Raw genomic sequence first — 71,291 nt, 5'->3', positions numbered from 1 at the left:
GATGGCCATATCATGTCACATATTTTTGATTGCATATGATGTTTATCTTTTATACATCTTATTTTTGCTTTGTTTGACGGTAGCATTATAAGATGATCTCTCACTAAATTTCAAGATAAAAGTGTTCTCCCTGAGTATGCACCATTGCCAAAGTTCGTCGTGCCCAGACACCACGTGATGATCGGGTGTGATAAGCTCTACGTCCATCTACAACGGGTGCAAGCCAGTTTTGCACACGCAGAATACTCAGGTTAAACTTGACGAGCCTAGCATATGCAGATATGGCCTCGGAACATTGAGACCAAAAGGTCGAGCGTGAATCATATGGTAGATATGATCAACATAGCGATGTTCACCATTGAAAACTACTCCATTTCACGTGATGATCGGTTATGGTTTAGTTGATTTGGATCACGTAATCACTTAGAAGATTAGAGGGATGTCTTTCTAAGTGGGAGTTCTTAAGTAATATGATTAATTGAACTTTAATTTATCATGAACTTAGTCCTGGTAGTATCAGCATATCTATGTTATAGATCAATAGCTCGCGTTTAGCTTCCTTGTTTTATTTTTGATATGTTCCTAGAGAAAATTGTGTTGAAAGATGTTAGTAGCAATGATGCGGATTGGATCCGTGATTTGAGGTTTATCCTCATTGCTGCACAGAAGAATTATGTCCTTGATGCACCGCTAGGTGACAGACCTAATGCAGGAGCAAATGCAGACGTTATGAACGTTTGGCTAGCTCAAAATGATGACTACTTGATAGTTTAGTGCACCATGCTTAACGGCTTAGAATCGGGACTTCAAAGACGTTTTGAACGTCATGGACCATATGAGATGTTTCAGGAGTTGAAGTTAATATTTCAAGCAAATACCCGAGTTGAGAGATATGAAGTTTCCAACAAGTTCTATAGCTAAAAGATGGAGGAGAATTGCTCAACTAGTGAGCATGTGCTCAGATTGTCTGGGTACTACAATCGCTTGAATCAAGTGGGAGTTAATCTTCCAGATAAGATAGTGATTGACAGAATTCTCTAGTCACCATCACCAAGTTAGTAGAACTTCGTGATGAACTATAGTATGCAAGCGATGACGAAAACGACTCCCGAGTTTTTCATGATGATGAAATCGATGAAGGTAGAAATCAAGAAAGAGCATCAAGTGTTGATGGTTGACAAGACCACTAGTTTCAAGAAAAGAGCAAAGGGAAGAAGGGGAACTTCAAGAAGAACGGCAAGCAAGTTGCTACTCAAGTGAAGAAGCCCAAATCTGATCCTAAGCCTGAGACTAAGTGCTTCTACTACAAAGGGACTGGTCACTGGAAGCGGAACTACCCCAAGTAATTGGCAGATAAGAAGGATGGCAAAGTGAACATAGGTATATTTGATATACATGTTATTGATGTGTAATTTACTAGTGCTTATAGAAACCCCTCAGTATTTGATACTAGTTCAGTTGCTATGAGTAGTAACTCGAAACGGGAGTTGCAGAATGAACAGAGACTAGTTAAGGGTGAAGTGACGATGTGTGTTGGAAGTGGTTCCAAGATTGATATGATCATCATCGCACACTCCCTATACTTTCGGGATTAGTGTTGAACCTAAATAAGTGTTATTTGGTGTTTGCGTTGAGCATAAATATGATTGGATCATGTTTATTGCAATACTGTTATTCATGTAAGTTAGAGAATAATTGTTGTTCTGTTTACATGAATAGAACCTTCTATGGTCATACACCCAATGAAAATGGTTTGTTGGATCTCGATCGTGGTGATACACATATTCATAATATTGAAGCCAAAAGATGCAAAGTTAATAATGATAGTGCAACTTTTTTGTGGCACTCCCGTTTAGGTCATATTGGTGTAAAGCGCATGAAGAAAATCCATGCTGATGGGTTTTTGGAATCACTTGATTATGAATCAGTTGATACTTGCGAACCATGCCTCATGGGCAAGATGACTAAGACTCCGTTCTCCGGGACAATGGAGCGAGCAACAGATTTGTTGGAAATCATACATACTGATGTATGTGGTCCGATGAATATTGAGGCTCGTGGCAGGTATCATTATTTTCTGATCTTCACAGATGATTTGAGCAGATATGAGTATATCTGCTTGATGAAACACAAGTCTGAAATATTTGAAAAGTTCAAAGAATTTCAGAGTGATGTGGAGAATCATCGTAACAAAAATAGAAGTTTCTACGATATGATCGCAGAAGTAAAATATTTGAGTTACGAGTTTGGCCTTTAGTTAAAACAATATGAAATAGTTTCACTACTCACGCCACCTGGAACACCACAGTGTAATGGTGTGTCCGAACGTCATAACCATACTTTATTAGATATAGTGCGATCTATGATGTTTCTTACCGATCTACCACTATCGTTTTGGGGTTATGCATTAAAGACAAATGCATTCATGTTTAAAAGGGCACCAACTAAGTCCGTTGAGACGACACTATCTGAACTGTGGTTTGGCAAGAAACCAAAAGTTGTCGTTTCTTAAAGTTTGGGATTGTGATGCTTATATGAAAAAGTTTCATCCCGATAAGCTCAAACCCAAATCGGAGAAATATGTCTTCATAGAATACCCAAAGGAGACTGTTGGGTACACCTTCTATCACAGATTCGAAGGCAAGACATTCGTTGCTAAGAATGGATCCTTTCTAGAGAAGGAGTTTCTCTCGAAAGAAGTGAGTGGGAGGAAAGTAGAACTTGATGAGGTAATTGTACCTTCTCCCTTATTGGAAAGTAGTTCATCACAGAAATCTGTTCCTGTGACTACTACACCAATTAGTGAGGAAGCTAATGATGATGATCATGTAACTTCAGATCAAGTTACTACCGAACCTCGTAGGTAAACCAGAATGAGATCCGCACCAGAGTGGTACGATAATCCTGTTCTGGAGGTCATGTTACTTGACCATGACGAACCTACAAACTATGAGGAAGCGATGATGAGCCCAGATTCCGCGAAATGGCTTGAGGCCATGAAATCTGAGATGAGATCCATGTATGAGAACAAAGTATGGACTTTGATTGACTTGCCCAATGATCGGTGAGCCATTGAGAGTAAATGGATCTTCAAGAGGAAGATGGACGCTGATAGTAGTGTTACTATCTACAAAGCTAGAATTGTCGCAAAAAGGTTTTCAACAAGTTCAAGGTGTTGACTATGATGAGAGTTTCTCACTCGTATCTATGCTTAAGTCTGTCCGAATCATGTTAGCAATTGCCGCATTTTATGAAATCCGGCAAATGGATAAACAAAACTGCATTCCTTAATGGATTTATTAAGAAGAGTTGTATATGATACAACCAGAAGGTTTTGTCAATCCTAAAGGTGTTAACAAAATGTGCAAGCTCCAGCGATCCATCTACGGACTAGTACAAGCATCTCGGAGTTGGAATATACGCTTTGATGAGTTGATCAAAGCATATAGTTTTATGCGGACTTGTGGTGAAGCCTGTATTTACAAGAAAGTGAGTGGGAGCACTACATCATTTCTGATAAGTATATGTGAATGACATATTGTTGATCGGAAATAATATAGAATTATTCTGCAAAGCATAAAGGAGTGTTTTGAAATAAGTTTTTCAAAGAAAGACCTCGGTGAAGCTGCTTACATATTAAGCATCAAGATCTATAGAGATAGATCAAGACGCTTGATAAGTTTTTTCAATGAGTACATACCTTGACAATATTTTGAAGTAGTTCAAAAATGGGACAGTCAAAGAAAGAGTTCTTGGCTGTGTTACAAGGTGTGAAATTGAGTAAGACTCAAAGCCCGACCACGGCGGAAGATAGAAAGAGAATGAAAGTCATTCCCTATGCCTCAGCCATAGGTTCTATAAAGTATGCCATGCTGTGTACCAGATCTATTGTATACCCTACACTGTGTTAAGCAAGGGAGTACAATAGTGATCTAAGAGTAGATCACTAGACAGCGGTCAAAATTATCCTTAGTGGAATAAGGAAATATTTCTCAATTATGGAGGTGACAAAAGGTTCGTCGAAAAAGTTACGTCGATGCAAGTTTTGACACAGATATGGATGAATCTAAGTCTCGATCTAGATACATATTGAAAGTGGAAGCAATTAGCTAGAGTAGCTCCGTGCAGAGCATTGTAGACATAGAATTCACAAAATACTTACGGATCTGTATGCGACAGACCCGTTGACTAAAATTATCTCACAAGCAAAACATGATCACACCTTAGTACTCTTTGGGTGTTAATCACATAAACGATGTGAACTAGATTATTGACTCTAGTAAACCCTTTGGGTATAGGTCACATGACGATGTGAACTATTAGTGTTGAATCACATGGCGATGTGATCTAGATTATTGACTCTAGTGCAAGTGGGAGACTGAAGGAAATATGCCCTAGAGGCAATAATAAAGTTATTATTTATTTCCTTATTTCATGATAAATGTTTATTATTCATGCTAGAATTGTATTAACCGGAAACATAATACATGTGTGAATACATAGACAAACAGAGTGTCACTAGTATGCCTCTACTTGACTAGCTCGTTAATCAAAGATGGTTATGTTTCCTAACCATAGACAAAGAGTTGTTATTTGATTAACGGGATCACATCATTAGGAGAATGATGTGATTGACTTGACCCATTCCGTTAGCTTATCACTCGATCGTTTAGTATGTTGCTATTGCTTTCTTCATGACTTATACATGTTCCTATGACTATGAGATTATGCAACTCCCGTTTACCGGAGGAACACTTTGTGTGCTACCAAACATCACAACGTAACTGGGTGATTATAAAGGAGCTCTACAGGTGTCTCCAAAGGTACATGTTGGGGTTGGCGTATTTTGAGATTAGGATTTATCACTCCGATTGTCGGAGAGGTATCTCTGGGCCCTCTCGGAAATGCACATCACCTAAGCCTTGCAAGCAATGCAACTAAATGAGTTAGGTGTGAGATGATGTATTACGGAATGAGTAAAGAGACTTGCCGGTAACGAGATTGAACTAGGTATTGATATACTGACGATCGAATCTCGGGCAAGTAACATAACGATGACAAAGGGAACAACATATGTTGTTATGCGGTCTGACCGATAAAGATCTTCGTAGAATATGTGGGAGCCAATATGAGCATCAGGTTCCGCTATTAGTTATTGGACCGGAGACATGTCTCGGTCATGTCTACATTGTTCTCGAACCCGTAGGGTCCGCACGCTTAAGGTTTCGATGATAGTTATATTATGAGTTTATGAGTTTTGATGTACCGAAGTTGGTTCGGAGTCCCGGATAGATCGGGGACATGATAAGGAGTCTCGAAATGGTCGAGACATAAAGATTGATATATTGGATGGCTATATTCGGACACAGGAAGTGTTCCGGGGAAGTTTCGGATAAAACCGGAGTACCGAGGGGTTACCAGAACCCCCTGGGGGGGTTAATGGGCCTCATGGGCCTAAAGTGGAGAAGAGGAGGGGCTTCCAGGGCAGGCCGCGCGCCCCCTCTCCCCTAGTCCGAATTGGACAAGGAGGGAGGGGCGGCGCCCCCCCTTTCCTTCCTCTCCTCTCTCCCTTCCTTCCCCCTCTCCTACTTGGACAAGGAAAGGGAGGGGAGTCCTACTCCCGGTAGGAGTAGGACTCCTCCTGCGCGCCTCCTACTAGGGCCGGCCGCACCCCCCTTGGCTCCTTTATATACGGAGGCAGGGGGCACCCCTAGACACACAAGTTGATCCACGTGATCATTTTCTTAGACCGTGTGCGGTGCTCCCTTCCACCATAATCCTTGATAATATTGTAGTGGTGCTTAGGCGAAGCCCTGCGACAGTTGAACATCAAGATCGTCACCACGCCGTCGTGCTGACGGAACTCTTCCCCGACACTTTGCTGGATCGGAGTCCGGGGATCGTCATTGAGCTGAACGTGTGCTGAAACTCGGAGGTGCCGTAGTTTCGGTGCTTGGATCGGTCGGATCGTGAAGACGTACGACTACATCAACCGCGTTGATATAACACTTCTGCTGTCGGTCTACAAGGGTACGTAGATCACACTCTCCCCTCGTTGCTATGCATCACCATGATCTTGCGTGTGCGTAGGATTTTTTTTTTTGAAATTACTACCCCAACAGTTATCCTCGATGGCAACGATGCAATACGTGCCTTGCTGCCCCTTCTGTCACTGGGAAAGGACACCGCAAGATCGTACCCAGAGCTAAGCACTTCTCCATGGCAAGAACTACCAATCTAGTTGGCCAAACCAAACGGATAATTTGAAGAGACTTGCAAAGATAACCAATCATACATAAAAGAATTCAGAGAAGATTCAAATATTATTCATAGATAGACTTGATCATAAACCCACAATTCATCGGTCTCAACAAACACACCGCGAAAAGAAGAAGATTACATCGAATAGATCTCCACGAGAAAGGGGGAGAACTTTGTATTGAGATCCAAAGAGAGAGAAGAAGTCATCTAGCTAATAACTATGGACCCGAAGGTCTGAGGTAAACTACTCACACTTCATCGGAGAGGCTATGGTGATGTAGAAGCCCTCTGTGATGACGGCCTTCTCCGGTGGAGCTCCGGAACAGGCCCCAAGATGGGATCTCGTGGATACAGAAAGTTGCGGCGGTGGAATTAGGTTTTTGGCTCCCCTTCTGATCGTTTGGGGGTACATAGGTATATATATAGGAGGAAGGAGTACGTCGGCGGAGCACCGAGGGGCCCACGAGGCAGGGGGCGCGCCCTAGGGGGGTGGGCGCGCCCCCACCCTCGTGACCACCTCTTTGACTCCTTGGAGTAGGGTCCAAGTTTCCTGGATCACGTTCGGTGAGAAAATCACGTTCCCGAAGGTTTTATTCTGTTTGGACTTCGTTTGATATTATGTTTCTCCGAAATACTGAAATAGGCAAAAAACAACAATTCTGGGCTGGGCCTCCGGTTAATAGGTTAGTCCCAAAAATAATATAAAAGTGGAAAATAAAGCCCAATATAGTCCAAAACAGTAGATAATATAGCATGGAGCAATCAAAAATTATAGATATGTTGGAGACGTATCACTTGACAACCAATAGTCTCGGCTTTTTAGAGCAACTCCAGCGGATGCGTCAGATGTGACCGACCGCCATAATAAACGTTAATATGGTGAACCAACGATCCGCGCACATAATTGGAACTGTAGCGGCAGCGTCGCATGCACTGCAATCGCAAAATTTTATGGAGCTCGCTCAAAAAATGAACTCGTACCGTCCAGATATAGAAGTTGTGGAGGCCTCGAATCCAGCCACCGGCGTGGGAGGGAGGTTTTATCTTCTCCCTCCTCGTGCCACAGAGTCGGTTTTTGATACTCCCTGCGGCCCGTAGACGCACCACTACGCATAGGTAATCATCAATGGTGGGGGGAGGGGAAGTCGGAGGAGAGAGCACTCATCTTGGGGTGGGCTTATTACTTATATGCTTTCAGCAGTTATCCTCTCCGCACTTTGCTACCCAGCGTTTACCGTAGGCACGATAACTGGTACACCAGAGGTGCGTCCTTCCCGGTCCTCTCGTACTAGGAAAAGGTCCTCTCAATGCTCTAACGTCCACACCGGATATGGACCGAACTATCTCACGATGTTCTGAACCCAGATCGGACGTGACCGCTAACCACCTGCCCATTATTGGCACCATGCCTAACTCGATTTCTTGTGGCGGACCATCATCTCCTTGAGCAAAACCTCACATCCCAGAAGTCGCATAGCGACGGAGCAAGCTCTCCTCATGATGACGGCCACAGGAGATCGGGCGCTCGTGATAGTGGCAGTGGGGGATCTGGCACTTCTCGTGGTGCCGACGGCTTCACTTGCGACGGGAGGCGTTGAGCTAGCGCCTTAGGCGACATCGTCCTGGTCAATGATGTCATCACCATCACCCTGCTTCCCTCCTCCTCCCATTCGTCCCCGTCCCATCAAGTCCTGGCCCGAGCCCGGGGACCCACTCAGGGTGATGTTTCTTAACGACATTTCAAGTTGCAAATCCTATGTAATGCGACAATTTTTGGCCAATAGTTTATAATTATGTTAATTATGTTTGATGATGATTATGAACTTATAGGTTGGATAGAATTTCGCTTAAACTGAAACTAAAATTTAAACTAAATGAAAAAGGAATAACTAAAAAGAACAATTACGGAGGTTGTCGTTTGGCCATTTTGTGATTGCGCATAGGCCTAGCAGCCTTCAAATCATTTTGGAGTCCGCTTTCATATGGCATGTGATGATCCAATTTATCGCGACTCTACCAGGGTTGCTCTTATGTCATATGCTAGTATTGTCAATAGTCTATACTAGAAGGGTTGGGCGCGCTTTGTTGCGTTGTTGTTGTTGTTGTTGTTGTTGTTGTTGTTGTTGTTGTTGTTGTTGTTGTTGTTGTTGTTGTTGGGTTTCTTAAAAAATCACTCTGTTTCAAAATATAAGATGTATTACTGTTTAAAAAAGCAAATCTTTTAAGTTTCATCAAATTTGTAGAGAAATATATCAAAATCCATAATATCGTATTGGTATTTTTAGATTCATCATGAAATGAATTTCCATACTTTGTTTAATATTGTGGATGTCTATATTTTTGCTCTGAACTTGGTCCAAGTTAAAGAAATTTGACTTTCCAAAAAAAACTAATACCCCTTATGTTTTTGGAACTGTCGAAATATTTAGTTTGGTGGGTGGGAGAGATGATAGAGTGTGTTTTATTTTTATTTACAATGGGTTGATTTGGTGGGCCTTTCGTTCTGTGATTCTCTATTATCCGCTAACCAATTTATATTTATGTGGAGAAATTTATGTGTTAATGGTTGCATATATTATATTGATGCTACAATATCACATGGTGACGCTTTTTTTTCTAGGTGGTTGAAGGGTGTATGGGATTGATATGTTTTTATAGGTCAATTGTTGCTGATTGATTTGAAAAATTATTGGCCCGATCAAAATCGTAAACCAAATCCAAAATTAAATACTCGATTGAATTAAAGAGCTTCAAAATTAGGGAAACATAGTGTATTAAAAGAATTGAACTGAAGAGCTTGAGAAATTCTTGACCTTGTCAAAGTCGTATGTCACAATTCTAAATTGAATACCTCAATTAATTGTGAGGTCTTAAAATTAGAAAACATGGTCTATACTACAAAAGAATTGAATGAGAGAGCTTTGCGAAATTATTGATCCAGTCAAAATCAATGACCCAATTATAATTGGAGACCTCAATTGAATGTGGGCTCTTTAAACCTAGGGAGCTTAGTTTTATAGAGGATTGATTTTTTTCACATCTTAAATTCTTAAGAAGTTGGTTCCAATTTTCTGAACATGCAAAGTGTCCACCACAATGTCCCACTAAGCAATGTATTTAATTCTTCTCTCCCACTAAGCCATACAAAATCTGCCACATAAGCACCTGAACATCACAGTAAGCAATGTATTTAAGTCTTCTCTTTTCACTAAGCCATGAAAATCTGCTACATAAGCGAGTCATGCATTTAACTTATAAATTATAATTCTTTTTGCATTAGTCTATGCATGTAACGCTACCACGTTACATATTCATGTTAGTCATCATTCATATTTTTGTTCAAAATGACATCTTTAACTGTAATTTAAAAGGTTTTATTCTATTTTAGACACTTTCTTTTAGTGATTTTCAAGCTTATACTTTTTCCATTAGATTTAGTTATTTTTAGCAACTACTTACGCATTTTTTTAAAGATACCGCATCAACGCATGGGGAGAGAGTCATCCTCAGTATTCTATTTATCTTGACATGCACAAATGCCAACTCGGCTATCATGACATATTAGCAAGCATGCGATTAAACTACTGAATTTCCCTCCTCTACCGTGATGCCATGTCATCACTTATGTTTTGTTTTTTTTTCTTTGCTTCACTTTACTAATTGTGAGTCCACTATCTCCTCCATGGAAAAAGAAGCAGCAGAAATGGTTGGTTGTTCACATCCCCACTATCTCATTGATATTCAACTTCTCTACGAAACAAGTATGGGAGTAATAGCTGAAGGTATCGCTTCATTCCCTCATAACATGTCCTTCTCACATGAGTTCTAATAAATAGCAACGACCTCATCACCTGACGAGGATTAATGATTTTTATCCTTCCCTTGCTGGATCTCTTTCGCATAAGCCAGACCAATGTGGGTACTGTACGACTGTACGTGCCTAGAGGTTCAAAGGCTGACGTTGGTGTGTGAAGACGATAGCACCGATTTTTGTGTGGCCGTGAACCACGTCGATGTTGAGATAGGGACAACAATGGGGCAGGACGAGAGGGTGAAGAGCTACATGTCATCAACCATGCCGACCAAATCGGACGGGTGCACCGCGGTCGGGACGCACTGCCGCTGAGGATGTTGCCGCGGGCAACACCATGAAGCCACCTTGATCAGGCCATCTGGCCCGTAGTGTCATGCATCCCAACAGGGTCAAACATGCACGCGTCCCACATCTCTTACTATTTCTCCACCACTCATCATCGATATGATTTTTGTCCGCTACATGAGCAGGTCATTGCATTGCGTCACCGCCACTAGGATACCTGGTTGGCCACCGCCTGCACGCTCCACCTACTCCTCACAACATCTGTTGATTCAATTGTAGCACACCCCGTTGTTGTAAATGGGAGAAACAACATTATTCAGGTATGACTCTTAAATCTCGTGCTTCCTTTGTACTATTTCTAGTATAAACTACCACTACGTCTATTTTACGACCTAGATGCTATACATACATATAGCACTATGTAAGTTAAACGAAGTCACATATCCGAGAAAGATTAGCGCTATGAGTTCATTCAAGATGCAGACATGTAATTTGTATTGTAGTATTAATTGCTACTTTTTCTATTAGCGGCACATCATATTTATTGTCTTCTTTCCATTGAGGTGAACAAAGGTATGATCCTCTACAAATTTGGTTAGAGAACTGATCGTACTAAGTAAGTTGATTTCAGAGTTGCACATTAAATCCAAGTCATCTTCTGCCGCAAAACATTTCTTTTTTTTATTATTATTTTCATACTCTTTTTCTCCTTACAGTGTGCCCCTCTCTTTCAAATTGTTTATTACACTATCATCCCACTGCAACGCGCGGGGTATTGTCTAGTTGTCAAAGTTATCACTCCCACGCGCCTTCATACACTCTGTGGATTCTCTGACTTGTTACCTTTGCTCAATTTCATCTGTCAGATTGAAGACCAGTGACCCAGATTAGATGCTACAAGCGCTATAATCAGTACTCCCCCTGTCTCATAATGGAAGATGTAATATTATGGAGGGAGTACTTGCTACAACAGGACCAACTAATGATTTGCTATGAACAGTGCTCAGAACGGTACTTGCAACAATCCCATCCTTTCATTCTTGATCATGTGGCAAAGTCAGGGATGCCTTTGTCACAACAAAGTAGAGAATCTGCACGCTTCATAAAATACAGTCAAGAGGGTTCCGGTGAGCCATTTTCCTTTCTTCTTTGACGACAAAAGGTAGACCATATCTCCTGACAAAATTTTCTTAGCAATACGTGCATAGTATTAGTCACATTGGACCCGTAGACCTAAAAAGGCAAAAAGAAACATCTCCATGGTTGTTTATTGGAAAATTCAAAGGTTAAACTCAACAATTTTTTTTTCATATTTGTTGCCTTTCTCTTTTTTGTTTCCTTCCATTTTCTGTTTTTTTTCAGGTTTTTTCATTTTAAATTTGTTAGTTTTATTTTTTTCATTTTCTTGTTTTTACCGTTTCCTTAATTTTATTGCAGATGCATGAATATTTTTTAATTATACATTTAATTAAATTTTCATAACTCTATCTTTTCCACAAATAGATGTTCTTTTCAAAACATATATATTTTTTATTTTGATATATATTAGTTTTTTATATACAAACATATTTTATTCATGAACACGGATAATGTTATTATGATGCATGAACATTTATTTTGAAACACATTCATATTTTCATTTTCAGACCATGAACATTTTTCCTAAGTCATAGTACACTTTTTATCACATATAGGAATAACCCTTAGACAACACATTAAAATTTTATTCTGAACTGATAAACATAAAACATTTTTACAACATTTTTTTACTAATAAACAAACTTTTATATAAAATATGAATTATAGATGAAAAAATATACCAAAGTTTAAGACCCCATTTATATTAATATTGAATCGCAACTGCCCAAAAGCAACACATTTTTTTGAGGGATCCTAAAGCGGCACATAAGAGCTCAATCCACACATTCTAGTTTGGTGGGCCTTTCATGGGGCAGATGGATGGTTCATGGTTGGGCCAAATGTTGGCATAAATCCCCTTGTTTAATCTTGTGGGCATGTCTTTTTCAAGGAAAGAAGAGACATGCTACCGTGTGGATCCACTTAGAGAACTTCTCAAAAAAAAAATTGTGTGCCCACTTAGATTATTTCAAATGCAAACAGAAAATAAGTTGTCATTAGGTTCCTGTTGTTGTCTTATTGCCTCCGATAAGAATCTTGATTAGGTTTCTCTTGTATGTGGTGGCATGATTCATCTCGTGCCAAGTCGTTTTCAAAGACGGTGGTTTAATTATTTGGATCACGATGCGGACAACCGTGTCCGCTAGCATCGGGATCCTATTCGAAACGCCAGTTGTCTTGTCTTACATGATGAACAAGCGAATGACGCACCATCATCATTTTTTTTTCTTCGCAAAGTACCACCATGATCACTTAACTAACAATCTAAGTAGCCATAGACAAGTTAAAATTCCATTATAGTATGCCGAGGTAAGCCGTCACCATGTACAATGACTAACTTGCCGAGACAACCTCTCAAGGATAACAAAACTCGCAAACTCACTAACATGGGTGACATCGACATGGCACAAAAAGAATTCGGTTTTGACTTTTATGCTAAGGTTTGGGTGGATTAACAAACACCCCATACGCTGATGTTGACATTGTGCATGATTTTGACAGCGCTCCTGCCGGTTCCTCGAAAATAAATAAAAATGAAACAAATTTGACAGCGCAATAACAATAAGCCAATCAATGCCTCCCATTTATGCTCCTCGAATTATTGGAGACACGCCGTATAGCGACATGTTCCAAATCATCTCCACTCCTCTCTGCTCCACATCCGAAACTCTGACAGAAAAAGAAAGACTGCGCCGCAAGAAGCAAAACTCCAACTTTTCTCCCCGGCCCTCCCCACACCTGGCGGCGCCCATCCCGCCGGAACCGGCCGAGCTCCTCACCGGCGGCCGCGGCGGCGTCCCTCCGTCCTCGCCGGAACCGGCCGAGCTCATTGCCACGCATGGTTGACGAGGTGTCGCTGGTCCCCTGAGGCAGGTGCTCGCCGTCCCGGCCCCCCGAATCTTTCTCGTGAACAGATTTGAACATCTGGACCTTTCTGGTTGCTTTTGACTGCCTCTGTGCCTTTTGGAACCCTCTGGTCTTCGCCCCGGCCTTGCTCTCCTGTATGTGTATGTATGCAGCTGGAGTCTTGTGCTCGGATTCAAATCTGGAGAACTAATTTGATTGAACATCTGGATTTTTGTGGTTACCTTTGACTGTTTCTGAGCCTCTTGGTCTTGGAACCACATGTTCTCGTTTAGATTCGTAATCAAAATGAGATATGTTGTCGTTGGTGGTCATGTACTCTGTGCAGCAATAGACTGAGATAGTTCTTGACTTCTTGATGCCTGCAGTTTGTGACATACTTCTGCTGCTGATTGACTGGCCTGAAATCTGAACCTCATGGAGACCGTTTCGACGAATGAAGACACCAGCAAGGGGGCGATGTGGGAGCTGGAAAAGAGTCTTGATCAGCCCATGGATGCAGAGGCCGGGAGACTGAGGAATATGTACAGAGAAAAGGTGATTGCTATCATCATCCAAGTATTTGTCAGTTTTCTATATCTGAACCTTAGCCAATAGGATGCAGTATTTTGTTTGACACAATCCATAAAGGTCATGGAACACCTAATGTGCTTTCTTAACAACATGGCTTTAGCATTGAACATCACAGTTTTGTGTTTTGTAGAGCATTCTCCCTGATAATTATCTATATGCTTTGCCTAAGATGCAGAGTCATTTGGTGTCTTTATTTTGAACTTCTGAAAAAAATGAATAGATAAAGTATGCTAAGTAATTTTGTTTTTGCCCTGTTTCCCCCCCTGTTGTATGTGCAGACCTATCCAACAGTTTTGATGCTACAACTAGCTTTCCAAAGCCTTGGTGTGGTGTTTGGAGATTTAGGCACATCGCCTCTTTATGTTTTCTACAACATCTTTCCTGAGAAGATAGAAGACACCGAGCAAATTATTGGGGCACTCTCGCTTATTATCTACTCGCTTACTCTCATTCCACTCGTTAAATATGTTTTTATCGTCTTGAGGGCAAGCGATAATGGCCAAGGTAAGAATTTCTGCCTCAGTTATGGAAATGTTAAACTGTTCATAGCTGGTCCTGGTCTGTCTTATTTGTTTGAGATAATGCAGTAATACATACAGCATGTTCTATGAACATCTGAAGATCACCTGAAAATGAAAAACTAATGTATGGCCATACAGAGGAAATTCTGGTCAAGAGCTTCCTAAAATCCATGCAACATTACAGTTATGTAGGCCTTCTATTGGTTCGGCTCTAAACTTTCTACTGTCCCACATAAAGAGATTTTTCTTAACACTTCGAACAAAAATAAAACTAGTTATCCTTCCCATGTAAAAATAAGTTGGTTTGTATTTAAGTAATCCTATCATCAGAAAAGGCTGATAATAGACAATAAAGCCATCATTCTAAGATGGACCCGTGTTCTTCTGCTTAGTTGCCACAAGTTTTGTCTGTGCGGCTGCCCCAAGTAGGGCACAAAGTTTAGTGTGCCATAGACAATAAGACACATATGTTAGTATAAGACACCATTGCGTTGCACAGACACTCTGCCTAAAATAGGGATGCTTATGAGTTTACTGCTATTTCAGCACCCCTTGTGTTTCTCTGCATCTTCTAATAGCTTTTCTGTAATTTCAGGTGGAACTTTTGCTCTTTATTCATTGCTTTGCCGGCATGCAAAGATAAGCATTATTCCCAATCAACATAAAACCGATGAAGACCTAACAACATACAGCCGTCAGACATATCATGAGAAGTCTCTTGCTGCAAAGATCAAAAGATGGTTAGAGGGGCACCAACTCAGAAAGAATGTCATTCTTATTCTTGTACTTTTTGGTACTTGCATGGCTGTTGGAGATGGAATTCTCACTCCCGCCATATCAGGTGAGTGCATGCATGTTTCATGGAGTATCAGATTTCTCAAAAATGATATTGTTAGGAGAACGGGGAGCTTTCAGCCTGACATGAACCTATCTTTGGCCTACTAAGAATCATATTATATTACCAAAAACCAGAAATATTTGGGAAAAAATGCATGCCAGATATTTATTTGAAGCATATTACACCAATTGGTTTGCAATGAGATGCGAAGCAATTGCATAAACTATTTTCATGATATAAGATGTCATGTATCCAGTACACGACCTGGCAATAATGGCTCTAGGGCTTGCTCGAAGTCACCGTGGCCCCAAGAGCTGCGAAGGCAGCTGCACTCAGGGGCGGAAAGGAGAAAGATTTTGGGAATATTGGTTTATTCTCTGCTTATTTCAACCAGAGGATGTGGCAGCCCTTATGTAAGAGGGCTTGCCCCTAACTCAAGAAACTAATCTTATCTTTCATAACTTACTTGATCCCAATCTCTTAAGTCCTTAACTACCATACTAGTATAAAAATCACAAGCTAGGGAATGATAAACCTGTACAGATAACGATAACGATCCTTGTACATAGCTGCCTGTAGAGTGCTAGATGGAGCATCTGAGATTACCAACTACTCCGTATCATTTTTGTCCACAACAGACAAGTGTTGCTTTACTGATTTCTTTCAATTTTAGCTGTTTTACATATCTTCTTTGTGATGCTTGTAATTCCATAATTCTACTGTTAAGTTTTACCCAATAACCCAAGTGACTTGATATTAACAACTGCTGTACAATTTGCAGTTCTTTCTGCAACTGGTGGAATAAAGGTCGAAGAGCCCAGAATGGGAAATGGTACATGTGCAATTTGAAATTACTACAGTTTTCTGCTTTTATTAGCTTTACCATGTGCATCTCAGAGGAGGATGCCAAAATTTGCAATTGATGTTAATTTAACCAGAACTGTTGATTCCAACTTTAAATAATTCACCATATTCTTTTCTCTGTGTAATGATAAGCTTAACATTCTAACTGTGATTTGAAGCATTGCCTTTTATTGTAGGAACTTTGTAGTGGTGGTGTGCATGGGAACAGTTAATGTTATACAAATAATACCGAGTTAGACCTATGATTAGCTGACTCATTTTATTATTTTCCCATGACAGATGTGGTTGTAATAGTCTCCGTGGTGATACTGATTGGACTGTTCAGTATGCAGCACTATGGCACAGACAAAGTCAGCTGGCTTTTTGCACCAATAGTATTTGTTTGGTTCATACTTATTGGAATCCTGGGGGCTGTAAACATTTATACATATGATAGGTCGGTTCTCAAGGCATTCAATCCTGTTTATGTATATCGTTATTTTAAGCGAGGGAAGACTAGCTGGGCTTCCCTGGGAGGAATTATGCTCAGCATAACAGGTCTGGAATTCTTACCTTATTTCATATGGTGGCTTGTCCTTTTAACCTGGCAATGACCTGACCTGACTGTTTGGCTCATGGTTCAGGGACAGAAGCACTGTTTGCTGACCTTTCATATTTTCCCGTACAAGCTATTCAGGTACCATATGTTGGCTGTGATTGTTCTTCGCTATGCATATTTTAATCTGCATTTTAAGAGGAATGCACTCAGTTTTATTTTGTTAGAGGTTGTAGATCTACCAATATAACTTTCACATGAGTACTTTAATCAGTCAGTTTGCTTGCTAACATCCTTTATCATTTCGAAACGCAGATTGCTTTCACTACGGTTGTGTTCCCATGTCTTCTTTTGCAATATACTGGTCAAGCTGCATATATAGCCATGCACAAAGACAAAGTCTCCCACTCCTTCTATTTTTCTCTTCCAGGTAAAATTCGGACATAGGGAATTCCCCGATTAAGTGATTGCTGTATTGGTTATACATAGTGACACGATTATTTGGCGCAGAGCGTATACTTTGGCCAGCATTTGTCGTTGCAACAGCTGCTGCAATAGTTTCTAGCCAGGCAACCATTTCCGCGACGTACTCAATTATCAAGCAAGCGCTAGCGGTGGGATGCTTCCCCAGGGTGAAGATCATCCATACATCGAAGAAGTATCTTGGCCAGATATACAGTCCTGATATTAATTGGATCCTCATGATTCTCTGTATTGCCGTCACCGCTGGATTCAAGAATCAGTCCCAGATTGCAAATGCTTATGGTAAATGAAATACTTGTATTTTTTTTCTAAAATTTCAGCGGTTGCGATGTGCGTTTCTGCTCTGTTGCTAACATGAGTGTTGCATGCTGCAAAAACAGGTACAGCTGTGATAATGGTCATGCTTGTGACAACATTTCTCATGGTCCCCATAATGCTGCTGGTATGGCGCAGCCATTGGGCCTTGGTCGTCCTCTTCACGGCGCTGTCACTGGTCGTCGAGATCCCGTACTTGACCGCCGTCATGAAGAAGATTGACCAGGGCGGCTGGGTTCCTCTCGTGTTTGCCGCCGCCATCCTCCTCGTCATGTATGTGTGGCATTACGGCACGCTCAAGCGCTACGAGTTCGAGATGCACAGCAAGGTGTCCATGGCGTGGATCCTAGGCCTTGGCCCGAGCCTCGGCCTGGTCCGGGTACCCGGGATAGGTCTGGTGTACACGGAGCTGGCGAGCGGCGTCCCCCACATCTTCTCACACTTCATCACCAACCTCCCGGCGATCCACTCCACCCTGGTGTTCGTCTGCGTCAAGTACCTGCCGGTGTACACAGTGCCGCTGGACGAGCGGTTCCTGGTGAAGCGGATTGGCCCCAAGAACTTCCACATGTTCCGCTGCGTGGCGCGGTACGGCTACAAGGACATCCACAGGAAGGACGACGACTTCGAGAAGATGCTATTCAGCAGCCTGCTGCTCTTCATCCGGCTGGAGAGCATGATGGAGGAGTACTCGGACTCCGATGAGTACAGTGCCCTGGACCAGCAGGAGCTGATCGACGAGGTGAGCAGTGACGCCAGGTCCGCCGCCGACCTCAGCTACGCCTCCCGTGACTCCATCGTGCCGGTGCGCTCCCCGAACCGCCTGGGGGCCATGTCGTCGGCGCAGGCTACAACGGCGACCCCAGGGTTTGAGACCGTGGGCGACGAGGTCGCGTTCCTGAACTCGTGCAGGGACGCCGGGGTCGTGCACATCCTTGGGAACACCGTCATCAGAGCTCGCAGGGACTCGGGGCCACTGAAGAAGCTCGCCATCGACTACCTCTACGCCTTCCTGAGGAAGATCTGCAGGGAGAACAGCGCCATCTTCAATGTTCCCCATGAGAGCCTGTTGAATGTTGGGCAGGTGTTCTATGTGTAGCTAAAGTGGATGTAAATCACTGTGTTTGTGTGTAGATTATTTTACAGGAGAACTCTACAGAAATGATGATTAATTGATTTTACATATCTGGAACATGTAGATTTTAGTACTAATAAAATGGCACATGTAAATTTTAGTAAAAAAAAAGGCAATTTTCAGTGCAGTGCAAATCCAGATACGAATCTGAATCAAATTATGGAATTAAGATGCGAATACATATCATATTATAGTCAACTTGTTACCATCGTATTGCACCAAGGTTTAGGTTTAAAATTTTGATGAAACTTCTTTTGAAATTTTGTGTTATTTTGAGGATCAGCGAAATATTTGCATTTCGTTATAAAACAGCTGGTGCCTTTGAACTTGAATGATATGTAACCCACGCAAAATAAATAAATTGGCGACTTTTCTAATAATTTATTCGCTCGCCTCTACTACTAGGACAAATATAGCCTTCTGTTTTTGGCATCGACAGTGGCGACGACTCAAATCTGCAGAAGTGATGGCGGTGACGACTTCAATCTCTAGGAGCGGAAAGTGCTTGTCCTCTTCGTCTTGGAGTCCGTCTCGTCTTCCTAGGTGTCCTCGTCTCTGGCATGGGCGGGTCGTCAGCTCCAAAGGGGTAGGTACCATAGAACCCCCCTCCTCTGTTAGGTCGTTAGGTAGGGTGCAGGATCAATTTCGCCAGTACGTACTGCAACATCAATTTTGCCAGTAAGTCGGTAATGACGAACAGATGAAGCTAGTTGTTCAGAGAGCAATACTCATAGTTGTTATTTCAGGCTTGGGTCATGTTGGTCCAAAAGAAAGCGGTCCGTCCGAGTGATAAGCCTATGACCCCTTATGGTCCAATGTCAACCCAAGATAGGGCGAATCTGAACTACATCTACAACAAGAACAATGTAGAGACTATGAACATGCTTCGAATGCAAAGATCATCGTTTCCCAAGTTTTTGGAGACGTTTAGGACCAAGGGGCTGCTAAAAGATAATATCCACACACCTATGTGGAAGAGCAAATTTGCTTGTTCCTTCATGTTGTTGGTCGTAATCAGAGATATTCATTATTACTCACAATACATTCAGGAGATCTAGTGAGACCATTTTCAGGTATTTCAAGTAAGTCTTGTATGCTATTGGGGAGCTCATATGAGAGATGATCAAGACACCAATTGGGCAAACTCCTACTAAGAATCACATGAGCCATGTATCCATATTTCAAGGTGAGCAATACTAGTAGTTCATGCCATGGCATGCTCGTATTGTTTTACAGTCACAACAATATGTTTTCATGCCATCACATGATTGTATTGGATGGTACTCATGTGACTGTTAGAGTGTCGATGTCACAAGCTGCATCATACATGGATAAAAGACACTACACAAGCCAGAATGTGCTTCCAGCTGTTGACTTTGATCTAAAGGTCATATATGTCTTAGCTGGCTTGGAAGATTAACCCATGATGCTAACATTCTTGTTGGCGGTAGTTCGATTCTAGCTATGAGATACTGGATATGAATGTCAGCCCGGTGTTCTTTCATCTTTCGGGAAAACCAGATACCATTGAACGAGTTCTCTTCTAGGAACCATCCTAGGGCTGCTGTAGAATTGTTTAATCTCAGACACTCTAGCCTTAAGAGTTATAGTTGAGAGGGCATTTGGAGCTATGAAGAATAAAATTTAAGATCCTATATCAGAAGACCCTCCACCCTTTTTGTTTTTACCCAAGTTAGGCTTGTTCTTGCATGCTACATTCTTCATAACTGGGCCATAGAATGAGGTTGTGACGAGCTTGTGGTAGAGGAGGAATATGTGTTGGTTGATGATGTTGATAGCCACGACCATGATGTAGGGGGACATGACAGTGAAGCTTGAAAGAGCAAAAGATTGGAGTGAATTGAGGCAATATGAACAAATAGAGATAACCCAAGGGTCTGAACACTAGTAAAAAAGGGGCTTTGGTTCGGCCAGAAAAGAGCATTAGTACCGGTTGCATTAGAACCGGAACTAATGTGAGCATTAGTCCCGGTTCGAGCGGCTAGGGCACCGTACAGGCATTACTCCCGGTTCAAATGAGACCTTTAGTCCCGGTTGGTGCCACGAACCGGGACTAAAGGGTGCGATGCCCATTAGTACCGGTTCGTGGCACGAACCGGTACTAATGGTGCAATTTTCAAATCCTACCCCCTGTATCGCCTTTTCAGTTTTGTAAAAAGCAAAAGAAAATGATAAAAACTTCAAAAGTTAAAATCCTTCGAGATGTAGTTATGTTACTATATCTACTAGTTAGGAAAATTTAAAAACTTAAATTTGGACATGTTTTGCAAAATGTGTAGGGAAAATGTAAAACGGCTATAATTTTTGCATACGATGTCAGAAAAAAACGTATAATATATCAAAATGTTTAGCACGAAAATCCGCATCCGATTTTGACCGCCTACGGCCTGTTTTGCAAATTTGTAGAATCCTCAAATTGCAAAAGGAAAAAAAGTTATGCTCAAATTTTAGTTTTTTTAAAAAAATCGTTAAATTTGGTCAAACTATGGTCAAACTACTTATTCAAGAAGTATTAGTGTTACTAAATAATTATTCAAGAATATTAGTGTTACTAAATAATTATTTCGGTTTTTTTGAATTTTGGTCAAATCTGGTCAAAGTGTGGTCAAACTGTGGTCAAACAATGGTCAAACTACTTATTCAAGAAATATTAGTGTTACTAAATAATTATTGTTTTTTAGAACAATAGTTTTAAACTCAAACAGTGAAATGTGTGACTTCGTGCTCAAGCTAAACTCCTGAGGGTTAATAGGATTGACATCTTACTATTGTCAGCAAAACAACAAGTGCAGACTTGAAAACGAGGGAGAATAGAATCTGGAAGTTAAGCGTCCTCAGGCTGGGGGAGTAGGAGGATGGGTGACCGTCCGGGAAGTTAGATGATTTGGAATGATGAGGGGTGATTAGAGATTAAATTGAGCAATGATGAGGGGTGATTAGAGATTATAGGTTAAAATAATTCAGAAATTTGAAAATCGAGAAAAAAATTCAAAAAAAAATTTCAAAAAAAAAATCCTTTATTACCGGTTGTTGTTATCAACCGGGACTAAAGGTGGACCTCCAAGCAGCGGCCACGTGGAGGGCCTTCAATCCCGGTTCATATAAGAACCGGGATCAAAGAGGGGACCTTTAGTAACGACCCTTTAGTCCCGGTTCCAGAATCGAGACTAAAGGCCCTTATGAACCGGGACAAAAGGCCCTTTTTTCTACTAGTGGAAAAAAAAGAAGCAGCAACAAGGGAAGAAGATTGAGGATGGATTTCCCCCTAGTTTGACTTGACATTGATTAACTTTTCCCTAATGAGCCATATGTAGTGTTAATTTCTTTTGCAACTTTTTAGTAGTTAGGATAAACCGTCATTTATTTACTAGTCAGGGCAAAATTGATGTTTATTTCGTACCGTTTATGTACTGTAATATATGGTAAGGTCACTACTAGGGAGACCACAACATAGGTCGTGTATAACCAAACATAATGTTTTGCGTGTTGAGAGAACTGCTGCCAACCAAACGCCAAGTATCAAACTACTCAGTGGTCGAAGGCAGGCTAACAAACAAACTATGTGTAGAAAATGACTTAGTTAGGCTCAACTCAGCTAAAATATCTTTCCCTTATAATAAAGTAAGGAGTGCTTCTGGTGGTCCATCAAGTAATTTTGCACAAAACCCACTGTATTTTCTATGAATCAACCCGCACTACACACTTAAGTCAGGGGGAAATATCTGGTGCACCAGAGCTTGTGGTGCTACCGGTGCACCAAACTCATATTGTCCTTTTACAATGTTAAAAAAGTTCTGAAAAAATTTAGCACACTCACACAACATCAATGTAGGTTGTCACAAAAATTTAAGTCAAAATTTGAAACATAACTCGAAAAATGGAAATGACAAATTCAACACTAAATAATACATAGCATAACTTGGGTTTAGATTTGGCCCATTATCATACTGATGTCAAATTTGTCATTTTTGTATCTCAAAAAATATTACAAAATTTTATACAAAATTTTGTGACATCATGCATTGATGTTGTGTTAACATGCTAGATGTTTTTCATTTTAAAAAAAATATTCTATGGCATCCGGTGCACCGGTAGCACCACAAGTGCGGGTGCACCAGATACATTCTCTTTAAGTCAGAGCCGAACCGTTATTTTGCATTTTTTTGGAACCCCCCGACTTTTTAGGTTATTCACCCGCCGTTATTTTGTATTTTTTTTGGAACCCCCCGACTTTTTAGGTTATTCACCCGCCGATCATATTTAAGTCAAACATATTTTAAAAAAAATTATCCATATCTTTTAAACCTTAACTCTGATTTTAATATTTTATATATGAAATTTGATTAGAAAAATGTGAAGAATATAATATAATTTGATTGAGGATGGACTTCCCCCTAGTTTGACTTGACATTGATTAACTTTTCCCTAACGGGCCATATGTAGTGTTAATTTCTTTTGCAATTTTTTAGTAGTTAGGATAAACCGTCATTTATTTACTAGTCAGGGCAAAATTGATGTTTATTTCGTACAATTTATGTATTGTAATGTGTGGTAAGGTCACTACTAGGGAGACCACAACATAGGTCGTGTATAACCAAACATCATGTTTTGTGCGTTGAGAGAACTGCTGCCAACCAAACGCCAAGTATCAAACTGCTCAGTGGTCGAAGGCAGGCTAGCAAACTATGTGTAGAAAATGACTTAGTTAGGCTCAACTAAGCTAAAATATCTTTCCCTAATAATAAAGTAAGGAGTGCTTCTGGTAGTCCATCATGTAATTTTGCACAAAACCTCCTGTATTTTCTGTGAATCAACCCGCACTACACACTTAAGTCAGGGGAAAATATCTGGTGCACCGGAGCTTGTGGTGCTATCGGTGCACCAAACTCATATTGTCCTTTTACAATGTTTAAAAAGTTCTGAAAAAAATTTGGCACACTCACACGACATCAATGTAGGTTGTCACAAAAATTTAAGTCAAAATTCGTAACATAACTCGAAAAACGGAAATGACATAACTTGGGTTTAGATTTGGCCCATTATCACACTGATGTCAAATTTGTCATTTTTGTATCTCAAAAAATATTTCAAAATTTTATACATAATTTTGTGACATCATGCATTGATGTTGTGTTAACATGCTAGATTTTTTTCAAAATTTTTAAAAATATTCTATGGCATCCGGTGCACCGGTAGCACCACAAGTGCGGGTGCACCAGATACATTCCCCTTAAGTCAGAGCCGAACCGTTATTTTGCATTTTTTTGGAACCCCTGACTTTTTAGGTTATTCACCCGCGGATCATATTTAAGTCAAACATATTTTTAAAAAAATTATCCATATCTTTTAAACCTTAACTCCGATTTTAACATTTTATATATGAAATTTGATTAGAAAAATGTGAAGAATATAATATGATGTTATTTTCACTTATTAAATATTTTTAAATAAGGATTTTGGAAGCAAATTATAATTATATAGCGCACAGTCCGTTTTTCTTTCATATCAACGACGATGATTGCAAATAAATATCCATTAAAACCATATAAAAACTAAAGAAAATTTCTCACCCCCCTCCCGCGAGAGAGAGAGAGAGAGACCTTAAGATTAAGCACATTCAAACATGTTTTGGTTTGTGTGAACATTGTGCCCACCGCCAGCGAGGGTGAGAAAAGGATAAGCGGCAAAACAAATGTGATGCCCCCCTAAAACAAAGGACATGGACTTATTGTGGTCTTGACTGATGTTTATAGGTTAAATGTGTGTGCTATTTTTTCTTCCATTGCAACGCACGGGCTATTAAAGATAATGAAACCTACCAAATGCATCCAAAAAAAGTAGCTGCACACGTTTTAGGAAAAGTCAACTATAGAAAGCAAGCGCGGTGTGCAATATAGTTGGGCTCGCCCGTACGATAATCCACTCCTGTGTCCGGGCTTAGATGAGCCCGGTGAATAGTTCCATGATTAAAAATAGAAAAAAAAATCAAAAATTTTATGGGAAGATGTTTGAGTGCATGATGTCCGTGTAAAATTTCATCCGGTTTGGACATTTGTGGAGCTTATGACGAGAAATTCACCCTGAACAGTCCATCAACAGTAACAATACATATAGCCGAGTTTTGTCTTTTTTGTCGCACGCTTCTTAAATGTCCAAACACCATCAAAATTTACACGTACATCACGCACACAAGCATCTTGCTTAGAAATTGTTTTTCTTTTTTGAACTTTTTTTTCTATTTTTTGTGATTTTGCCCGGGCTCATAAGAGCCCGGGTGCTGAAAACGCCGCGCTCCCACCCGGTAGGCAACTTAAATTACACTCACCTGTAGAAATTTCTGTCTGAAATGTTCGGTCTGAGCAAATAAGCGAAGAAGCAGGGATGGCATGGAGATGCCGTGAAACCGTGTAGAAATCATGGGGGGCACCCTCACAAATCAGAATTCCGCTCTCCCAGAATTTGAAATTCGGCGTCGGTTCGAACCGGGATAGCGCGTACGACGGCACGGGTCAAAGTCAAAATCAACGGGCGAACCGCCTCCGGAACCGACCTGGGCCGTGTCCGAGTCCCGGGCCCGCACGTCAGCCACCCCCGCCCCCCTATATACCTCGCCCCCTCCCTCTCCGATCCAACCAATCGACAAGAGCCCGTCGCGCACGAACCGACCCGAAGCCGCCGCCGCCAGCACCGCACGGAACCGACGCGCCGCACCGAACCCATGGCCGAGCACGACGCGCCCCCCGAGTCCGGCGCCGCGAGGTCCCCGCCGGCCAAAAAGCGCGGCGGCGACGCCCGCTCCCCCCAGGTGAGGACCGCTCGCCCGCCCGCCCGATCGATCGGCGCGTCTGTCTTCGTCTCTCTGTTTATTATTTTTCGCGCTTAGGGCCGGGGGAATTCGCCGGAGGACAGGGGGTTTGGGCAGGGCGCCGGCTCGAACCAGTTCGGTTGCTAGGTAGATTGCCGCGCGCGTCAATGTTCGGTCGCGGATTCGAGGCTGGTCGGATTTTAGTTTCAGTTTCTCCCCGAATCGGTGCTACTGCTGGATTGTGCTTTTAGTTGCGCTCCCCCGAATAAGATTTTCGATTATCTAGACGCATTGGGGGGACGCATGGTTTTTTGGGATAGGGCTGGTTCGGAATGGCTCGGCTTTTAGCTTCCTGCGCCGCGTTCAGTTGCGAGTTCGGATTCAAGTTTCGCACCCCAAATCAGTGCTGGACCGTGTTTTCAGTTCTGGGCTGCGCCCTTGAAACCTGAATTCGGGCGTGTTTTGATGCTCTAGATGCATTGGGTTGGTGATGATGGGATTCCAAGTCCAGGAGCATGTAGTTTTTGTTTGTTTTGTCACGTGTGATGTGACTAGCAGGCTTGGTAGTTATAAGTAGGAAGTATGTTTATCATACTAGCAGGCCCTGATTTTTTTTTAAATACATCTGACGGAGGAATTCATGTTCTTTTCCAGCAGGATGCGCAGCCTTTGAGTTCCAGAGACCGGGTCAGGGAGCGTGATGAGGACAAGGACAGGGAGCGCCACAGGCGCCACGGGGAAGACCGAGAGAGGTACCGGGACAGGGAGAGTGTCCGTGAACGCGGTGAAGGGAGCAGGGATCGTGAGCGCCACCATCGCGACCACCGTGAAGAGAGCAGGGATCGTGAGCGCCACCGTCGCGAGCACCGTGAAGAGAGCAGGGATCGCGAGCGCCACCATCGCGAGCACCGTGAAGGGAGCAGGGATCGCGAGCGCCACCATCGCGAGCACCGTGAAGGGAGCAGGGATGGTGAGCGCCACCATCGCGACCACCGTGAAGGGAGCAGGGATCGTGAGCGCCACCATCGCGACCACCGTGAAAGGAGTGAGAGAAGGGAGCACCGTGACCGTTCCGATGACCGTGACTACCGCCGGAGCTGTGATCGTGACGCCGAAAGGTACCTGGTTCTTGATTTCTGTGATGTGTCTTATGCATTTTGTTGCATTAATTGATTCCAGCATTGTGTGCTTTTAATTGACTGCTGGCTAAATATGTTGAGACCTATTCATCCTTGTGCTTAGTAGGGAGACGTTTTTATTTTCTGAAAAATTGGCAAGGTGTATCATTTGGTTTAGGGTAGATGTTTTTTGAGTTTTCTAATTTTATCTACAGAAATTATTCACTGTACTATATGGTTCTACACCATTAACATAGTTATTAAACTGTACATGGACAGCCCCACATGTCATTTCATGAATTACAGGACTGGTAAATGTAGGCAACTTTGCTGCTGTATAACCATCTGGTAGCTGCAATGTTTTCTAGTTGGTTGGTGCTGTATGCAGTGGCGATCTTTACTTAGCAAAGCAAAACAGTAATTATAATAGTGATAAGAGTCATGAACTAATTATAATATCTGCTTAACTTTTTTCTTGACGCAAATGAATTAGGTTTCCCTTGAAGTGTTGATGTGCAAACAATTCTGTATTTCTAAGCACATTTGCAAACCAGAAAATATCCTATGCAGATTACTCTCTTAAAAAAAGTCTGATCTATGTTGTGATAATGCAGAAGGGACCGTGATAGAGATGGCCACAGAAGGCATCGCTCCCACTCCCGCTCCCGTTCGGAGAGTCAGAGGTATGTGCTGGATGCCATCCAAAGCTTATTATTTGTATTTTGGCAGTTTGTACTGTTCATATTAAGTTTGCTTGTTTCCTCTGAGTAAGACAATTGACATGTGTTTGGTATGGGTTAGTTTTTTTTTTTGTATTGTTCGTAAGTTGACATAATGTACCATGGATGATATCCGCAAATTTGAACTCCCTTGATTTGGTTTCTTGCTGTACCATGGATGATATTTGCCAATACCCCATTTAGTTGACGCAGGTGTCTAGTCTTGCCTGATTTATCTTTATTATATGTATATATATATATATATATATATATATATTATTGGCCGCCTTTAGTTTTCTTACGGCAATCTTCATTTGCTGAATCGCTTACTAATGTCTTCCTGTATTGAAACAGCAAACGCATGAGTGGATTTGACCAGGCACCATCAGAAGCCATTCCTATACTCGCTCCCACTGCAACCCCAGGTATGTGGTGACAGAAAATGTTGTATGATGCCTTACAATAAATAATAACTGATGTTTGAATGTCTCTATTCTAATAATTCATGTTATTAACAATTCTCTGTTGATGCATTGCAGTTCAGCTACCTGAACTTCCTGCTGCTAATCCTGGGATGTTTCCGAACATGCTCCCAAACTTGGTCAATGTACCTGCCCTAGGACAGGTGACTACTGTGCTCCTTTTAAGATTCATTGTAGCTAGTACTCAAATCATGGATAACTGCCTCTGATCTATTACTAATTCTTTCTTCTCTTTGCATCGATCCACTTGCTATGCAGCCACTAGCCATGACACAACAGGTATGTTTGAGTTTTTTTCTGTGTGCTTGAGATCTATCTTGTTCTGTGATGCATAATCATGTCTGACCACTCTTTTCTTAGGCTACTCGGCATGCTCGTCGTGTTTATGTCGGTGGACTTCCTCCAATCGCCAATGAACAGGTAATTGCCTTGAGTAACTTGTTAGTTATTTCTTGGCATCTCTTTCTCTGTTCGCAGTCCGTGCTAAGTATTTTGTTCTTCTTTCTGCAGACGGTTGCTGTATTCTTCAATCAAGTTATGGCTGCTATCGGAGGAAACACATTTGCTCTAGGTCATGCAGTTGTTAATGTATACATAAACCACGACAAGAAATTTGCTTTTGTTGAGATGAGGTCTGTGGAGGAAGCAAGCAATGCAATGGCCTTGGATGGTATAATGTTTGAGGGAGCACCAGTGAAAGTTAGGAGGCCGACAGACTACAATCCTTCCCAGGCAGCTGCATTGGGTCCGAGCCAGCCGAACCCCAACCTCAATCTCGCTGCTGTTGGCTTGACACCTGGAGCAGGTGGAGGTTTAGAAGGCCCTGACCGCATTTTTGTGGGTGGTCTACCCTACTACTTCACAGAGGCTCAAGTGCGGGAGTTGCTTGAAACTTTTGGACCTCTTCGTGGATTTGACATTGTGAAGGATAAGGAAACTGGCAACTCGAAGGGATATGCCTTCTGTTTGTACAAGGATGTGACTGTCACCGACATTGCCTGTGCTGCTCTGAATGGTATCCAGTTGGGTGACAGGACTCTCACAGTCAGGCGAGCAAACCAAGGAGCAGAACCTAGGCCAGAGCAAGAAAACATCCTCCTGCAGGCACAGCAAGAGGCGCAAATGAAGGTACGACTTTATTATACTCCCTCCATTCCACAATGTAGTGCTTCCTTTATCCTCGTGCTTCAACTTTGACCGTAAATTTAACTACCAAGATCGATTGCGGCGGGAGCAAAAGTTATATCAGTGAATTCGTATTCGAAAGAAGTTTTTAATTATGTATTTTTTTCTCCTACCGCAGTCGGTCTTGTTCGTTAAATTTATGGTCAAAGTTTGACCTCGGGAAGCGCGGGCGCACTATATTTTGGAATGGAGGGAGTAGTTCTTAAAAGACATGATCTTATAAAATGAACAATTAGTTTATGAATATAGCCTTCCACTTTCTGACTCTGTTTGCTTTCTGAGCAGAGACTCGTGTATGAAGTCGGCGGAGCCCTAGCGACAAAGGTGGTATGCCTGACCCAGGTGGTTTCAGCAGATGACCTTAGAGATGATGAGGAATACAATGACATACTGGAAGACATGACGCTAGAAGGACACAAATATGGTAAACCATCATGCGGCCCTTACTCCAAGCTCTAACACGATCTGTTTTATCAATGTGTTTGCCTCTTTGCTCAGCTACTGAATCAGTTTTCTTCTGTGTTTTTCTTTTTGTGTGTCTGTTTTGTAGTGCCACATAGTACCATTGCCGAGTCTTTTATAATCCGACCTCATGCGAAACTTGCAATCGGGCCTAAACTTACAGAAGACACTAATCTTTTTCACTTGGATTTGACTAACCATATGTTTTCTTCTCTTCCTTTTTGTCACGTGCATGTGTGTTCTTACTGATTAACGTGGACAGGTAACCTGGTGCAAGCTGTGATCCCACGACCCCATCCCAGCGGTGATCCTGTCGCTGGAGTTGGCAAGGTGAGTCCTTACTTCTGTGCTATTCAGCATCTTTCACCGATTTTGCTCACCAAAATTTATCCATTCTGATTCTGGGTCTGCATTGCAGGTGTTTTTGGAGTATGCCGATGTGGAGAGCTCGGCCAAGGCAAGGATCGGGATGCATGGGAGGAAGTTCGACGGGAAGGAGACGGTCGCCGTGTTCTACCCCGAGAACAAGTTCGCTGAAGGCGACTACGACTATTAGACGATATATATTCAGCAGCGTAGTTGGTGTTGCCTTTATATGTAGTTTAAGCTTGTCGAAATACTGTCAGTGTGATATATTCAGATTTCGGATACCTTTACTTGGCACTTTGTTATTATGACTGTGGCATCGTATAACCAAACATATACTGCATCGACCCGTCAAAAAAAAAAAATACATACACTGCCTCGAGGTCTGGTTTCCATTTTTTTTCTTTCCACTCTTGGAAATGTTATTAGAGCATCTTCAACAGCCGTGCAACGCACCACGCGCTAAAAGTCACGATACAGTGTCGGGTTAGCCAGCTTTTACGTGCGGCGATGCGATGGCTCCAGCGGCCGCCGCAAATTAAAGCGTGCCCACGCCGCTCTAGCAGGCGCGCTATATTTCATCAGTTTTTTCTACTATGATTCGATACATTAAATTGGTTTCGTAGATAGTTCTACTACTACTCGTCCGACTCAGACTTTGTCTCGGTGATGTTCTCCTCTGACGTCAGAGCGTAGGCGTCAAGGAACCGCTCGTCGCTGGAGTTCTAGGAGGACGCATCTCCTAGCGCTTCGTTGTATTTAGCGACCGTCTTTCGTGTTCGCTTGTCCTTGCGATAGTTGGCTCGCTCCTCCCTCCTCTTCGCCCTCTTTTGGGTGAAGAACTGTTCCTCGTTGGTGTCTTTCGAGAAGCGATGGCTCCACAACGCAATGGCTTGCTCGTCCATCTCGGCCAGCCTGAGACAATGCTCCCGCCTCCGGTGCTTGCGACGATCCTCGTCGATGAGAAGCCGCGGGAAAGGCGCCAACTCCTGTGCGCGCTCCCGCGTCGCCACGTCGGCGAAGTTCATGTCCTGACGGGACTGCAGGAGGCGCCACGCCGCAGCGTCGTCCGCGCGGGCGCCCTCCTGGGCGGCGTCGAAGGTTCCGAGACGGAGCTGCATGCCGCCGGCCGACCGAATCTCGGCGGAGTAGGTGCCGGACGGACGCATGCGGACGCCGCGGTAGCCCGTACCTCCTCGGCGGTGAGGCGCGTGTTGGGGAACGTTGCAGAAAACAAAAAAATTTCCTACGGTTTCACCAAGATCCATCTATGAGTTCATCTAACAACGAGTGATCGGATGCATCTACATACCTTGTAGATCGCGTGCGGAAGCGTTTAAAGAACGGGGATGAGGGAGTCGTACTCGACGTGATCTAAATCACCGAAGATCCTAGCGCCGAACGGACGGCACCTCCGCGTTCAACACACGTACGGTCAGCGTGACGTCTCCTCCTCCTTGATCCAGCAAGGGGAAGGAGAGGTTGAGGAAGATGGCTCCAGCAGCAGCACGACGGCGTGGTGGTGGTGGAGAAGCAGTACTCCGACAGGGCTTCACCGAGCTCTATGGAGGAGGAGGAGGTGTTGGAGGGGAGAGGGAGGCGCCAGGGGCAAGGGTGCGGCTGCCCTCCCTCCCCCCCTCTATATATAGGGTCCCCAAGGGGGGGGGGGCGCCGGCCCTGGAGATCCAATCTCCCAAGGGGGCGGCGGCCAAGGGGGGTTGAGTGCCCCCCAAGGCAAGTGGGGCGCCCCCCACCCTAGGGTTCCCAACCCTAGGCGCAGGGGGAAGGCCCAAAGGGAGGTGCACCAGCCCACTAGGGGCTGGTTCCCCTCCCACTTCAGCCCATGGGGTCCTCCGGAATAGGTGGCCCCACCCGGTGGACCCCCGGGACCCTTCCGGTGGTCCCGATACAATACCGGTGACCCCGAAACTTGTCCCGATGGCCGAAATAGCACTTCCTATATATAATTCTTTACCTCCGGACCATTCCAGAACCCCTTGTGACGTCCGGGATCTCATCCGGGACTCCGAACAACTTTCGGGTTACTGCATATTCATATCCCTACAACCCTAGCGTCACCGAAACTTAAGTGTGTAGACCGTACGGGTTCGGGAGACATGTAGACATGACCGAGATGGCTCTCCGGTCAATAACCAACAGCGGGATCTGGATACCCATGTTGGATCCCACACATGCTCCTCGATGATCTCATCGGATGAACCACGATGTCGAGGATTCAAGCAACCCCGTATACAATTCCCTTTGTCAATCGGTACGTTACTTGCCCGAGATTCGATCGTCGGTATCCCAATACCTCGTTCAATCTTGTTACCGGCAAGTCACTTTACTCGTACCGTAATGCATGATCCCGTGACCAGACACTTGGTCACTTTGAGCTCATTGTGATGATGCATTACCGAGTGGGCCCAGAGATACCTCTCCGTCATACGGAGTGACAAATCCCAGTCTTGATCCGTGTCAACCCAACAGACACTTTCGGAGATACCCGTAGTATACCTTTATAGTCACCCAGTTACGTTGTGACGTTTGGTACACCCAAAGCACTCCTACGGTATCCGGGAGTTACACGATCTCATGGTCTAAGGAAAAGATACTTGACATTGGAAAAACTCTAGCAAACGAACTATACGATCTTGTGCTATGTTTAGGATTAGGTCTTGTCCATCACATCATTCTCCTAATGATGCGATCTCGTTATCAATGACATCCAATGTCCATAGTCAGGAAACCATGACTATCTGTTGATCAACGAGCTAGTCAACTAGAGGCTTACTAGGAACATGTTGGTGTCTATTTATTCACACATGTATTACGATTTCCGGATAATACAATTATAGCATGAATAAAAGACAATTATCATGAACAAGGAAATATAATAATAATGCTTTTATTATTGCCTCTAGGACATATTTCCAATAGTCTCCCACTTGCACTAGAGTCAATAATCTAGTTACATTGTGATGAATCGAACACCCATGGAATTCTGGTGTTGATCATGTTTTGCTCTAGGGAGAGGTTTAGTCAACGGATCTGCTACATTCAGGTCCGTATGTACTTTACAAATATCTATGTCTTCATCTTGAACATTTTCATGAATGGAGTTGAAGCGACGCTTGATGTGGCTGGTCTTCTTGTGAAACCTGGGCTCCTTGGCAAGTGCAATAGCTCCAGTGTTGTCACAGAAGAGTTTGATTGGCCCCAACGCATTGGGTATGACTCCTAGGTCGGTGATGAACTCCTTCACCAAATTGCTTCATGCGCTGCCTCCGAGGCTGCCATGTACTCCGCTTCACATGTAGATCCCGCCACGACGCTCTGCTTGCAACTGCACCAGCTTACTGCCCCACCATTCAAAATATACACGTATCCGGTTTGTGACTTAGAGTCATCCAGATCTGTGTCGAAGCTAGCGTCGACGTAACCCTTTACGACGAGCTCTTCGTCACCTCCATAAACGAGAAACATTTTCTTAGTCCTTTTCAGGTACTTCAGGATATTCTTGACCGCTGTCCAGTGTTCCTTGCCGGGATTACTTTGGTACCTACCTACCAAACTTACAGCAAGGTTTACATCAAGTCTGGTACACAACATGGCATACATAATAGAACCTATGGCTGAGGCATAGGGGATGACACTCATCTCTTCTATATCTTCTGCCGTGGTCGGACATTGAGCTGAGCTCAATTTCACACCTTGTAATACAGGCAAGAACCCCTTCTTAGACTGATTCATATTGAACTTCTTCAATATCTTATCAAGGTATGTGCTTTGTGAAAGACCTATGAGGCGTCTTGATCTATCTCTATAGATCTTGATGCCTAATATATATGTAGCTTCTCCAAGGTCCTTCATTGAAAAACTCTTATTCAAGTAGGCCTTAATGCTGTCCAAGAGTTCTATATCATTTCCCATCAAAAGTATGTCATCTACATATAATATGAGAAATGCTACAGAGCTCCCACTCACTTTCTTGTAAACGCAGGCTTCTCCATAAGTTTGCGTAAACCCAAACACTTTGATCATCTCATCAAAGCGAATGTTCCAACTCCGAGATGCTTGCACCAGCCCATAAATCGAGCGTTGGAGCTTGCACACCTTGTCAGCATTCTTAGGATCGACAAAACCTTCCGGCTGCATCATATACAATTCTTCCTTAAGGAAACCATTAAGGAATGCCGTTTTGACGTCCATTTGCCATATCTCATAATCATAGAATGCGGCAATTGCTAACATGATTCGGACGGACTTTAGCTTCGCTACCGGTGAGAAAGTCTCATCGTAGTCAACCCCTTGAACTTGCCGATAACCCTTAGCGATAAGTCGAGCTTTATAGATGGTAACATTACCATCCGCGTCTGTCTTCTTCTTAAAAATCCATTTATTTTCTATGGCTCGCCGCTCAACGGGCAAGTCAGTCAAAGTCCATACTTCGTTTTCATACATGGATCCTATCTCGGATTTCATGGCTTCTAGCCATTTGTCGGAATCCGGGCCCGCCATCGCTTCTTCATAGTTCGAAGGTTCACCGTTGTCTAACAACATGATTTCCAAGACAGGGTTGCCGTACCACTCTGGTGCGGACTTGTGGACCTACGAAGTTCAGTAGCAACTTGATCTGAAGTTTCATGATCATCATCATTAACTTTCTCTCTAGTCGGTGCAGGCACCTCAGGAACATTTTCTTGAGTTGCGCCATTTTCCGGTTCAAGAGGTAATACTTCATCAAGTTCTACTTTCCTCCCACTTACTTCTTTCGAGAGAAACTCCTTCTCTAGAAATGATCCATTCTTGGCAACAAAGATCTTGCCTTCGGATCTGAGGTAGAAGGTATACCCAATAGTTTCTTTAGGGTATCCTATGAAGACGCATTTTTCTGACTTGGGTTCGAGCTTTTCAGGTTGAAGTTTCTTGACATAAGCATCGCATCCCAAACTTTTAGAAACGACAGCTTAGGTTTTTTCCCGAACCATAATTCATACGGTGTCGTTTCAACGGATTTCGACGGAGCCCTATTTAAAGTGAATGCGGCAGTCTCTAAAGCATAGCCCCAAAATGATAGCGGTAAATCGGTAAGAGACATCATAGATCGCACCATATCTAACAGAGTGCGATTACGACGTTCGGACACACCATTACGCTGAGGTGTTCCAGGCGGCGTTAGTTGTGAAACTATTCCACATTTTCTTAAGTGTGTGCCAAATTCGTGACTCAAGTATTCTCCTCCACGATCTGATCGCAAGAACTTGATTTTCCTGTCATGTTGATTCTCAACCTCGCTCTGAAATTCCTTGAACTTTTCAAAGGTCTCAGACTTGTGTTTCATTAAATAGACATACCCATATCTACTCAAGTCATCAGTGAGGGTGAGAACATAACGATAGCCACCGCGAGCCTCAACACTCATTGGACCGCACACATCAGTATGTATGATTTCCAATAAGTTGGTTGCTCGCTTCATTGTTCCTGAGAACGGAGCTTGGTCATTTTACCCATGAGGCATGGTTCGCACGTGTCAAATGATACGTAATCAAGAGACTCTAAAAGTCCATCCGCATGGAGCTTCTTCATGCGTTTGACACCTATATGACCAAGGCGGCAGTGCCACAAGTATGTGGGACTATCATTATCAATCTTACATCTTTTGGTATTCACACTATGAATATGTGTAGCATTACGCTCGAGATTCATTAAGAATAAACCATTCACCATCGGAGTATGACCATAAAACATATCTCTCATATAAATAGAACAACCATTATTCTCGGATTTAAATGAGTAGCCATCTCATATTAAATGAGATCCTAATACAATGTTCATGCTCAAACTTGATACTAAATAACAATTATTGAGGTTCAAAACTAATCCCGTAGGTAAATGTAGAGGTAGCGCGCCGACGGCGATCACATCGACCTTGAAACCATTCTCGACACGCATCGTCACCTCGTCCTGCGCCAGTCTCCGTTTATTCCGCAGCTCCTGCTTTGAGTTACAAATGTGAGCAACTGCACCGGTATCAAATACCCAAGAGCTACTACGAGTACTGGTAAGGTACACATCAATTACATGTATATCACATATACCTTTCGTGATGCCGGCCTTCTTGTCCGCTAAGTATTTGGGGCAGTTCCGCTTCCAGTGACCACTTCCCTTGCAATAAAAACACTCAGTCTCGGGCTTGGGTCCATTCTTTGGCTTCTTCCCGGCAGCTTGCTTGCCGGGCGCGGCAACTCCCTTGCCGTCCTTCTTGAAGTTTTTCTTACCCTTGCCTTTCTTGAACTTAGTGGTTTTATTCACCATCAACACTTGATGTTCCTTTCTGACTTCTACCTTTGCTGATTTTAGCATTGCAAATACTTCAGGAATGGTCTTTTCCATCCCCTGCATATTGAAGTTCATCACAAAGCTCTTGTAACTCGATGGAAGCGACTGAAGGATTCTGTCAATGACCGCGTCATCCGGGAGATTAACTCCCAGCTGAGTCAAGAGGTTATGTAACCCAGACATAGTGAGTATGTGCTCACTGACAGAACTATTTTCCTCCATCTTACAGCTGAAGAACTTGTCGGAGACTTCATATCTCTCGACCCGGGCATGGGCTTGAAAAACCATTTTAAGCTCTTCGAACATCTCGTATGCTCCGTGTCTCTCAAAACGCTTTTGGAGCCCCGGCTCTAAGCTGTAAAGCATGCCGCACTGAACGAGGGAGTAATCGTCGGAACGTGTCTGCCAAGCGTTCATAACGTCTTGTTCTGCAGGGAGGACAGGTGCTTCACCTAGCGGTGCTTGTAGGACATAATCTTTCTTGGCAGCTATGAGGATGATCCTCAGGTTCTGGACCCAGTCCGTATAGTTGCTGCCATCGTCTTTCAGCTTGGTTTTCTCTAGGAACGCGTTGAAGTTGAGGACAACGTTGGCCATTTGATCTACAAGACATATTGTAAAGGTTTTAGACTAAGTTCATGATAATTAAGTTCATCTAAATCAAATTATTCAATGAACTCCCACTTAGATAGAAATCCCTCCAGTCATCTAAGTATAACATGATCCGAGTTAACTAGGCCGTGTCCGATCATCACGTGAGACGGACTAGTCAACATCGGTGAACATCTTCATGTTGATCGTATCTTCTATACGACTCATGCTCGACCTTTCGGTCTTCTGTGTTCCGAGGTCATGTCTGTACATGCTAGGCTCGTCAAGTTAACCTAAGTGTTTGCATGTGTAAATCTGTCTTACACCTGTTGTATGTGAACGTTGGAATCTATCACACCCGATCATCACGTGGTGCTTCAAAACAACGAACTGTCGCAACGGTGCACAGTTAGGGGGAACACTTTCTTGAAATTATTATGAGGGATCATCTTATTTACTACCATCGTTCTAAGTAAACAAGATGCAAAAACATGATAAACATCACATGCAATCAAATAATAATAGAGACATGATATGGCCAATATCACATAGCTCCTTTGATCTCCATCTTGGGGCTCCATGATCATCTTGTCACCGGCATGACACCATGATCTCCATCATCATGATCTCCATCATCGTGTCTCCATGAAGTTGCTCACCAACTATTACTTCTACTACTATGGCTAACACGTTTAGCAATAAAGTAAAGTAATTTACATGGCGTTTCTCAATGACACGCAGGTCATACAAAAAATAAAGACAACTCCTATGGCTCCTGCCGGTTGTCATACTCATCGACATGCAAGTCGTGATTCCTATTACAATGACATGAACATCTCATACATCACATATATATCATTCATCATTCATCACAACTTTGGCCATATCACATCACAAAACACTTGCTGCAAAAACAAGTTAGACGTCCTCTAATTGTTGTTGCAAGTTTTACGTGGCTGCAATAGGGTTCTAGCAAGAACGTTTTCTTACCTACGTGAAAGCCACAACGTGATTTGTCAACTTCTATATACCCTTCATAAGGACCCTTTTCATCGAATCCGCTCCAACTAAAGTGGGAGAGACAGACACCCGCCAGCCACCTTATGCAACTAGTGCATGTTAGTCGGTGGAACCGGTCTCACGTAAGCGTATGTGTAAGGTTGGTCCGGGCCGCTTCATCCCACAATACCGCTGAAGCAAAATAAGACTAGTAGCGGCAAGAAAGTTGACAACATCTACGCCCACAACAAATTGTGTTCTACTCGTGCAAAGAGAACTATGCATAGACCTAGCTCATGATGCCACTGTTGGGGAACGTTGCAGAAAACAAAATTTTTTTCTACGGTTTCACCAAGATCCATCTATGAGTTCATCTAGCAACGAGTGATCGGATGCATCTACATACCTTGTAGATCGTGTGCGGAAGCGTTCAAAGAACGGGGATGAGGGAGTCGTACTCGACGTGATCCAAATCACCGAAGATCCTAGCGCCGAACGGACGGCACCTCCGCGTTCAACACACGTACGGTCAGCGTGACGTCTCCTCCTTCTTGATCCAGCAAGGGGAAGGAGAGGTTGAGGAAGATGGCTCCAGCAGCAGCACGACGGCGTGGTGGTGGTGGAGAAGCAGTACTCCGACAAGGCTTCGCCGAGCTCTATGGAGGAGGAGGAGGTGTTGGAGGGGAGAGGGAGGCGCCAGGGGCAAGGGTGCGGCTGCCCTCCCTCCCCCCTCTATATATAGGGTCCCCAAGGGGGGGGGGACGCCGGCCCTGGAGATCCAATCTCCCAAGGGGGCGGCGGCCAAGGGGGGTTGAGTGCCCCCCAAGGCAAGTGGGGCGCCCCCCACCCTAGGGTTCCCAACCCTAGGCGCAGGGGGAAGGCCCAAAGGGGGGCGCACCAGCCCACTAGGGGCTGGTTCCCCTCCCACTTCAGCCCATGGGGCCCTCCGGAATAGGTGGCCTCACCCGGTGGACCCCCGGGACCCTTCAGGTGGTCCCGGTACAATACCGGTGACCCCGAAACTTGTCCCGATGGCCGAAATAGCACTTCCTATATATAATTCTTTACCTCCGGACCATTCCGGAACTCCTCGTGACGTCCGGGATCTCATCCGGGACTCCGAACAACTTTTGGGTTACTGCATATTCATATCCCTACAACCCTAGCGTCACCGAAACTTAAGTGTGTATACCCTACGGGTTCGGGAGACATGTAGACATGACCGAGATGGCTCTCCGGTCAATAACCAACAGCGGGATCTGGATACCCATGTTGGCTCCCACATGCTCCTCGATGATCTCATCGGATGAACCACGATGTCGAGGATTCAAGCAACCCCGTATACAATTCCCTTTGTCAATCGGTACGTTACTTGCCCGAGATTCGATCGTCGGTATCCCAATACCTCGTTCAATCTCGTTACCGGCAAGTCACTTTACTCGTACCGTAATGCATGATCCCGTGACCAGACACTTGCTCACTTTGAGCTCATTGTGATGATGCATTACCGAGTGGGCCCAGAGATACCTCTCCGTCATACGGAGTGAAAAATCCTAGTCTTGATCCGTGTCAACCCAACAGACACTTTCGGAGATACCGGTAGTATACCTTTATAGTCACCCAGTTACGTCGTGACGTTTGTTACACCCAAAGCACTCCTACGGTATCCGGGAGTTACACAATCTCATGGTCTAAGGAAAAGATACTTGACATTGGAAAAACTCTAGCAAACGAACTATACGATCTTGTGCTATGTTTAGGATTGGGTCTTGTCCATCACATCATTCTCCTAGTGATGCGATCTCGTTATCAATGACATCCAATGTCCATAGTCAGGAAACCATGACTATCTGTTGATCAACGAGCTAGTCAACTAGAGGCTTACTAGGGACATGTTGGTGTCTATTTATTCACACATGTATTACGATTTCCGGATAACACAATTATAGCATGAATAAAAGACAATTATCATGAACAAGAAAATATAATAATAATGCTTTTATTATTGCCTCTAGGGCATATTTCCAACAGCGCGGTGGTGGCGTTTCGGCGGCAGAGAGCGATGGAGAGATGGAGAGAGCGGCAAAGGGCGATGGAGAGATGGAGAAAGTGGCAGACGCGCTGCAATTTATAGGCGCGCCGAACGTGGCGCGCCAAATGTAGCGCCCGAGTGGCCGCCTCCTCCCCCCCCCCCCCCCCCCCCCCCCCCCCCCCCCCCCCCCCCCCCCCCCCCCCGGCGCAATGCTTTTCCCACGCGCTAGTTTCCTGCCACCATTGGAGCTGGCGAAAACGTCATGCGCGCGCTAAAAAGCCAATTTACCGCGCGCGCGCGTCTTCTGGCGCGGCTGTTGGAGATGCTCTTAAACCTTCTTAGATCTAACACAAAAAAATGGTGATGAATATTGAAAGGCCTGCCAATATCTAACAAGATCTATTTCTTACTAGCAGAGGGAATGCAAATCATAATTTTCTAAAAGTCAAAGCAGATGTTTGTTTGCTCTCAGAATAAGCTAGAGCTAGAAAAATATTTGATATTAACTCTACCCCCTCGACTAAGCTGAGAACTGGGAGCTTAATTTACTATTTGATTCCAACATTTAACATGCCAATTGTTGGAAAGTCTAGAAAATTGGGTAGCAATTGATTGGCTATCTGGTTCTTCTCAGCTTCTTCAAAAGCTGCCATTTGGACAAATGTTGGCATCAAACGACAAACCAATTATTAGGCTCTAAGTAAGCCTTGAAGTAGAATACGATGCTTGAACAGGTGAGTGATTTTGCTGTTATGCAAGATATAAAAATAAGTGGATCCTTTGAGGTACTCCTTCTGTTCGGAATTACTTGTCTTGGAAATGGATGTATCTAGACGTATTTTCGTTCTAGATACATCCATTTCCAAGACAAGTAATTCCGAACGGAGGGAGTAGTAGACAAGATCGTGCGATGGCATAAGTATTGAATTTTGGTCACTGAACCTTGCTATTGCCCAGTGCAAGCCTCAAGTTCCCACATCAAATGTGCTATGCCAACATAAAAGAGGTTCTACTGCAACAATCTGCCATTTTATTTTCATGCTGAAGATTGCAGTGTTACAGAATTCCGATGAGTGACGTACATTATGGGACTACATATTCAGTATTGAGAAACATCAGTAATTATGCTTGCTTGTCCGGTGGCACCACAACATGTGAGTGTTTCAGCCGTAGTCTAGATCAGTGTAGATATTGTTAAAAAAATGTAATTGTTTCGAGCTTCCAATAACAGGACTGCACAAGTGGCAAAAATAAGATGTCAGAACACTTCACCTAGATGTGCTGTCTAAGCACAATAAAAAAGCAAGGATATCGAAGGATTTACAAAGAGAAACAGGTTCAAATGCCTCCCTAAGTATTGTGCAAGATAAGACAGATCAAATACTAAAGAAAAGACGGGTCATGATAACGCATGAGAATGTGGCCGATAGTTTCAATGGTAGGCATGGGCATCGATCATAGGAGCCGATGGATTTGTTCTTCCATTGTTTTCTTGATCATGTTATCGCTCATGTTCAATCTTGCACGAAATGTCAACTAGCGAAAAGCTCTAATTCGGTAATTTCATTGGCTTTGATTCGTCGGACTCCAAGAATACACGTGCGGCCTCGCCAAACAATGATGATCACCATCTCGCGTTGTTGCTGCTAGCGCTGACGCCTTCTCCACGCCAACCCGCTCCATTTATATTCCTTCGTATTCGCCAGTGAGAAAACTATCGATCGTGCTTTCTTAGTTTCTTTGCATTGCCACATAATTCAAACACTGACTCGAGAGTTCTCTTATAGTTCATCAACGCCGCACAGGTTTACTGCTCCAACGTTCTCGCCCTGTCCAGCGACGCGGGAGCCGACGACCCCTTTGCACATCACCGGTGCCTCTCCGAGATCGATGCTTCACACCAGTGGCGCTATTGTTCTAACACATGTTGCTATTGTACATCGAGTCAATTACATGAACTTAGTGATGAGTAAATTGTACACTCAAAGTCTTTGATCTGGCGATGTTGCTAGCTCATTATGCTCAACTATTCCATCTCACGGGTAATGTTGTGTTGTGGATCGGGACTCACTGTGCATATTGCCTCGATGCCTGACTCCCTTGCAGTGCCATCTACCAATCCCCGCCGGCGCTCTACCAGTGTCATGTAATCTTCTGTTTGCATGTTCACACATCAAATGTTTTGGAGATCTGTAGGTCTTCATGACAATGTGCTCCATGCTCCTGTTTATACTAAACATGTTTACCTTTTCATTGCTCATTAACTCTCACTAAATTATTAACTTTTTTCATACTACAAATCCCCAAATTTTATGCTAAACAACCTAAACTTCTATCATTACAATGTAGTTAAAGGTTTTCATATCTATTTTAGTATCTATAAATATCTTAATAGAGTGTTCTACAATGATGGCCTAACAAATATTCTACTTAGCAATTCCTAATATAGGTTTGTCGAATAGGATTCTTGAGATTGTTTAAATTAATAGGAAATTTCATAGTGTATGAGGTGTCAACAATTAGTTATTCTCGAGGCCCAACCGATGAGCAATGCTTTGCCGATCTTACGATCAATCTGGATGGTAGATGGTATTGTCGAAGATTATAGAGAGAGTGGTGGTGCCAAGAGGGGTCTCATCTTAGATGTTGGTAACATAGTGGTTTTATCCATAGTAGTTTGTCAACGTGGGACATCTTGTCAATTTGCTCGAAGTAAGATTTTGATGAATTCTCAGGGTCAATTTTCATGCTTAAGTTTTTGGTGTGAGTTATAATGAGAAAAGTTTGGTGATACTCAATCATCTCCTGGAAGAGGTTGACTAGTGATATGAATAGTGGATGTATCATAAAATCCGAGTGGCGAAACTGGCGTATGTGTTGTTTCTATCGGAGAGATGCCATCCATTATCCCGGAGGAATGCCAATTCCAAAGTTATGGATCTGATGCTTTGGGTCCTAGAAGAAGGTCCAAATAGATTCGCTCGAGAGCACCGAATGAGTAAAATTCATCCTCTCTCTTCCCCATGCGGGTCCCGCTTGTCAGTAAATGGAGGAAACAAATACAATTGTAGTAAAATTCATCCTCTCTCTTCCCCACGCGGGTCCTGCTGGGGGAGGAAATAAATAAAATTGTAGTAAAATTCATCCTCTCTCTTTCCCACGCGGGTCCCGCTTGTCAGTGATGGAGGAAAGAAATAAAATTGTAGGGGAGAGGGGTTTCGAACCAGAGACCTACGGGTGATAATTACCACGTGATAGCTAACTGAGCACACGATGTTTTGTGTAATTTTGCAAAGCGACAATTTAACAGCACTGGCCCAAAAACCGCCCCGACGTGGGGAATGTGAGCGCCTTTGATTTAGCCAACGTGTGGCTACGATTCCACACCTTCAATGGCTTCTTTGTTATATAAATAGGGGGGGAAAAGAGGCAAACCGCAAAATCGTCTTCCCACTCCGCCATTTCCCCAAAGAAATCGTGGCAACCTCCATCTCTTCGTCTTGCCACTGCTGCCGTTGTCATGGCTGGAGACAAGATGCGCGAGCTCGAGAAGAAAAAGAAAAGAACGACGAAGAAGGGGTCGTCTTCTTCCTTTGCACCGCCGCTGCCCGGCTGAATCCAAGGGGATTGGCTGCCATCGAGGGTGACGGAGGAGGAGGTGCTTCGGCTCGTCACCGATGGGCTCGTACCAAAGAAAGGATGGAGGCTGCTTGCTGTCGACGGGCTCGAGCCAGTTTCGAACCAAGACGACCGGCTACTTTTCGTTTCCCATGTTGACACGGGATGTTCACTACCACCGCATCCGTTTTTCAGATTTTTCCTTAGATATTCTCAAATGATAAGTGCTACATGTGTGCCACAAAGCAATCTGACTTTGACGTTTTTAACAAGTAAAGTTGCCAGAAAAAATAAATAAAAAATAACTATAACTTGCCATCCGAAAAACTAAACTTATCATCCTCGGGTCACTAAACTTGACATAAAAAACATTCGAAGTTGTCATGTGTTCGTGCCATACTTATGTCACTTAATAGGGTTCCAGATATTTTCGGGCTCAACTCCGGCATTTGTCTCCAAATGCCATCACATACCTCGCCAGCTTTGTTTCTCTTTGTGGAAAAGGCGCGAGTTGGCTGGAAGTTGTATTCCGAATCATTCCGGACACACGATCGGATACGGTCACAACCAATTGGGACGCTCTCTCTCTCTCTATATATATATATATACACACACACCTGCGAACGACGACCTACCTGTGCATCCATCGGTCGACGTGGTACGTACTCTCGGATCGACTCAATTAGTCCATATCAATCGATCCCGCCGTGCGAACGATGGCAACCTCGCCGGCGAATTCCAGCATGATCAGGTCGTCGCACGGCGAGCCGCCGCTGAGCGAAGAGCTGCTCGTCGACGAGATCCTCACGCGCCTGCCGGTGGACGCCACGGTGCGCTTCCGGGCCGTCTGCCGGGCGTGGAACGCGGCGCTCACCTCCGACCACTTCGTCGCCGCGCACGCCGCCAGAGCGGCCGCCGCGCGCCACCCCGAGATCGTCTTCTTCTCGCCAACCGTGCGGGGCGTCGCGACGTCCTTTTACGCGTGCCGTCGCGGCTCGCGAGCTGCTCACCGCGGGCGACCTGGCCGGGGAGCACCTCGTGCTGTCCGGGAATAAGCCGTGCCGCGGCCTGACGCTCTTCTTCGACGTCCGGTTGTCGGAGTACCACGTGTTCAATCTCTCCACCGGCGAGCATGTGTCCCTGCCGCCGTGCGAGCCGGCGGAGGAGATAACACCGGCGGTTCCAAAGCTGATGCAGGTCAAACGGTTTCCGCTGGAGCTCTCCAGCACCGGCCTCGGCTTCGACCCGGCCACCGGCGAGCACAAAGTGGTGAGGCTCTTAAGGAACATGTTCGCGCAGCAGAAGTGTGAGGTGTGCCCCCTGACGCCATTAGGCGTGGGGCGGTGGAGGCCCTGCGCCGGTGGCAACGCGCCGCCAAAATTCGCGTGCCACGTCGACGGCAGGCCTCCCGTGGCCCTCGACGGGTCCCTCTACTGGCTGCTGCACCGCCGGAGCCTCGCCGACGACGGCAGCGCCAGGGACCCGCAGCACGACGCGCCCATCCTGTCGCTCTCCGTCGGCGCCGAGCGGTTCGGGTGGGTGCGCACGCCGCCGCGGCTGGCGTCACGCATTCGGCACCTCACCGACCTCGACGGCTCGCTCTGCGCCGTAGTCCACGACAAGCTCATCGACGACGTGCTCCTGCTCGTCACGTGGAGTCCGTCGTCCCCATCGTGGACGGCGCGCTGCCGCGTCGACGTGGGCAGCCTGCCCCGGCCGATCCGCGACGAGCTCAGCGGGGAGCGGGAGATCATCCCGCTCTGCGGCGTGAAGAAGAAGATCCTGCTGGCGACGAGCCGGCACAAGGTGTACGCCTACGACACGGAGCAAGGCGCCGCCGAGGAGGTGTTCGACATGAACTGCTTTGTCGACGTGCCGCTACACAACAGCGAGTCTCGGCTGTTCTTCAACATTGGCCTCCACGAGGAACGCATCACCGGCGTGGGCCCGAAGGTGGCGGGTGACAACTGGCTACAGGTGAAGCGGGGACGAGGCGTGGTGCTCGGCAAGCGGGAGGCGTCGTCGGTGTGCCCGGAACATCGCGAGCAGGACGAGGATTTTCACAGGACGAAGGAGGCGATCATGCAGCTTGCATTCCCAGCGTAGGGACACGATGTGTACTTTGTACTTTGTAGGCTTGTTATACTTTGTACGCTTAATTGTAGGGTACCATGTGTATTCTCAAGAGAAAAGCTAATCTCCCATGCACGGGAGGTACCGTGCATGCAAGCGCCATTGATTTTGTTTGGAGATGGGATGTCATGCATTTATGGTGCTTGTTAGTTAGATCTTTCTCTCATCACATGCAAACATACTCTACCACCTATGCTCCACCATTCCATGCCTTTTCATTTTATTTTGAAGTTTAAATCTATTTTATCTTTTAAACCAAAAGTACATTTATGTTCCGTTTTCATACTTGTTTTTTTACGACTAGATCTTTGAAAAGAGACCACTTTTGAATATATTTCAGAAAAAAATAAATTTAAATTCTGAAACATGGTGAAACACTATAAAAATACACATAACTATGCTATGTTTCGTTAAACACTAGAAAAGTTCAAAGTTTTGTTGCAATAAAATATATTAATATTTACAAACTTTTATACATTACCAAGAATCGGTTTGATACACATTGGCACTCTATGTGACATTATGAAATGCAATGGAACATGGGGAGCCATAGTGAAACAATAAGATTATTTTTTGCGCACAATAAAACATTGTTAACTTTTTCACATGAAATTAATAAATTTGTATGAAACAAGTTTGAAGCATGGTGATTTAGTTGTCAAAAAAATAATTTCTGAAAATATGTTCAATATTGGTCTTGTTTTAAAGACCTTGTCAGGAAAAACACAATTTTGCAAACAGAATATAAATCAAACTTTTATTTCAACATGCATCAGGTATCTATTTATTTGAATGAAACTTAATCAGTACATAATAGCATGTGAATGTATGTTAAGATGAGAGAAAACACTATAGAAGTGGTCCCACACAGCAATAAAAGATGTGATGGATGCATGCACGGGAGATCCCGTGCATGGTAGAAAATCTTTTCTCGTATTCTCAAAGGGTATGGAGGTGATCCCTTATTTTTTCCTTTGGAGGCTGTTGTGGACTTGTGATGGTGCCACAGACAGGTGACAAATGTTGGTGTCAAGTTCAGAGGTTTTTTTGGACTTGTTTGTAATCGAGAAATAAGAGATCCAGTAACTCCCGGGCGCTCTCAGCGATTTGGATTCTTGGCCGTTGGATCGGGTGGCTTGATGCGATTTGGACCGTTCGATCTCGCCCCGGATTGATCTCAGCCGCTGGATCAAACCGATGACACTATTGCAATGAATAGTTACCTCTCGTTCCTGCCACCGCGTGTAAATTCGTTGCCCCGCTGAGGGCATTTTCGTCATTTCGCCTACAGGTGTATAAAAGTTGTCCACTCGCGTGAAGATGACCTAGCCGTTCCCCACCCTGCACTCGCGCCCCCTCCCTCGTCCTCCCGTGTCCCAGCCACCGCTCGCCCCGCCCTCTCCCCTCCCTCTCCCTCCCTCAGTCCTCGCCGCCCCGCCCGCATCGCCGCCTCCCCGCTCACATCGCTGCCACCGACGCCCCTCAGACAACGCCGCGGTGACCTCTCTCCTCGTCTCCCTTGCGCCACGCCGCCCGCAACCTCCCCCCCTCCCGTCATCAGAAGGGAAGGGAAGAGAAGAAGTAGAGCGAGCAGGTTTGGCGACGGCTAAGGGCTCGCAGATCCACGGGCGCCATCGTCCGACCTCGTCCTCTGAGTGTGCTCCCGCCATGGCCTGCTTGAGACGCCGCCCTCCCCCCCTGCTCCAACCCTAACCCTAGCATTGCTGCTGCTGGTCAAGGTGCTATTGGCCCCTCCCATCCCCTCATGCTGCTGTTGTTTTTGGCCCCTCCCCTCCCCTCATGTTGCTGCTACTTTTGGTACACAGGTGCACGCACGTGTCCGGCAGCGACCCTTAGCCTCGGACGGCAGCAGCGGCCATCACCAATGACGGCAGCGACAGGGGGTGAATTGGTTCTGCAGGTCAACCCCTTTTCTCCTCCTCCTTTCCAGTCCTCTTGTCTGATGCTTATGTGGGGCTCCAGTAGTTTTTTGGACGTGTTGGCTGGTCGGATGCGGCAATTTTTTTGGATGCATTAGCTACTCGAGCCTGGATGTGGTCGGTTTCCTTTGGTGAAATTAGGGGATCTGCTTGGGTCCCTCGGTTTTTTGTTGCTTTGCCGGAGGCTCGGCCGCATGCATAGATTCGTGTCAGTTTTTGTTGCCTTTCTGTATTTGTCTGGTGCTTATGGGTTTGGCGTGGACTGCTGTAGTTGGATTCTGTTGGTTTAAGATATTTCACTGGTCTGACTATTGGTTTGGGTTAGTCCCAGATTTAGGTGTTTCTCTTGAGGATTAATTGTTGGATTACATTAGGTTAGAATATGACGCAGATTTGTTGCCATTCGGGTTAGTCCCTGCTTTAGTTCTTTGTCTTAAGGATTAGTTGCATGAATCACATGCCTGGTTAATTTTACGGATTGTGACTTTCGTGGTTGCTGTTCAGTGGGTTTAGGAGCCATTCTTAGGTGCTTGATTGGAGCTTGTTAGGTGAAGGTGATGAGATGGATTGTGCATGGGCTCTGTTCTTGGAAATTGTCTGCCTGAATGGATTGGTTAGCCCAAGCTCTTCCTGGTTCGTTTATCTTCGGGGTTGGACATCTGACAAGTTGGTTGGGGAAATAGAAGACAATCTATGTTGCTGTGGGTGTGGTTCTGACGTTATTGGAATCAATGTACTAAGGGGCTGGATTTGTTTGTAATCGATTTGGCCTTGCAAAAGAGATGTGGGGGAACAGGTTATTCGTGGGCTTCTGTTGGATTCTTAGATGGTGTCATTGTTTATTTGTTTTCATTGGTCCTTTCTTAATTGTTTGCCTTGGCGGTCAGGGAGGTTACATGGTTGGTTAAGAACATGGGTGGTCTATGCCTGTTGTGGTTGCAGTTGTTTGTATTAGAGTGTTGTCCTCAAGTGCTAGATTAATTTGGTCCTTGCTTAGCAATGTAATCACAGGAATGGATAGGTCACATGGTTGATTAGAAAAAGAGCACAAAGGTCTATGCTTGTTGCGGTCGTGTAGTCTTGTGGATCAAGATGTTATTCTTGGGTACCAGATTAATTTGGTTATCCTGTCAGCTCCTAACTTCCAGTTTCTAATTATATATGAGGAATTCGTGTTTTATTGTCAACTATTTTGTTTGGTTCTCCTGTTTTCTGAATCTTTTTTTGATGTAGGTTTGTTGCTGTCGTCGTTTCTTCTTGTTCCTTCACCGTTTCGGTCGTCCTATCGTGTGTTGCTGCTTCAAGAGACTACATAGTTCATGCTTCTGGTTGGTGAGCTTCTTCTTTACCTATCGTTTGCATTTTTTCTCTCTACTGGAGTGCATAGATCTAGATAGGTTGTTATGGATGGGTCCATTAGGTGCTCGGATCTGGTTAGAGTAATTAAATGATCTATTTGTTAGTCTATTTTTATTAATCCCTGCTTTGGCCATTGGCTTAAGGGTTAAACAGATCACACAACTGTTTATATAAAATAAAGGGAGGATCTGTGCATATCGTGTTGCAGTTCAGTGAAATCAAAGTGTTGTTCCTAGGTATTAGATTTATTTTCCTGTCGTTCCCAGCTTCCAGTTTGTAATTATACGACAACCAGATATTTAATTGTTGATTGTTCTGTTAAGTTCTTGTGTCTTTTAGTTGTTATTTTATATTTAAGAGCGGATACAGATTGAATATGTGCTTTGGTGTTAGTCATCCTTTCGGAAGATGTAGTACATTTCAATTTTCTGTTTTGTATTGTTCAGGCTTCTTCCTTTGACGTTAGTTTACTGCTGGTCGCACTCCTAATGACCTAACAGACATGCATCCATGGTGACTTGGTGATCTTAAGCATGTCGAAAAACATGACAAAAGACATCCAATAGTGAGATTCTCCTTTCTGCCGTTCAGATTTCACATCTTACCTGCCAAGTTTTGCCATTGCCGAAGACTAGCAGCTCGTGTGTGGTCATTTATTCCATTTTCCTTAATTTGCACTTTCCACAGGCAAGCAAATTAGTGAAATATTTAACCAGCGCAGGGAGCTTACAAGGGCATGCAGAGAGTTTATCAGATGCATCAGTCAGATATTTAGTTCAGCATCGTCTTCTCAGACTAACTCAACTGACGAAAATGGGTATACATGATCTTCTTTTACCATTATTAATTTATTATTATATTATATCTGTGGATTTATCACATAATTTTGCTCTGTTATATGCAGGTTTTCATTCGATATATTTAGAAGCCACAACTGACTTTGAAAGCATGGCCTTTCCAGGTTTAAGGGGCATGGCATGTTGGCACCATTCACAGCTGGATGGCAGAGCAATGATGTGCATCTGCTTAGTTATTGGGAGATCTGAGGTTGCGGCTCTCCAGTTATAGCATTATATATGTTTACTTCTCTTGCAATGTAGCATTCCATTTGGAATGGAAGCTAATTTATTTATGATATGCTTGTGAACTATGTATGTTTGCCTTATACAGTGTTAACCTGAATATGCATGGTTCTTATGTTTACGACATCAACAGAATAAGTATCTAGATTCTCTAGCAGGACTGTGGAGTACAAATTTAGGTATGTACAAATACATTCTTTTGAGGGTGGATTTTTGTGATTATGTACCAGGGAGTTGTGCATTCTTTGGGATAATATCCTGCATCACCATTTTATTTTTGTGATAAGAATAATGTATACAGTCTAATTTCATTCCTCTTGCATGAACTATTCATGATTTCTTCCAGTGGTACTAATGATGATAGAATAAACCTGGCAATTGACACGAGTACGAAATAATTGTTTTCCTATATTGGATCAGAATAACAAGTGGTTATTATGTTAGTGCGTCAAGATAAATATTTGTTTATTTCATGATTAAGATGTATACTTCATTTCTGCTGGAGAATAATGGCATGCGTGTTTTCAGAAGCATATCACTTTCTTTTATCTTTCAGACAACGGAGTTCACTTTCTTTATGATCTTGTGGCAATGAGTTGTTTTTTGCACTTGCAGGGGGGTGGATCTCAAGGGGAGAGGTGCTGTCCTCCAGAGCTGCGTTGGATCTAAAATAAAGGTAATTTGTTTTGCGTTGTGGCGTAATCTTGGATGGTGGATTAGCATAACTATGTCTGTAGGATGTTGTACAAATGGTTAGCAATGTGTCAGCACTTGCAGGGGGGTGGATCTCAAGGGGAGAGGTGCTGTCCTCCAGAGCTGTTGGATCCTAAAATAAAGGTAATTTGTTTTGCGTTGTGGCGTAATCTTGGATGGTGGATTAGCATAACTATGTCTGTAGGATGTTGTACAAATGGTTAGCAATGTGTCATGAATGAAGTATATTTAGAAATCAAACTCTTTTTGGTATTTTAAAGATTGAGACAGTTGGTTGACTTACCAATTTATAGCTCGCCTCCGCGCATGAGGAAGGCGATGCCATTATGCCTAGGCTACCACGGAGCCAAACAAGGATGTTGTTCAGCCTGTCACCTAACACCATCAAGGTCACCTGCTAAACCTAACTCACCATCAACCTCCTCAATATCACCTATCCTGTTACCGCTTTACCATTTGATTCCTTAATTCCAGATAACTGATACTAATTTTTTTGAGGAGTAGAGATTTGAACCATAGTTTAGTTAATAATATCGGGTTCATATTTTTTTGGAGGATAGTCATGTATCTGTGAATTTGACAGCAGAGTTAATTTTACAGAACATATAAGTTACCACTGTTTTGTTAGTTCATTGATGGTCAAACATACTATTTTAATATCTTCCTATAAGTGCCACAAAAATTCTACAGTTGATCGTAGCATGTTGCCGTTGGACTAAAAATACATATTTTAGGATGTGGTCTTTATATGCTCATTGTATGCAGGAGGAGGAGCGTGGCCGAAAGACGGCGGCCAGTCCGACCATGTGCTCACTTCACCCCCTTCTCCCTTCCAATTTTGGATTTGATCTGGACGCCGCCGTCGCCATGGTTGCCTCGCCGTCGTGGCTCAGGTGCCCATTGTGATACTCAAAACCTGGTAAATAATATTTTATCACTGAATGTTTGACATGACCCCATTATGTACAGAAGTAAATTCTAGCACAGAAGCCATATTGTAGATTGAAGAGTTTCAGGTTGACAAGGTAATAATATTGTCAGTATATTCATGTTTATGGTTAGATTTATATCATGGTATTTCTCAGAGCAATATTTTAGGGTCATATGGCAGTCACACACTGATTTAAACCGAGCATTAATATGCAATAAGAATGGACTATTACCTGGTTGAGATGTACAATATGAAAAGTATCCATTATAATTAAGGGTTTAGAATCTGCTACTCCTTGGTTTGTTGTGGATCCATGATGTTTTAGTGTGGTTCATATAGATGGACAACTGTAGTTGCATTGTGGTTGGTGGGGAAATTAATAATAGCTGCATTTCATTTCTCTATTTACAACTGTTACAGTGATTGGCGAATTTAGGAGCCGTCCATCCACTCGAATCTAACGGTGGAAAAATAGGAGTTACGAGGAGTTACAAGACCTAAATTACACAAAATTACAATTAATGGTGGGACCATTACAAAATTTAGGTGGATCCAGTAAATTTTTCAAGGGTAGATATGTCAAATATTTGGAAAATTCCCCATGACCGTCTCTCCTCAATCTCGTGGTGTTCCCGTCAAATCTCTCAATCGCCCAAATGTCGTTAGCCTCTTACCCACGCCACTGGAATCATGCGCCGCTGCCGGGAAGCCCACCGTATCTAGCCTCCCCTGGTGCACCCCCCTCCTCCACGGTGCAGTCGGTCCGTATCCCACGTTGCGGGAGCCGCAGCGAGCCACGGGAGCCAGGAGCGGCGGTGCTAAGCGGGCGGGGCCGGCAGCGCAGGCGGCCGGCGGCGACACTAGATCCGAGGAACGCCACGGGAGGCGCCCCGGGCAGGGACAACCATGGCCGATGGAGTCGAGCGGCAGTCAATGAAGGCCAGCAGGCAGTGGAGTCCAGCCACGACCTTGCGGAGGAGCAGAGTTGTTGATGGAACAGATGATGAACTCTGTGAACAGATGGTTGAAAATCTATGAAGGTATGAACTCTGTGACATCACCTAGCAACAATTTTGTTAAATCTTAGGCTAAAGAGTATGAAAGCAGTTACTGAAACATTGCAGTTTGCATATCCATCTGGTTTGGCTTTCGCAGTTGGAGGTCTGAGCGGAGCGAGCGGGCTTTTCGGCCCGCTCGTGGCCCGTTCCAGACCGGACCGATCGGTCCTAGCCCGTTGAAGAAACTGGCCGGTCCGGTCCCTAAATTTCAGCCCGAAATTTACTCGGTCCGGTCCAGTCTTTAACCGGTCCGACCGAGCGGACCGAAACTGCAGATCGTTCCTCGACGTCTCAGCCGCCGGCGACGCACTGGCCATGCCCCGCCCGTCGTTGTTGACCAGAATCAAGTGTAATTCAGTCAATTGACGAAGAGATAGGGGCAAGAGGTAGAAGACTGGTCACGCGCTGCTGCGCTGAAGTTTCTTTCCTATTATTCAGTCGAACAGAAAAGAGAAACGGGATTAGATCCGATAATCACGCACGACTAACTCCACGCTACCGTTTCAATTTATTCCATAATGTTGTTTCCTTTTATTCAATCGAACAGAAAACAAAAGGAAACACCTATTCCTACGTTAGAGGCTTACCAAATCTGTACGTGTGCAATCACGGTTCAGTTTCGCCAGAATCTTTAGTATTTTCAGTTTCGTCAGTATTTTCAGGAGCGGACAGACCCTGATGAAGAAGCCCACAACAACAGTAGTTGCTCGCGGTGGTGATCGTGGCTACCTCAACCGCGCACAAAAAATCGTGGGCCGTTTCTTTCTTTCCTTCTTTTCGTTGACCAGATAAACGAGGATTGATCAGTCAATTACGGCGTCATCCCACGACTAACCCCACGTAAAACTTGATCCTCTAATCACGGCAAGGCCAGTACGCACAAAATCGTTAGCTCATGCACGCGTTAAATTGCTTGCATGTAGCGAAAAAATTGCTAAACAACAAACGTGCGCATGTAAAACTCGCGGCCCGCCAGCGCCACCGCGTCCAGTTGCTGCTGAACCGTCGTCGTTCTCGACCGAGTCCAGGAGCTCGCAGGAGACGTCTCTCGCGGCTGCCGTGGTCACGACCTCACCGCCACCGTCGGTCCTCTCGGTCTGGCCCGAGCTTTACCGCCGCCGGTCCGGTCCAGGAAAAGAGGACCGCCGCGCTGCTCGGTCCGGTCCGGTCCGGTCCGCCGGCGGCCGGTCCAAATGATGGCTCGGTCAGGGACCGGACCGGCCCGGACCGTGTCCACCCTGAATCACGTATTCATGAAAGACCAATTGTGAGCTGGCTATGGTCTGCTGGATGTCGTCTTTTTGGACCATTCTCAAACTCCTCTCTGGTCAGTCAAACCCTTCAGGACATTGCACAAGTAGTGTTAATCAACAACACCTATTTTATTTCCCTTAAATGTACAATGAGAGGAGTAGTACTGGAGGGAGATCAATTAACATATGTAATATTGAGGCACTAACAGAATACTTGTTCATGCCTTCTATGGTATGTAATATTGAGTTCAGGATTGCTTGTTCCCCTTCATGGGCCAGTTTCTGATAATTGTTCCACATGTGTCAGGAGCATGATAGGTTGGGTATTGATTTTCTCTACTGTTTCCTTGCCATTTATGTCCACAGAAGCTGGGTATATGCGTAAATCAATGTGATAATTCTGTAATGTGCAGAGAACTACTCCGTCCCATAATATAAGAGCGTTTTTTACACTAGTGTATATTATGGGACGGAGGGAGTACAATATATGCCCGGGTTTGAGCAGCTATGGCCATCTTACACTGTGATAGTAAATTGCTTATGGCTACCTTCACATCAGATCATTTGTTTGACCCTCTTTCTCGTGACAACTCTATTCGCTTCAGAGTGTAAGATGCAATGCTGCTCAAACTCAAAGTCTCCAGTGCAAATCTTCAGCCACGACTGTCAAACAATCTGATCCCAAAGGTGGTTTTTCTTGCATGTTCTCACACTGCAAATTTAACCTAGTTCATCGGAGTGGGCAGTCCACTTAATTTTGCTTGTTTTATATTGTTTACAGCTTCAAGGAAAGTTCAAGGGCCTAAACTGGACGATGGAAGCGGTGGGTTCCATTTCGGCAAAGGAGGCGGCGGTGATGGAGGGGATGGTGACGGCAGCAACCGTTTCTTCTCTAAACCTCAAGGAGTTTGAGAAGTACTACCTGCTTGCTCGAACGCCTTTTGCAGGATATGACGATGTGGAGCTAGGGCAATCATCATGAGTCTTGTTAGTAGTAGTGTCTCTTCTGTTCGATGCGTGAAATTTCTAAATGGTTGTTTCTTAGTCTAGAAGTGCATCAATTAACTGTCCTGATTGGTTATGCTATGTGTCCTTGTCTTCTAAACATGTATGTTGACCGGTGAAAAGCTCAAAATGTTATAGGATTGAGTTTAAGATGCTGAAACTTGATGTCATCTGGCGCTGTGCGTAAACATGAGGAAATATATGTGCAACTGAGATTTTGCTCTTAATTTTCCATATCGCAATATTACTGTCGAGTGGTTAGCAATATTACTGTCAAGTGGTTATCGAATATCATGTTGGTTTCTCATCACCTTTGCGGTTGTATGTCATTGTCGAGGATCCTCGTAATCCCATTTTAGTTCTGTTTGATCCACTTTTGTCTATTTTTATGGCTATTTGTTCAAATTAGAAAATAAGCCCACTTGGACCTCCAGTTATAATTACTTGGGCTGAAAAGAGATTATCATGAAGCATTAGGCTTAATAATCAAGCATTAGGAGAACAGTTTTTCTAATTCAGCGGCCAAACACACATGCAATTAATAATTGATGATGTTGTCCAGCAGAAAGGGGAAAAGAAGTTAGGCAAACAAGCTTTGCTGATGCAGATGATACCAAAAAGGAATTGAATAATGGAGGGTAAGCCAAACAGACGATCAATGAAACAAAGGGCGATAATATCAATTCTTTTCTGATGTCAAATCAATTTTCGACAGGGTTATGTCATGGGGAGAACACGTTATTCCGATCTGAAAATCATCAGTATATGCGCCATTCGTATCTCCTTTCTAATGCTATATCTATGACTCGATATTCTTTAACATCCTCATCATTCACTGTATGTAGTCGTCGTTGCAGCTGATGGAGATCCTTCATGGTGTCAACGATGTACGAGTCCACCGCGCAGCATGACGGCAACGACTGCTGGGTCAGGTTTTGATGTTCGCCGCTCAGGCTAAACCCCCCTGCGAGGAACCGCTGGATGAGTGACACCTGCACCCGCTCCTTCTCTGAGTAGCCGTCGGTGGGGCATGCAGTCGAAGGTGTCCCATACCCAGATCTCGAAGGCTTGGCAGGACTGTGCTGTCGAGAGCTCGGCACTGTCTTCGTCCCAGAAGACGCACTAGCATGCTTGTTCGCAGTTGTTGTACTCACGTGGCAGGAGTAGCAGAACTCATGGTCACACCTGCAGAAGTGACCAAGGACCTTTAACATGGGAGAGACAATAATTGAATGAAAACGCACACATAACATGAATGAATCCTGTAGTAAATAGAAACATCATTTGAGGCTGTGTGTGGTAATCTCCTCCCGTTCACAAGCCATCAATTACTAGCCTTTTCAAACAATGTTCTAGAGATTCGCTATTTCTATGCTTTCAACTAACACAGAATCAAGTTACAACTTAGTTTTACTTCTACATACACTAGCACTGCTAATTCCGGTGGCACGCATAATTATTAATTTGCTTCTCCTGTTAGTCTCTGAAACGCTAGTACTACCGACTCCTAAAAAGTTATCACAACCTAAAGATTTCAAAAAGTTTCAGCAGGGATTGTGAGAGTGTGCTGAGTAATTTTTGTAGATGACAGGGTTGTGCTTAATATTGCCTTTGATCTAACTGATGACATGATCGTGACCTTCCACCCCCGCAGTAGCCACATTTCCTCTTTGATCCAGATTTAGAAGGCAAGATTGTGCATTTTCAAGCATGGTATGAATCATCCTGTGAACACACCTCCAGAGTTGGCAGCGACATACTCGCATATCGAATTGCCAGCGGACCCATCGCCGGCATCACACCATCGTCGGCGCAGCGGTTCCGAAATTTCCACCCACAGCTTCTTCGAAACGCCGCAAGGATTCTTCAGTCAGGGGAAGCAGGTGATGCACCACCGGTGGCCGGTGATGGATCGGCGTAGAAGAGCAGTGGCATCGGATCCTTCAGGCGAGGTGGGCGGTGGCCGGCGGCTCCGATCCCGTCAGTGAGGAGGGAGGCGGCGTCCGCGCAGACTTGGCAGTGGAGGAGAGGGTCGTGGGTGAGGCGGCGGCCGGGATCCCGCAGATGAGAAGGGGGCTGCGTTCAACCAGACTGGGACGGATGGATCGGAGGAGCTCCGATTTGGTGGGGCGATAATGGGGGAGGGGATAGGAGCACGAGAATGTGCGGGGTGGAGTGATCGCTACGTGGGGGATAAGATCGTGGGGGCTGGAGTTTCTTTTTGGTGATTGATGTAGGTGCCCGGCTGCCAAGGGCTGAAAATTTGGAAATAGTGACGGGATTATATTTTTTTTAGTGAAGGGGAAAAGGTATTTTTGGTGTAAACGCGTGAAATATTTTCATAAAAATAGAAAGTATAATTTTTTCAATGAGGGTCGGAACGAGCCAGACCGATACTTATGGTTCTGGACAACTGAGATCGGCACTTGCGGGTCAGTACGAGCAAGACCGATACTTAAGGTTCTGGACAACCGAGATCGGTACTTGTGGGTCAATACGACTAAGATTGATAGTAGTGGGCTTGGATGACCAAGATCAGTATTTGTGGACCTGTATGAGTAAGAATGGTACTTGGCACGGACAACAAAGATTGGTACTTGTGGTTCCGGATGATTAAGATCGATAGTAATGAGCCTAAATGAGTAAGATCGATGCTTGTGGATGAAAACCACTAAGATTGGTACTTGCGAGTTGGGCCGACTAAGATTGGTACTTGTGGGTACGGACAATTAAGATCGATACTTGTGGACCTAAATAACTAAGATCGGTACTTCTCATCTTGAATGACTGAGATTGAAGTAGTGAGCCCGAACGAGTAGGATCGATAGTAGTAAGCCCAAATGAGTAAGACCGATACTTGTGGACCCGCCGACTAAGACCAATACTTGTGGTTTTAGATGATTAAGATCAAAAGTAGTGTGCCCGAACGAGTAAGATCCATAGTAGTGAGCCGAAATGAGTAAAACCGGTATTGTGGGTCCGGATGACTGGAATCGATACTTGTGGGTCCGAATGACTAAGATCGATACTTGTGGGTCTCAATGACTAGGATCGATAGAAATGAGCCCGAACGAGTAAGACCGGTACTTAAGTCCAGACAAGTAAGATCGATTGTAGTGAGCTGGACCGACACTTGTGGGTCCAGACGACTAAGATCGATACTTGTGGGTCTGGACGACTAAGATCGGTAGTAATGGGCCCGGACGTGTAAAACCGGTACTTGCGGTGATCACACTAATAATACCATGGGTCGTCAAAACCCACAACTAGCACCATTGGCCATCTGGACTCACAACTAACACTATGAGTCATCTGATCCCCAACTAGCACTACGGGCCATCCGAACCCAGAACTTAGCACTATCGGTTATCCGGGTCCACAAGCACCACGATGGGTTGTCCGGACCACGACTAGCAGTATGGGTCATCCGAACTAACAAATACCGCTACGGGTCATCCAGACCACGACTAGCACAATGATCCATACTTTGTCAATTCTACTACTAGCACTATGGGTCGTTCAAACGCACAACTACTAATATGAGTAATCCGAATCCACGACTAGCACTATGGGTTGTCAGCACCAGTACTAGAACTATGAGTCGTACGGTCTCTCAACTACCCTTACAGATACTACCAACATAGAACTATCATTAGGGGTCATACGGACCCACAACTACAACTTTGGGACGTGTGGATCCACAAGTACCATAACAGGTCATCCGGACACTCAACTACCTTGAATCATAGTCCCGACAGACAACTACCACCACAGGTCATTCCAACCCATAACTACCACTACGGGTCATCTTGGTCTACAAGTACCGCTACGACCCATTCAGACCCATAACCAGCATAGAGCTACCATGTAGAGTTAACATGCACCCAAACCTGATCTACAGTATTGGTTCTATTTGCATCAAACTGATTGTTACAAAGCCAAGTTCTATAGTGAAGTTTAACTAACATCTCCAAAATTGGTACTCGTGGAATTTTTCTAGGAACTTTTATTTTTGGATATTTTTCTCAGAAAAAATATTCTACCCAATTTTTGAGCCAAAAATGCTCCTGAACTTGAATTTTGCTTTTAGTTTTTTTCCTGTCCGAGAAAGCTTCTTGAAATCTTCCTAGACTAAATATAAGGGTAGTGTGGATTTTTTGAGATTTTTTCATGCCAAATTTTGAGTTTTTTCTTCCTGAAAATTTTATTTTTTTTCCTTCTATTTTTTTCTGTTTGGAAGAACTTCTTGAAACTTTCCCAGATTGAATGAGCTAAGAATAGTGTGGATTTTTTTTCTTTCTGAAATCTTGTTTTTGGGGTAAATATTGAGCCAAAATGGTCCTGAATTTGAATTTTGCTTCTATTTTTTTTTCTATTCATCAAAACTTCTAGAAACTTTCCCAGATTGAATATAGGGTATCGTGAATTTTTGAGAGTTTTTATGGAAACTTATTTTTTAACAATTTTTTTTACCGAAAATGCTCATGAATTTGAATTTTGCTTCTAGTTTTATTTCTTTTTGGCAAAACTTCTTCAGTGCAACGCCCAAAGCAGTGAACATCCCCAAGCCCGCTAGTAGTCTTCTCTCACACCATGGCCATTAGGGAAAATAAAATTTAAAAATATACACTAGAAAATGAAATAAATCATGGGAGTGCTATGATAAATAAAATGAAAATGAAATCACTAAAAAAAATTACATATTCAGAAAACAAGATCATGGATACATGGCAGAGTTAGAATAACCTAACAAGTTTTCCGGAGGAATTGCTAGCACACAATTAACTACAAAGCAGAGGTAGACGGCAGTGCCTGCCCGGTGAGACAGAGTTTGACGACTGCGCTGTCCGGCGAGGCACGAGGTAGACGATGGCGACTGGCTGGCGAGTCGGAGGTAAACGATGGTGGCAGAAGGCTGTCCAGTACTCACACTATTGCTACAATGAACACCCAAGACAGACAATAAACCTGCAGCCAGAAAATCAACTTTACATGGGACAATCACTAAAATTTATTACTAAACATTGATTATAGTGCCCTAACGATGAACTAAACTGAATCATCAATTGCATAGAAAATAAAGAAAAATAGAGCTGGCTACCGCATGATATCCCAGGTGCAGAACTATTGCAACTGCACTAAATCAATCCTAAGTACACTTAATTTTATGTGATGTGCAGGAAAGCATGGTTGATTAAGAGAAAAATCATGGTGGAAATGATAAAATCAGTATTATGGCATCCTTTGCTCTGTCGGTTGTACAATTGTGTAAAATTTCTTTGATGACTACCGTCATGTATACAAAGATAGAAGAAAAGGTCAATACTAAATCTGGTAGACTTGATTCCACAGAAAAAGGATCTGCTAGACTAAACACAGCGAGTTTAAACTATAGAGTGCTGAAAACAGAGTACCTGATGCTCACTGTTTGAACCGGTGGCTGCCTTAATAATTGACGTTATTTTTGCTACCTAGGGAATATACAAACTCAGACGACAACTGTGGACTATGAACATCTCGCTTTCTCCTACACGAAAGTCCTGCATGCATTGGAGAAGATTTCGATGAGAACACTTCAGTTTTAAACTTGCTTTGGCAAATAACATGAACTGTGGCCAAGCAGAGTTGTCATGGCAAAGTAAGGACTTGGAAGTCAAACAAATTAGCCTTGGTTTTGTGTAGTACATCTTAATGCAAGAATAGTAATAGCATGTGAGTACCATGGAAATGTAGTCTCCATTTTTGCACTAAGAAGACTGATACTACAGATTATGAATTTATGACACACAAAACTAGTGCATAGTGTCTTCTAGAATTGTTAGGCCACTCCAGCTATACAATCTCTAAGCAGCATATAACACACTCTTCATAGTTATGAAAACATTATCATAGCAACTACTCCCTCCGTCCCATAATGTAAGACCTTTTTTGACACCACACTGACACTACACTAGTGTCAAAAAACACCTTACATTATGGGACGGAGGGAGTAATATTTAACTACTCTTCAGAAATTGCAGAATCTCTGTAGTTTATCATATGTCTGAATTTTGATCCTCTCCACTACCTATGCTTAGTGGGATTTATTACCAGTATTCTCTGTAGTTTATAAGCAGCAAATGCCACTGGGGAATGCTACATGTTGTAAGAAATTTGTGAACTCTGAACCTGTGTCTCTTCCAAACTTCAAAACAAACACATGCAACTGAACTATGAAACTGTTATTAGCACTAGTTAAGTTGTTCCAAGCCATAGTTTACATGTATGACCTGAACTTGTATGTGTATGCTGCAAAAAGATTTCAGTTGTTTGAACATGCTGTTACAAGTAATCCAAAATCTAAGATTTCATTACTGAATAAAGGCTTGACAGTTAACAGAATTTATACATGTATGGCCTGAACTTGTGTACGTGTATGATACAGGAGTATGACCATAAGCTTACATAGTTAATTGTTGATTCTGGAAACTTTAAGGCTGCAATTTCTACTTGTATGTTTGTGTGACAAACCAAATGATTCTTTGCTGAAAAAAAATCATATCATATCCCTTTTTCCTTAGAGTTTTGTGTTGATGATTCGTGCATGTAAAAAATGTAGCAGCAGCAGCGTGCTAACAGTCAGCAGCAGCATCATCATTGCAGGCATCGAGGACGCTGGCCAGCCGCTAATCATGCGATTAGTGACTGCTGAAGTTGCGCAATCTAGCGAACGCACTGCTGGCGTATCCACTACCAATCTGAACCCTAACTGCTAACTGAATTTTATTTCAAGGTGCTGCAATGTGCAGTTGCTCCATGTCTCCACCGCCAGCACAAGGCATGAGGAGGGAAGGATGGGAGGAAGAGATACCTCTGTTCTACGACCAAGTACAGCCGGGATCTCCAATACCTCGCGGCGGCGGCGTCCCCTCCAGAACCTCACGCGGCATCGGCGGGGACGTATGTGGGGGAGCGGCCACTACGACCAAGACCAGCCGGGGCTTCGCCTCCTGGATCTTGCGTCGGCGTCTTCGCCTGCAGGTCCTGGCGTCGACGTCATGGCCAAGGTCCTCACGCCTGCGCCGCCGTCTCCCACGTCCTCGCACCGGCTCCTCCCTCTCGCGAGATGGTTACCCAGATGCGGGGGGTTTGACCAGCGGAGTACTGAAAAAATACACATGACCATAATACCTTTATTGACTAAACTCAATTTTTTAATTAACAGGTTAAAATCAACGGTGGAAAATAATCGATGGGGGAGTTATACGAAATTACAATTCGTAACTCCCCAATCACCGTAAAAGAGCTTTTCTCTATTTGCTTTGACGTAAATAGTAAGAGAGGGTTCTGAACCAAAGGATCAGTTCCTCAATTCTGCACTTCGTCATGAGAAGCAGAGCTCCCTTGTGCCACTCTCTCTACAAAGGTGATGCTTGCTCCCATTCATGGTTTGGTTTGCAAAATTAGTTGGAGTTGTGATTCACTAGCAGTTCTTAAATATATGTGCTTTCATTAAGAAGAATAAGCTACCATGCTAGATTAGTTGATCCAGGGTTTAAGTTCCGAGCTCAAAGTTTTTTATTGCATCAGTTTAACTTTCATGTAGTTTTGTGTATTACTTTATTATATGTAGAAGAAATAATAATAAAATTGATCCCTTCACTTTTTCTGCAGAAAGTGTACTCTGCAAGCTTATCAAATCTGGGTACTGTTGTAGAAGTGCAACACCATGCATCAGTGAGCTCCCTAATTTGGCTAGAACAGAGGGCTATTGTTCTTACTCATTTACTACTGTTTTGGCACCTTACTGGGTTTCAAATTGGTATTCCATTGGGTATGCCTCTGCTGGGGCCTTTTGAGATATCTGTGTACCATCATGGTCTTATATTTTGCAGTGTGGTGCCCTTTTTGTTTGTTTTGGGTTCAGCTGCCTTCGTCTGTGCATATCCTTTTGGTATAATCATAAAACGAGATAGTCGATTTCTTCTTCTTGGAATAGTGCTTTCGCTCGAATAATGAATGATTTCGTGTAGGTCGTGTAGGGAGAGGGGGCGTATATCCATACACTACCCGCATCATGCTAATTGCATGTATTCTGTCTCTCTTTCATATATCTGTTGGTAGTTTTTCTTTTCGAGGTTGCTTTGTCCTCTCCTGATTATTCTTTTCCTGGTGATTAATTTCTAACTATTTGTTGTAGATGGCATTCAATGCACTGTTCTTTTGATGCGTCGGCTTGAAACGCATTATGATATACATTTAACTGTAGATGGCATGCCGCGCATTATGATATACATTCAACTCAGTTGCAGATATCATGCAAGCGACAAAACGCATTATGATATACATTCGATTTGCTTACTCCACAGTTGCGCAAAAATTTCCTTGGTTCCAGGTTCTGAATACGTGTTAATCCAGCATCTGTTTTGACCCTGTAGATGAATTTATCCCAAGATGTTTATACAGGGAATGAGGCATACCATTGATAGTTTGAATCAAACCAGTAGAGGACTCCACCGTCGATTATGGTGTCGAGCAACGGAACTGCAGTGATCTGGCAGTGTGACTGGTGACCTCCTTCACACCATTCACGTTCGTCGCTCTGAACCCACTCAGCAGACAAGTAACTCTTTATCCTTCAATTCCATGTATAGCTTTGTATCCTTAAATTCCTTGCACTATTCTCATGGCCGTTGAATACATCATGTAACCCCACATAAATGGCTAGGAACCAAATAAATTTAATTTATCTTCAATACCCTCTCCAAAATATTTCTATTGTCTGTATTAGGAAGGATCTATAAGAGTTGCTGCTATATATATGTTCACTCTGTGCATTTAAAAACCGAACCAAAAAACCATACCGAAAATAAACTGAACCAAACCAATTTTATGGTTTTTATGGTTTCTGGTTTCGGTATGGTATGAACTTTTCATACTGATTTGAACTTGGTTTTTATTGTATATACCGGAAAACCAAATGGTTAACCGAATAAACCGAAGTAAAATAAATTTATATTTCTTGAGATGAACAACCATACAAGTTGTCATTTTTCTTGTACATGAGTCAAATGCACTACTAAGCACATAATTTTTTCTTGTAACATAGTCATTTTTCTATTTTTAAAATGCTAAGCACGTCCATAACCATCAACAGATGAATCAATGCATGCATATATACTTATATATATAGTCATATACTATTTGTGTAGAATAGTATGTGTTTTGAGTCATAAATTTGCTAATTATTATTACGTCATTTCCAAATTCGCGTCAACTTTGGTTTTTATGGTATATACCGAAACCATACCGAAATAATTTGGTATATACCGAAACCGAACCGTATTTTAATTTCATACCATATTTACCGAAGTATTAATACCGTACAAACTGAAAAACCGTATAAATCGAACCATGTAAACCAAATAAACCGAACGCACAGGGTGAATATATGTTGTGAACCCGCCCATGTAGTTAATATTTGGTTCTTCATTTTTTTCTTAGTTCAAGCCCCTGAGATAATCCTTTTAAATTATGAACTGACTATAGTTCAAGATTTATTGAACATGTCAACATACATGGTGATCTTTACAACTTATTTTTTTTCTGTGGGGCTTCAAATATAATAAATTAGGAATAAATAATGTGCAGTAATCATGTTTCTTTTCTTATCACTATACTTCAGTAATGGTATCTACACAATGTATACATACTGCTATCATAGTGCAGTGTGAATGAAGTGTGCCGCTTCTACTTGCATAAAAGCTGATATTGACATGCTCCTTAGCCATGTGGGCCGTTGGCTATGTGTATCACTTCACAGATTAAAGATGTAGCTACAATCATTATTAGTTTTTTTGGTTATCTTCCTTTTAAAAAAACAGCTTAGAGACCTACTGGCTGCTCTGGATCAAGATTATAAGCAGATTTCATATATTTGGACAACAGACAGAGATTGTGTTTCATATATGCATATGCATTTATTGTATAATTCAGTTCCGCCACCACATTTTTACTACCTACATGAATTTCCTCTATACCAGATATTAACGTTTGAAATTAGTGACATCTACTCAAATAAATATCCACAGGTTGGCATAGACATGTTTACATCAGCAATCTTTTCTTTGAGATATCTGGTGGCCTTTCGTGTAAGTTCAATGTATCCATTTATCATTCCATTGGTTTCTTGATTCAACAATAACAATAAAGGACGGCTAAATTGTACTTTGTAGAGAAAGGGATGACGTACACCTAGGTTATATAGGCTAAAGAGTATCGATAGTCTGACCGCACATCATTTTTTGTACACTCAGTAATCTTTAATGGTTTATTAACACTAGCTAATCCGAAGTAGATGTTTGTTATTTGTTCCCTTTTCCTTACTTATCAATAGAGTAATGATCTTTATTTTTATCTGTTTTGTAGAACCATCGAATTCAAGTCATCTTTGAGTACACGACATCTTTTGAAGTTCATGCCATCATGCTTTAGTTTCCCACATGGGCTGAGATTATTCAAATAAAAAGATGGTCTCAGGCACAAGAGCATGATGTGCTTGCGCCAGTTGCTTTCACACCAAGGCCACGCGGTTGATCATCTAAGCGTACCTATAAAGTTGACCGACAAGGCAGTTGGACAGAGCTACTAATTAGTATGCCTAATAGATGTTGCTTTGTAGTTTGACCGCCTTTACCATCAGTATGCCTGGCTTTTGCTTTCTTATTATGTTCCTGCTATTAGTACTTCCTCTCTCGTGTTCGTGCTCTTATTTTTGAACTTAATGTTGTAGTTATTAGGTTTTGTGGTCTAATGAACTAACTGAGTGTTTATAATTTCATGATGATGTTGAACTCGATAATATCTTGCTTCTTATATATGATCATTATCGGCTTGACCATATCGTTGGGACCGGCACCCTCGCGCCAAGGCGCGGTCCCGATCTAGTTCCTATGGAAGAAGGCCGTTTTCACTCTCATCAACCCCTTCTATAAAGGTGAATCATTGGGTCTAACGGTAACCTGGGCCAAGGTTTTAGACCGAAGGTACTTGTTAGGCACTAACTGTACCCACATGCCTTCGGTCTTAACAGAAAAACTGTATAACCATTTACTGAATAGGCAAGTGTCTTTTACCTCTAAATTCTCAATGCCTAGCCCCTGTTTCTTCGGTCTACAAATAATATCCCATTTAGTAAGTGTGTATTTTCTCTTTATTTTTCATTGCTTTCCCAAATAAATCGTGATCGCTAAAAATCTAACATTTTCTGTACCCCGAAAGGCACTTCAAAAAAAAGATGGGCATCGACATACTCGTGAGTACTGGGTTTATAAGTACCAGCCGACCTCCATAAGACATAAGTTTACCTTTTCAGTAGCTTGTTTTTTTTCAAATCGATTTTCAATACACTTCCATTCCTTAGTAGAAAGCCTGCGATGGTGAATTGGTATATCCAAATAACTAAACGACAGGGTATCAATTTCATATCCGAACCCTCTTCAATGTTTGTTTACCTGCAGTTGCCATGTCACTGAGCTACAGTTGCCATGTCGGACAGCTACAATTGTCATGGTTGCTCAACTGTAGTTGCCATCTCAGGTCAAGTGCGAGATGCCATTTTGGACAACTACAAATGTTGCCATGTATGGTCTGGTTTACTATAGTTGCTATGATTTGAAAACTTTAGAGGTTGCCACATACTAACACTAAGCAGTTTCCATGTATGGTCTGATTTATTACAGTTGCCATGATTTGAAAACCTTAGGAGTTGCCACCTACTAACACTAGGCAGTTGTCGTGTAGTGCTACAAAGAGACATGGCAAAACAACATGTTCGGGTAAAAGAGAGAGTTGCCATCTGCTTACAAGCACACTAGGGGCAGTTGCCGTGTACCCTGCAAACATATGGCAACTGACATGTTCGGGTAAAAAAAAGAGAGTTGCCATCTGCTTGCAAGCACACTATGGCAGTTGCCATGTACACTGCAAAACACATGGCAACTGGCAGCTTAGGTGTGGGAGAGGAGACAGGCGTGTGGGCGAGATGGTAAATACCCACACACCAGCCCTTATGCGTGAGTGAAAACTGGTGTGTGGGCGACTGCTAAACACCCACACACCGGCCTGTCAGTGTGGTGAAACGGACGTGTGGGCGACCGGGTGAATGCCCACACACCAGTCTAGTCCTACGTGGCACCACAAATATGCCAAGATTCGTGCACCCACAAACGGACGCGGATCCACGCGTGTGGGCGAGATGCAAACGCACACACGTATGGGCGTTAGTGTTTCCGTTCAAGAAAGGAGCATCAAGAGGATACAAACATAATGAACACACATTCGACCTTTATAAAAATAAGATGCACACAGTCAACACCAACACACATACACAAACATTGTCAAAAGCTAGTAAAGTCATAAAAAACCAAAGCTATATATAGGCAAGGAAAAAAAGCCCAAAAGTGATCAGATCTACAATCGGCAAATTGTGTCAATGACCATATCCGCACCAACCATATCATGACACAAGATAGATAATGAGGTTCTGCAACAGCAACACCTTTAAGAAGGGAGCGATGCTCAAGCACCACCGTCACCGGATCCACCCGCGAAGACTGGAATCATGGTTTTCACCCTGCAAAATCAGTCCGAGTATATCCGAACATTGCCTTCAACAAGGTAACGATAAAAAAACAAACGTCGCCATTGACAGGTATAACCAACTCAGGTCAGACCTATACTTTCACCCCCGAAGCTCGAGACCGGCTGCAGCAAGGAATGGTTGAGGGACTTAGGTGCTGCAAAAGCTGACTGGGGACGCTGCTGTTGCACTTGCCATATGTCTCGCTACGAGCAGCACATATTATCATTCTTTTTTATCTCCAAAATACTTGAGCATACTTCCAGCTTTACCATACATCAAGTCCCTTTGACGCCTGGTTCGCAAGTGGTTCTTGCGATCACGACATGTGTAGCCAAGGTTCAGTGGACCACCAACTTGTCGACTTGCTAACTCATGGGCCTTTTTAGGTACAATTCCTGAATCATCTGTTGTTTCAGTTTCAAATGTTTGCAAAGCCCAAATCTTCCTCTGCGATGGCATCAAGTGGCTTGTCCCGGGTAATTGCAAAACATGGTTGTGGTCAACAACTAACTCATGCATAATTTCCTGCTTCTTAGTCTAGAGTGATTCTGGTTCGAACATCGCAATTGGTCCTTGTTTCTGCACGAGGACGCTTTGTATTATTATCCCTTTTGTCGTTTCTTCTGTAGCCCTCATTAGAACAAACATATCTTGTTGAAGTGATTACTCCATCAAGTTTGCTCTTGTTTTCATAATTTATCCTTACATCAAAACCAATATGACCTCCATAACATGTCCAAAAGTTCCAAGCCTCTTTTGTGGAATTAAATTTCATACCAATTTGAGGCATCCAACTAGGAACCACATTTATCCTGTAAAAAATACACATAACTTATTTGTTTTATGCTTACACTACAATCATAAGGTGACATGACCTGATTTAAGGTTTCGAAGTGAAAGCTTTGGCCCGTAGCGAACTCGACAGAGAGTAGATCAAAAGGCATCACGTGCAGCCACTACCTGGCACACCAACTGTTGTGGTATTTTCCCGACAATATCTATATAAGGGTAGCGCATGCATCGAAGATTGAATGGTACACCCAGGTAAATTTTACACAAGTTCGGCTTCCTGGATGTGCTCCTGCCTCTCTCTCTCTCTCATGAAAGGGATCAAGTCACAATTTAGCAAATAATTTTTTAAGTGTTAGATTTAGGGGATAGGTTAGTCTTCATCTCACCAATACACACTAATTATTGGGAGTTAAGTTTAGGAATAACTAAATATGCTCTAATAACATATACATGAATACAAAATTAGCTAAATAGTATTGCACAAAAATTAATATTTTTATGGAAAAACTGGAAAATGTTCAAATTATAGTCATAGTGCATGGAAAAGGAGAAAAGGGCAAAAAGTGAGGAACTCACTTGGATATGTTTCGACAAACTTTATTTCAAACTAATTAACGTCCTCACGATTAATATGGCTGCCATTGTGTTGGTACCAAAATTGTGACTCTATTGGTACGAAAGTTACCAGCTGTGGCAACTTTGGTATGAATAGAGATTAGAGAGTGCCAACTTCGTAAATCTGACGGTTAGTTTGAGATGGATTCTTTTCACCTAAACATAAACATATGAGATTAATTCTCACCGAGAAAAAATCGACCTCCAAGACAAATACTATATCAAATTAACAATCTGAGAGATCAAATGTTTTAAAATTTTAAAAATACCACATATATTGTAGATATTAAAAATGTGTCGAAAATGTTTATTGGGCTGCAGTTAAACTTGGAGTATGCGAAGGGTTAGGTGTTTGAGTCGGACACGGTGATCTGGAGCTATTTTATAAGGTCAGCGCGGATAGCCAAAATAGAAGCGGTCTGGGCACCTGTCTATGGTCTTGGAGGGGAAGTGCACATGTAATCATGCCGCGGCGATTAGTCACGATGGTAAACCCCGTTCACAAAAACTCACATGTCTCGTATACTTTTCTGCAATGATTTATTTGCGTATTTTCTAACAGTAGACACCGTCACTCTTTTTTCTCCTCACTTGCATACATGAAGAGCGTCGTGGTAAAATCCTAACGAGGGCACATCTGCGTCCTATTAACGTTCTTTTTTTTAGAATGAAGGCTCATCTTGAGCCCGACTTTGAATTAACAAAGCCATCAACCGGCCAGGATTACAAGACTGCCACTTACAACAAGAAAACAAAAAGCGGAAATAAAGATACATTGTGCTCAGTAGAACAACTCGAAGGCATCGAACGCCGCTAAGCCGAAACCAGCTAACCTACTAAGGCTATGGGAGGAAGGCACCACCGTGCATGTTTTGTGTCACTGATTGCCCTCAGAAGGAAAACAGGGGCAACACATGACCTGACTCCGCCTCCGCAAAGGGCCCCTACCCTTTCACCCGGGCTCGACGGGTGCCGCACCGGCGGCCTGCGGAGTGGTTCACCCTAGAACCCAGATCAGCATCCCAAGCAACCGAAGGAGAGGCACCAGGAACAAACCCACACGAAACGGGGAGCCGAACACCCAGTCACCGTTGCCGGCAGCAGCAAGGCAGAGCACCGGACGAGAGTTGTCGAGACGAAGGCGCTGAAAACCCCGGAGAAGGCCAAGAGTATGCAGCACCACGCATCGGTCAAGGATAGGAGGCACCATAGCCCATGGCACGAGAGAGGGACCCCGATCCCCTCGCACCAGCGGCTGAAGCCCTCCACACCTGGACCCGAGCAAGTTGCCGAAGATGAAGATCAGGCCAATACAATCCGCCGTCGAACCACCACTGACTCCACCACCACTTGGGCACTTCCCTGACGACGCCTTCAGGAAGGTTCACGCCACCAAGGTGCCGTCGTCGCCATGAAACGAGGAACTGAGGCTTTCACCTGAGCTGCTGGGTGGGGTGGGAGGTGCAGGAAGCCCACCGAAGCCTTCAGCAAGGAGAACGACGCCCAAAGGCGACAACTTCAATGTGGCCGCCGCGCCGGCCAGGGGTTTCCCCCGGATCCGCACCCAGCCACCAGATCCGCACACCCGGCATCCAGAAAATGGCGGCCGGAGCCACCAGGGATAGGGGGCGGCGCGGATCGAAGCAGATCGAGGATGAGGACGCCGATTCTCCAAGGTACAGCCGGCCTACGAGGAGCTACTGCAGCCGCTGACGCCCGCCGCCTCCATGCCGCCCGCACGACCGTGGAGGCGACTCACCTGCACCCTACGGCGCCGCCCGCCGCACAGGCCACGTGCTGGCCGCCGCCCGGGGCCGCCGCCCCGGATGCCGAGGCTCTCCACGCAAAGTGGATCCGCCAAAGTCCCCGCCGCCACCTTCATGGGTGCTGAGCGGCCGCGCCGCTGGACACCTCTGGCGGCGGAGGAGGGAGGGGGGGGGGACTAGTGGCGGCGGCTAGGGTTGGCCCCCGAGTCGCCTCGGAGGAGACGACCACGAAAGCTCCTCCTATTAACGTTCTTAAACCATTTGTTTTACAAGATGACCTTATATAAAATACTGCTATCAAATTTATGCATTTGTTCAAATGGTACCAATGCGATACCATCGGAACTGCATCGGAGCAACAGATTTGTGAATTCTGTTTTACGAGTGGCATTTCCTCTGCCTTGGAGAATACACATCCTACTGAAGTACTGGTACTAGTTAGTGTTGGGGAACGTAGCATAAATTCAAAATTTTCCTACATGTCACCAAGATCAATCTATGGAGAGACCAGCAACGAGGGGAAGGAGAGTGCATCTACATACCCTTGTAGATCGCTAAGCGGAAGCGTTCAAGTGAACGGGGTTGATGGAGTCGTACTCGTCGTGATCCAAATCACCGATGACCAAGTGCCGAACGCACGGCACCTCCGCGTTC

The 71,291-nt window shown here is 43.8% G+C and overlaps 3 protein-coding genes, 2 long non-coding RNA genes and 1 pseudogene across 8 annotated transcripts; 4 read left to right on the top strand and 2 right to left on the bottom strand.

Annotated features, from left to right (window-relative positions):
* The first annotated feature begins 13,131 nt into the window (after positions 1-13,131).
* On the top strand, positions 13,132-18,675 carry LOC125510497 (potassium transporter 18-like). Of its 2 annotated transcripts, none has more exons than XM_048675704.1 (10): positions 13,132-13,368; positions 13,732-13,900; positions 14,215-14,440; positions 15,053-15,298; positions 16,077-16,127; positions 16,439-16,696; positions 16,783-16,835; positions 17,010-17,124; positions 17,205-17,459; positions 17,558-18,675. In XM_048675704.1, the coding sequence occupies exons 2-10, from the start codon at positions 13,781-13,783 to the stop codon at positions 18,589-18,591; spliced, it is 2,358 nt and encodes a 785-aa protein (XP_048531661.1). In that variant the 5' UTR covers positions 13,132-13,368; positions 13,732-13,780; the 3' UTR covers positions 18,592-18,675. The 2 variants fall into 2 exon arrangements, with proteins under 2 accessions (XP_048531661.1, XP_048531660.1); XM_048675703.1 differs by having other exon boundaries at positions 13,132-13,372.
* A 6,595-nt stretch (positions 18,676-25,270) lies between these two features.
* On the top strand, positions 25,271-30,119 carry LOC125556636 (splicing factor U2af large subunit A-like). 3 transcript variants are annotated; one of them, XR_007305159.1, is made up of 11 exons: positions 25,271-25,453; positions 26,108-26,571; positions 27,186-27,254; positions 27,645-27,715; positions 27,830-27,915; positions 28,031-28,051; positions 28,133-28,192; positions 28,283-28,900; positions 29,243-29,381; positions 29,508-29,749; positions 29,838-29,918. XR_007305159.1 is itself a non-coding variant. In XM_048719322.1 (11 exons), exons 1-11 carry the CDS (start codon positions 25,367-25,369, stop codon positions 29,973-29,975), a joined length of 1,818 nt encoding a protein of 605 aa, XP_048575279.1. In that variant the 5' UTR covers positions 25,271-25,366; the 3' UTR covers positions 29,976-30,119. The 3 variants fall into 3 exon arrangements, 2 of the variants coding, with proteins under 2 accessions (XP_048575279.1, XP_048575278.1); XM_048719322.1 differs by having other exon boundaries at positions 26,111-26,571; positions 29,682-29,749; positions 29,838-30,119; XM_048719321.1 differs by having other exon boundaries at positions 29,682-29,749; positions 29,838-30,119.
* Positions 30,120-44,083: 13,964 nt separating this feature from the next.
* On the top strand, positions 44,084-45,473 carry LOC125507331 (annotated as a pseudogene).
* Positions 45,474-55,516: 10,043 nt separating this feature from the next.
* Positions 55,517-57,060, bottom strand: LOC125556635. The gene is made up of 2 exons (XM_048719320.1): positions 56,580-57,060; positions 55,517-56,027 (listed from the first exon to the last, which is right to left on the bottom strand). The coding sequence occupies exons 1-2, from the start codon at positions 56,606-56,608 to the stop codon at positions 55,601-55,603; spliced, it is 456 nt and encodes a 151-aa protein (XP_048575277.1). The 5' UTR covers positions 56,609-57,060; the 3' UTR covers positions 55,517-55,600.
* Positions 57,061-59,351: 2,291 nt separating this feature from the next.
* Positions 59,352-61,967, bottom strand: LOC125556634. Its single transcript, XR_007305158.1, has 3 exons — positions 61,693-61,967; positions 60,257-60,382; positions 59,352-59,810 (listed from the first exon to the last, which is right to left on the bottom strand). It is a non-coding gene; the product is annotated as an uncharacterized LOC125556634 (long non-coding RNA).
* A 1,201-nt stretch (positions 61,968-63,168) lies between these two features.
* Positions 63,169-65,480, top strand: LOC125556633. Its single transcript, XR_007305157.1, has 3 exons — positions 63,169-63,444; positions 64,913-64,972; positions 65,250-65,480. It is a non-coding gene; the product is annotated as an uncharacterized LOC125556633 (long non-coding RNA).
* The last annotated feature ends 5,811 nt before the right edge of the window (positions 65,481-71,291 follow it).

Source organism: Triticum urartu, chromosome 5 (genome assembly GCF_003073215.2).
Source record: "Triticum urartu cultivar G1812 chromosome 5, Tu2.1, whole genome shotgun sequence".
Classification (NCBI taxonomy): domain Eukaryota; kingdom Viridiplantae; phylum Streptophyta; class Magnoliopsida; order Poales; family Poaceae; genus Triticum; species Triticum urartu.
The sequence above is the reverse complement of the archived record's forward strand: the minus strand, read 5'-3'. Positions and strand labels throughout refer to the sequence as shown.

What these genes read in the sequence shown, in the direction of transcription:
- LOC125510497 (XM_048675704.1), top strand. Translation starts at nt 13,781, where the DNA reads ATGGAGACCGTTTCGACGAATGAAGACACCAGCAAGGGGGCGATGTGG. An exon ending in AGAGCCCAGAATGGGAAATG is followed by an intron (nt 16,128 to 16,438) that starts GTACATGTGCAA and finishes TTCCCATGACAG; the next exon opens with ATGTGGTTGTAATAGTCTCC. An exon ending in AATTATGCTCAGCATAACAG is followed by an intron (nt 16,697 to 16,782) that starts GTCTGGAATTCT and finishes CTCATGGTTCAG; the next exon opens with GGACAGAAGCACTGTTTGCT.
- LOC125556636 (XM_048719321.1), top strand. Translation starts at nt 25,367, where the DNA reads ATGGCCGAGCACGACGCGCCCCCCGAGTCCGGCGCCGCGAGGTCCCCG. An exon ending in CTCCAATCGCCAATGAACAG is followed by an intron (nt 28,193 to 28,282) that starts GTAATTGCCTTG and finishes TTCTTTCTGCAG; the next exon opens with ACGGTTGCTGTATTCTTCAA. An exon ending in AGCAAGAGGCGCAAATGAAG is followed by an intron (nt 28,901 to 29,242) that starts GTACGACTTTAT and finishes CTTTCTGAGCAG; the next exon opens with AGACTCGTGTATGAAGTCGG.
- LOC125556635 (XM_048719320.1), bottom strand. Translation starts at nt 56,608, where the DNA reads ATGCGAGTATGTCGCTGCCAACTCTGGAG. An exon ending in TGTCGCTGCCAACTCTGGAG is followed by an intron (nt 56,028 to 56,579) that starts GTGTGTTCACAG and finishes TCACTTCTGCAG; the next exon opens with GTGTGACCATGAGTTCTGCT.